We start from the raw sequence: 72,089 nt of genomic DNA on the forward strand, positions 1-72,089 counted from the left end.
CTCCTACCATCACCTACTCCAGTCTGGTCACTAACATCACCTATCCCATCAAACGCAGGGCTACTTATGAAACCAGTCATGTGATTTACAAACTAGGCTGCAACCACTGTGCTGCATTCTATGTAGGCATGACAACCAACAAGCTGGCTGTCCGCATGAACAGCCACCGACAAACTATAGCCAAAAAACAAGTGGACCACCCTGTTGCTGAACATGCTGCCAAACATTATATCCCTCATCTGAATGACTGCTTCACAGCCTGTGCCATATGGATCCTTCCCACCAACACCAGCTTTTCTGAATTGCACAGGTGGGAACATTCCCTGCAATACATCCCATAACCTTCCTGGCCTCAACCTTCGTTAGTCACTGTCCTCACCCATCCAGCCCCCCCCCCCCTTCCCATTCCAGCACTACACAGCTGTCATTTCACCACTATGCCCAGTCTTAATTCCTTTTTATTTCTCTCCTTTCCCCTACTTACCCCCTCCCCCCTCCGCACCTTCTCTCCTGCCCTCCATCTAAACTGCAACACTTCACTGTCAGCCACTCCCACCATACCATCCCTCACCCTCCCCATCCCAGCCTCCTTACCCCCACCCAGTTGCCACTCCCATCACATGCACATGTGTGTGTGCGTGCCTTTCATGACTCAGCATCTCCGTTGTATGGTGAGTAGCAACTTTCCTTCTCTGGTAATGTCACTGAAAAACAAATGTTTAAAATAAAAATTTAAGAATAAAACAAAAGGCAACTGGTTGCAGTAATTCCACGAAACATTTATTTTTCACCATCACAGTGTTCCACACCCATAATGGATAGAAGTATTAAATGTTGTGTTTGAATGAAATTAAATTTTAACCCAAACACTGTTTGCACGGAAAATGTGGACAATTAACGAATTCTAGTACCTCACCTACCTTATTCTTTTAATGTTCTAAATGTTGCAAGGGTCTGCAGTGGTTACAGAAAAGCAATTTCACAAAGTATGTTGCAGAATATATCTGCTGCACTGCAGAGTCAAATTGAATCTTGTTTCAAGTTATCACTATTTTTTTACCCTATTAATCTATTTGCCATAGCATTAAATAATATGAATTAACTATACTTACCCCTTACAAACTTGCACTGAATGTACATTTAAAGATCAAGACGTCAGCAACTGTACTTATTTAACACTGAATGTTTTCTCTTGTGCCTTGTAAACTGGAGCATGGCAGAGAAAGGTGTGAATAGCTAATTAGTCCAGGTTTGCCTAAAATTAGCAAACCTCTGCTCTAGTACTTAACGTAATTCGCATGCCTGTTTTATTATGCATGTTCTCTTCAGTCAGAAGACTGGTTTGACGCAACTCTCCACTATAGTCAATCTTCTGCAGGCCTTGTTACCCCTGCATAACCACATCCATTTGAACCTGCTTACTCACTCCAACCTTGTCTCCTTTACAATTTTAACCTCCAAAACACCCCCCACTTCAATACCAACTATTGTTGCCTCAGAATGCACTTCATCAACCAGTTTCTTCATGTAGTCAAGTTGCACATTAAATTTATTTCTTTCCCAGTTTTATTCAGTACCTTTTCATTAGTTACCTGTGCTACCATCTTACTCTCAGCATTCTCATGTAAAACCACATTCCACGAGCTTCTGTTAACTTCTTGCACAAAATATTTCTTATCCACATTTCATAGAAGTATGAGCACAGAAAAATACCTCTGAAATAAGGAACTCTAGCTATATCAGTAAAACTGCCTTGAAAATAATGCATAAAGAAAGTGGGAAACAGAATTCCTATGAACAAACCAACATAACATTAAAAGAAAATGGTGAAGAAATAAATGACACAAAAGAAGTGTGTGATAAATTTATACAAAAGTTCAGTACAGTTGGTACAAATGAAGTTCATGTCAAGACACAAAATTTTAGTCTTGGAAAATCTAGCCAGTCCTTTTATATTCACAGCATTACTGAGAGGGACATCATATCAGCAGCACTTTGACCAAAAATGTCTTGTGGCTGGGATGACATTTCATCTAAACTGCTAAAGGAACGCAGGAATGAATTAGTGAAACCCCTTACTCACTTGATAAATACCTCCCTCAGAAATTCAGTATTCCCTGATCTTTTGAAAATCACTGAAATCATACCAGTGCATAAAAAGGGATTAAAAACCGACACTAAAAACTACAGGCCAATATCATTAACTAGGCAAATTGTTAGAGTAATACCAAATCAAGTTTAATCATATTTCACCAAACACAATCTGTTAAACAACCTACAACATGGATTTAGAAAAGGGAGATCTACTACAACAGCAGTAGCATCTTTTACACATGAAATATTAAATAAGCTGGACAAAAGTGACAAGGTGTTAGGCACTTTCCTAGACATGAGTAAAGCCTTTGATACTGTGAATCATACCATTCTTCTGTGTAAGTTAGAAGAGTACGGTGAGAGGACTAGCCTTGAAACTGCTTACCTCCTATTTCAAGGACAGGAAACAGTTTGTAAAGCTAACTTATCAAAATAATGAGCAGCTCCTAACAACCAAATCAAACTTCAGGACTCTTCAATGTGGTGTGCCTCAAGGAAGCATACTAGAGCCTTTTCTGTTCCTTGTATATGTAAATAACTGATTTGAACCCCAAAATTGCACGGTCGTTAAGCTATGCCGATGACATATCATTCATCAGCTGTGGCAGTGATATGCAGTCTGCAGCTAACAGTACCGAGATCAGTTTCAATACTGTGTCCGCATACCTTACAGCAAACTAGCTTCTTGTAAATAAAGACAAAACGGTAATAATGAAGTTCATCCACAGTTATAATGCTGTCACAACTGATACTGTATTTACATCCCCATTGGACATCATCGTTGATAAACACTTATGGAAAGAACATGTAGATAATATTTGCAAGAAAGTCAGTAGAAATTTGCATCTACTGAAACAGGTCTCAGCCTTCTTGGACCAAGATACTTTAAGGCAAATATATTTTGGGTTAATTCATCTGCACCTTCTACATCTACATCTAAATCCATACTCCGCAAGCCACCTGACTGTGTGTGGCGGAGGGTACCTTGAGTACCTCTATCGGTTCTCCCTTCTATTCCAGTCTCTTATTGTTCGTGGAAAGAAGGATTGTCGGTATGCTTCTGTGTGGGCTCTAATCTCTCTGATTTTATCCTCATGGTCTCTTCGCAAGATATACGTATGATACTGAGATATGGGGTGGGGCATCAGCAGTTCATATAGATAGACTTTTTAGATTACAAAAAAAAAAGGCAGTAAGAATAGTAGCCAAGGTAAAAAAGAGAGGCTTGAAGAGACATCTTTAGAAAATACAAAATTCTTGCGGTGTACTCCACGTATATACTGCAGACAGTCATGTTTGTGAAACAAATTCCTGAATTTAATATGAGAAACAGTAATGTACATAACTATGATACACGGGGAAGGGAAAATTTTCATAGAATTGTGACCAATAAAAAGGCAACTAGATTCAGAAGGATGTAGGTTGCAGGAAGTACTGGGAGATGATGAAGCTTGCACAGGATAGAGTAGCATGGAGAGCTGCATCAAACCAGTCTCACGACTGAAGACGACGACGACGACGACAACAACAAATTTTCCTGACAGCGTCCGAAAACTTTGTTATATGGACAGAAAATAAATAAATAAATTACCTTCAGAAGATACATCCTAACATTTTAAGTTAATACACAGCTTTTGACTTTAGCAAAGATCAGTTATTTTGCTGCCCAAGTAACTTCTAAGTTCGTTGTTTCATTTCTTAATGTAATTCCTTGTGGCAGCTCTTTGCCACACGTTTCAACAATTGGGCCCCATTCCACACATATCTAGCTCATTAACAGCTATCTGCGAATGCAGTAACGTAGTTCTTTGTGTGCACCTGTATTTCTGGCCATAGCTCTCACCTCCAATATGCGATCAGACAATTCTGTCACTGGCTAATGGGATCAAGACAATATCCCTGCACCTAACTAGGCTGTAGACTGGCAATGGCAAGGAAAGCATTTCTGAAGAAGAGAAATTTTTTAACATCGAGTATAAATTCAAGTGTCAGGAAGTCATTTCTGAAAGTATTTGTATGGAGTGTAGCCATGCATGGAAGTGAAACATGGACGATAAATAGTTTGGACAAGAGTAGAATACAAGCTTTCGAAATGTGGTGCTACAGAAGAATGCTGAAGATTAGATGGGTAGATCACATAACTAATGAGGAGGTACTGAGTAGAATTGGGGAGAAGAGGAGTTTGTGGCACAACTTGACAAGAAGAAGGGACCGGTTGGTAGGACATATTCTGAGGCATCAAGGGATCACAAATTTAGCATTGGAGGGCAGCGTGGGGGGTAAAAATCGTAGAGGGAGACCAAGAGACGAATACACTAAGCAGATTCAGAAGGATGTAGGTTGCAGTAAGTACTGGGAGATGAAGAGGCTTGCACAGGATAGGGTAGCATGGAGAGCTGCATCAAACCAGTCTCAGGACTGAAGACAACAACAACAACAACAACAACAACAACAACAACGCTTCTGTTGCCCTGACCTCAGTTCTCCGAGGCAACAACACTAGTTCGGTGCGGACACGAACACACACCTTGTTGGTACACTCTTCTTACCTTTAATAGTCTAATATGCAACACAAAGTCCATTGTTAGATACTTCTTGTGAAAGTATTTGTACTCACCTGCACTGTCTACATCTGCAATGCAGCACAGTATGTAAAGCAGTGTACTGCATCGCAAAACATTATCTCCTACAGGTAAATACATGTGCCTCTATGACTAGTAGTCAACATTCAAGCTTCCGCCAGTCACTGTCGGTATGCTTGTGTCACTGTTCATTCTAGTGAATCCTGCCCACACCATTTTGTCAACAATAGACATGTATCAGTTCCACACCTTGTGACTGCAAATTTGTTAGTGATGTCAAAAAAAAAAAAAAAAAAAAAAAGGTTGCTATACATACGTAAGAATGCCCCATGAACCACAGACCTTACTGTTGGTGGGGAGACATGGGGTGCCTCAGCAAGACAGAAAGCCAAACTGTAGGTGCAGCCACAATATAGGGGTATCTGTTTAGAGGCCAAACGTGGGCGCACAGCAGCCTTTTCAGTAGCTGCAGGGGATGACTGACTGAACTGGCCTTGTAACATCAACCAAAATGGCTTTCATTTGCTGGTACTGCGAATGGCAGAAAGCAAGGGGAAACTCCATCCATAATTTTTCCCTAGGGTGCACAGGTCTACTATATGATTAAATGATGGCATCCTCTTGGGTAAAATATTCTGAGGATAAAATAGTCCCCATTCAGATCTATGGGCGGAAACTACTCAGGATGTCGTTATCAGGAGAAACAAAACTGACGTTCTATATATTGGAATGTGGAATGTCAGGTCCCTTAATTGGGTAAGTAGGTTAGAAAATTTAAAAATGGAAATGGATAGGTTGAAGTTTTATATAATGAGAATTAGTGAAGTTCAGTGGCAGGAGGATCATGCCTTCTGATCAGGTGAATAGTGTTATAAATGATACATCAAATCAGGGTAATGCAGGAATAGGTTTAATAATGAATAAGAAAATATGAATGTGGGTAAGCTACTGTGAACAGCATAGTAAACACAATGTAGCCAAGGGCACAAAGCCCACATTCACCATAGTAGTACAAGTTTGTATGCAAACTACTCCGCAGATGAAGAGATTGAAGAAATGTATGTCGAGATAAAAGAAAAAACAGATAGTTAAGGAAGACAAAAATTTAGTAGTCATGAGGGTCTGGAATTCGATAGAAGGAAAAAAAGAAGGGAAAATATTGATTGAAAATGGACTTGGGTAAAGGAATGACAGATGAAGCTGCCTATTAGAATTTTGCAGAGAGCATAACCTAATCACAGCTTAACAAATGGTTTAAGAATTATAAAAGAAGTTTGTATACGTGAAAGAGACCTGGAGACACCGGAAGGTTCCAGATCGATTATATAATTGTTAGAGACTTAGGAAACAGATTTTAAATTGTAAAATGTTACCAGGGGCAGATGTGGACTCTGACCACAATGCATTGGTTATGAACAGTAGATTAAAACTGGAGAAACTGCAAAAAGGTAGGAATTTAAGGAGATGGGAGCTGGATAAACTGAAAGAACCACAGGTTGCAGAGAGTTTCAGAAGGAATATTAGGGACCAATTAACAAGAACTGGGGAAAGGGATACAGCAGAAGAATAGTTAGCTTTGACAGATGAAATAGTGAAGGCAGCAGAGGATCAAGTAGGTAAAAACACAAGAGCTAGTAGAAATCCTGGATAACATAAGGGATATTTAATTTAATTGATGAAAGGAGGGAATAGAAAAATGCAGTAAACTAAGCAGATGAAAGGGAATACAAAACTCTACAAAATGAGTGACAAAGTACAAATTGGCTAAGCATGAATGGCTAGAGGCCAAATTTAAGGATTCAGAAGCATGTATCACTTGGGAAATGATAGATGCTGCCTACACAAAAATTAAACAGACCTTCGGAGAAAAGAAAACCTCCTGTATGAATATCAAGAGCTCAGATGGAAAACTAGTCTTAAGCAAAGAAGGGAAATCTTAAAGGTGAAAGCACTATATAGTTGATCTATACAAGGGAGATGTACTTGAGGGCAATATTATAGAAATGGAAGGGAACATAGATGAAGATAAGATGTGATGAGAGATATGGTACTGCGAGAAGAATCTGATAGAGCCCTGAAAGACCTAAGTTGAAACAAGGTCCCAGGAATTGATAACATTCCATTATAACTACTGATAGCCTTGGGAGAGCCAGCCATGACAAAACCACCTTGTGAGCAGGATGTACAAGACAGGCAAAATACCCTCAAGACTCCAAGAAGAATATAATAATTCCAATTCCAAAGAAATCAGGTGCTGACAGTTGTAGAAACTACCAAACTATCAGTTTAGTAAGTCACTGTCGCAAAATACTGACTAATTCTACACAGAAAAAGAATGAAAAAACTGGTAGAAGCCCATCTTGGGGAAGATCAATTCTGATTCTGTAGAAATGTATGAACACTCGAGGCAATACTGACCCTACAACTTCTATGAGAAGACAGATTAAGGAAAAGTAAACCTATGTTTATAACATTTGCAGGCTTAGAGAAAGCTTTTGGCGTGAGTGGAATACTCTTTGAAATCCTGAGAGTGGCACAGGTAAAATACAAGGAGCAAAAGGCTATTTACAACTCTTACAGAAACCAGATGGCAGTTGTAAGAGTCAAGGGGCATGAAAGGGAAGCACTGGTTGATAAGGGAGTAAGACAGGGTTGTAGCCTATCCCCAATGTTATTCAATCTGTATATTCAGCAAGCAGTAAAGGAATCAAAAGAAAAATTTGGAGTAGGAATTAAAACCCATAGAGAAGAAATAAAAACTGAGGTTTGTCGATGACATTGTAATTATATCAGAGACCGCACAGGACTTTGAAGAGCAGTTAAATGAAACAGTGTCCTGAAAGGAGGCTGTAAGATGAACATAAATGAAAGCAAAACAAGAATAATGCCTTCTACGCTGAATGTTTCTTCATCGTAACTGGACAAGCTTGTGCAATTATTGGCTAATCTGTGCAGTACGTAAAAATTGCTGGACCAGAATCTAGTGTCAGTAACAAGGCTCAGCAAGGTTAAAAATAGGATCTGGGGTGGGTGGAGGTTTATGTGAACCTACCTATGAACTTTTCATCTTAAATGATCATCATTTGTGGATCCAGCCTAAAATTATGACAAAGATAGAGACTAGTGTTGCTAAATGATTATGCATGGGAACACACAGCAGCACTGGACACTGTACACAGTGTGTGTTTCCTCTGTTTGGCTTGCATCTTTGTCCTTTCCAAAGATATCATAGCATCTGCCTTTAGTAATCTGGTGAAATCCAAAATGCTGAGATGTGGATCTGAAGTTCTGTACTCTCAAATACAAGTTTGTTGCCTTTAAGCACTGTACCCCCTCTGTTACATTTACAGTATATTTTATAAGTAAACCAACAAGAACATAATGTATATCACATAATATGAATTTACAAAACAAGTCACATATCCTGCTTCACAGCCTCTCATTTTTGGGTCATAGCTAAGTGCTAGGGCTTGCTCTATCTCTGTCACAGGTTGGCCCAGCATTGCATTTTAATTCAGGCAGTTAGTGTAAACCAGACAAGATTTTTCCAAGAGCTGCTATGTAACCAAATGATCCCCACTAGTGGTAATTCAATTTCTAACTCCACATGAAGAATGAATCAATACCACACAATCTGTACATTAAGCTGATTGAGTTATACATAGAAATGCATTGAATTTGTGAACTTATGCCATTTAAAATAACTGTTTCTACGGAATGAAGAAAATAATTTTCAGTTTGGTTCCTCAAGTTTCATAAACTATCCTACATAATAGGCACAGTACTTTGTTTCAGCATAGCATTTAAAAATTAAGTCTTATCATATATCCCAGAACATATTCTAATCAATTTATGTACTTTTAAAGTTTACATCGTATTCCTATTACAGCGTACAATAATATAGGTTCAAGGTGTTCATTTGATGAACTCCTTGCTTATCCACAATAATTGATTCTGTATTACTATACATTTATTACTTCACCGTTTACTGTGTCCACCGGATTCTTTTTTTCCCTGTCCATAAAAAAATTTGAAAAAATGAATAGGAAAATAGGAATGCGGGTAGACTACTACAAACAGCGTAGCGAACGAATTATTGTGGCCAAGATAGATACGAAGCCCACGCCTACCACAGTAGTACAAGTTTATATGCCAACTAGCTCTGCAGATGACTAAGAAATTGAAGAAATGTATGACGAGATAAAAGAAATTATTCAGATAGTGAAGGGAGACGAAAACTTAATAGTCATGGGTGACGAACTTGCCAGTAGGAAAAGGAAGAGAAGGAAACATAGTATATGAATATGGAATGGGAGTAGGGAATGAAAGAGGAAGCCGCCTGGTAGAATTTGGCACAGAGCATAACTTAATCATAGCTAACACTTTGTTCCAGAATCATGAGAGAAGGTTGTAAACATGGAAGAAGCCTCGATATACTGGGAGGTATCAGATAGATTATATAATGGTAAGACAGTGATTCATGAACCAGGTTTTAAATTGTAAGACATTTCCAGTAGCAGATGTGGACTGACCACAATCTATTGGTTATGAACTGTAGATTAAAACTGAAGAAACTGCAAAAAGGTGGTAAATTGAGGAGATGGGACCTGGATAAACTGAAAGAACCAGAGGTTGTAGAGAGCTTCAGGGAGAGCATTAGGGAACGATTGACAAGAATGAGGGAAAGAAACACAGTAGAGGAAGAATGGGTAGCATTGAGAGACGAAATAGTGAAGCTAGCAGAGGATTAAGTAGGTAAAAAGATGAGGGCTAATAGAAATCATTGAGTAACAGAAGAGATATTGAATTTAATTGATGAAAGGAGAAAATACAAAAATGCAGTAAATAAAGCAGACAAAAAAAAAAAAAATTAAAAAATACAAACGTCTCAAAAATAAGATTGACAGGAAGTGCCAAAATGGTTAAGCAGAGGACAAATTTAAGGATGTAGAGGCGCGTATCACTTGGGGTACGATAGATACTGCCTACAGGAAAAATAAAAAGGGACCTTTGGAGAAAAGAGAACGACTTGCATGAATATCAAGAGCTCAGATTGAAATCCAGTAATAAGCAAAGAAGGGAAAGCAGAAAGGTGGAAGGAGTATATAGAGGGTCTATACAGGGGCGATGTTCTTGAGGACAATATTATGGAAATGGAAGAAGATGTAGATGAATTAGTAGATACAATACTTTGTGAAGAGTTTGACAGAGCACTGAAAGATGTAAGTTGAAACAGGACCCCAGGAGTAGACAACATCCCATTAGAACTAATGACAGCCTCGGGAGAGCCAGGCCTCACAAAACTCTACCATCTTGTGAGGAAGATGTATGAGACAGGCGAAATACCTTCAGAGTTCAAGAAGAATATAATTCCAATCCCAAAGATAGCACATGTTGACAGATGTGAAAATTACCGAACTATCAGTTTAATAAGCCACGGCTGCAAAATACTAACACAAATTCTTTACAGACGAATGGAAAAACTGGTAGAAGCTGACCTCGGGGAAGATCAGTTTGGATTCCGTAGAAATGTTGGAACACATGAGGCAATACTAACCCTGCAACTTATCTTAGAAAATAGATTAAGGAAAGGCAAACCTACATTTCTAGCGTTTGTAGACTTAGAGAAAGCTTTGACAATGTTGACTAGAATACTCTCATTCAAATTCTGAAGGTGGCAGGGGTTACATACAGGGAGCGAAAGGTTATTTACAATTTGTACAGAAACCAGATGGCAGTTATAAAGACTCTTGGGGCATGAAAGGGAAGCAGTGGTTGGGAAGGGAGTGAGACAGGGTTGTTGCCTATCCCCGATGTTATTCAATCTGTATATTGAGCAAGCAGTAAAGGAAACAAAAGAGAAATCCAGAGTAGGTATTAAAACCCATGGAGGAGAAATAAAAACTGAGGTTCACCGATGACATTTTAACTCGGTCAGAAACAGAAAACGACCTGGAAGAGCAGCTGAATGGAATGCACAGTGTCTCTGAAAGGAGGATACAAGAAGAACATCAATAGAAGCAAAATGAGGATAATGGAATGTAGTCTAATTAAATCGGGTGATGCTGCGGGCATTAGATTAGGGAATGGGAGGCTTAAAGTAGTAAATGAGTTTTGCTATTTGGGGAGCAAAATAACTGATGATGGTCGAAGTAGAGAGGATATAAAATGTAGACTGGCAATGGCAAGGAAAGTGTTTCTGAAGAAGAGAAATTTGTTAACATCGAGTATAGATTTAAGTGTCAAGAAGTCGTTTCTGAAAGTATTTGCATGGAGTGTAGCCATGTATGGAAGTGAAACATGGACGATAAATAGTTTGGACAAGAAGAGAATAGAAGCTTTCGAAATGTGGTGCTACAGAAGAATGCTGAAGATTAGATGGGTAGATCACATAACTAATGAGGAGGTATTGAATAGTATTGGAGAGAAGAGAAATTTGTGGCACAACTTGGCTAGAAGAAGGGATCAGTTGGTAGGACATATTCTGAGGCATCAAGGGATCATCAATTTAGTATTGGAGGGCAGCGTGGAGGGTAAAAGTCATAGAGGGAGACCAAGAGATGTATACACTAAACAGATTCAGAAGGATGTAGGTTGCAGTAGGTACTGGGAGATAAAGAACCTTGCAAGGATAGAGTAGCATGGAGAGCTGCAACAAACCAGTCTCAGGACTGAAGACAACAACAGAAAAATTTGTTGTGGACTAAAGTTTGTTACTGAAAGCACTGAATCAACCTTTTACTTCATGGCCTAACTCATCTCATAGCAATCAAAGAGGTAATATTATTCTCAAATTTGTATCAATTAACTACCAGGAACACTGACAATTTAAGGCTGATTTTTCCTGCAGCACTGTAATCCAATGTTACTCACGAAATTTGTATATGTATTAAGAAAATCTATATCTGCACAATAAAATCCATAAACTAATTGGGGTGTGTTTACACCTGACTCAATATTGTTTGTAGAAGTTATAAAATACAACTGTGCATACCCACTTCAATATCATTTTATTGTAACAAACTGACACCATGACAAACTTGGCAAGACAGCTGCATTTCCTTCAGTGTCATTTCCACTCTGGTGCCTATAAATGCATGTTTTAACACATTGCAAAATACTATAAAATGAAAAATAAAAACATCAGAGGAGATATTTTAGATCTTTAACAAGAAGCACATAAATTAGGAAATAAATGGTGTATAAAACTACACAATTTATGAACAATATATTTTAAACTTTTTAGTCTAATCGCACCGATTTTAATACTAGGCAGTTTCTATTCTTTTTTTAGTGTTAACAGTGTAACACTTCTACACCGGCAACATACACAGCCTCACATACATCATTCCACACAGCAGCAACAATATTAGTATCACATCACTTTTACAAATCTACATCATGGTTTGTTCCCAAGGTAGTAATTTACTTCTTGTTTACAAAATCTTCTCCCTTCTGTATGTTCTTCTTTAGTTCTGGTATTGCTGCCTTTAGCAGCTCACTCTCGAAGTCAGACAGCTTCCCAAGACCAAGGTTCTTCTGTATACCACCAGGCTACAAAAATAATTTTTGACTATATAAAAAAAATCAGAATAGGAAACCACAACTGATTTGTTAAATTAGTACCCATTAATTGATGTACCCTGTGTATTCTATTCATTTTGTTATACTGATGGACTTTTACTCACCCCAAGAAGTAAAGGTGTTGCAAAGTATTTTGCCTCTGTAACATTTGATCGGACATAGGCACATTCAACGATATTTTGTTCTCCCTTGAGGGCTCTGATCACTGAAAATGCAAAGCGAGCACCTGCATATGCCATTGAAAGTGTTGCTGAACCAGCACCAGCTTTTGCTTTCACCACTTCTGTGCCAGCCTCCTGAAGGATAATGTAATAATGTTCATGAAAAACACAGGGTGACAATAGTTGGCAGGCCAACACGATTCATGAATGCCCAACAACAAATTGCTTAGATTTGGCAGAGAATTTAAATTTTAATTAATATTAGATAATTCCTTCACAAATTATAATTAATCTCATTTCTCAACTTTTAGTGAAGTTTAGTCATCTCAAGGCATGCTGTTCTGCAATCACTGTATGCTTTTATAATTTCTTTATAGTTTTCTTTAAATTTTTAATGAATTATGAACTAACAATATGTACAATAAAAATTAGCTGTTTTTCTTTATTAAAATGTGTGTCCTTTCACAGCTTCATACTTTAATTACCTGTATTCTTTCAGTAAGAGCTTTGAGTTTATCCTTTGGGAAGTCCACACTGGGAGTTGCCTGAGAGATAAGAGGAATGATAGTGACTCCAGAGTGACCTCCCACCACCGGGATATTCACCTTTGTCGGGTCCAGACCCTGTTGTAAAAGTTTCAGTGTTACACTTTCGAGTCATAGCTTTTCAACAACACTAAACATTTGTCATAACATAAAAATGTTGGTAGGAACGTTTGAGATTCTATGCCTTAAATATATTATCCTGCATTTCTGTTTTTAACATACTATGAATTTGTACAGAACTGGAAAAACATGCTAGCTGTGAATCATATGCTCTATTTACACGAAGACTTAGATGAAAGACTAGAAAAAACTAAAAATCATCAAAATGAAATTAAAATAAAAAAAGAAGGGACTACAGGTGATTACATCTGCATTAACAGCAAACATTAAAAGACTGCTAGCTTCTTCAACACATTGCTTTCTCTATCATAGTAACACAGAGTCTGGAGGAAATATCAAGTACAGTGAAGTAGTCTTTTACTCCAGGAAATGTGCAGTATAATTCCTTTCAATCAACAACTCCTAAATTAAAAATGTTCTTAATTTTTGTATTTGTGTGTGACTGCTGCCATATTATAAACAAAACTAACTAACTTCTTTATTTGACTGCAGTCACAAAAACAATTATATACAAGATTTAACTGTTGCTGCACCTTAGATGCATTAGAAATCAGATTACAATATCAACAGGAAATAAGTTATGATGTACTGTTTTAAATTCTCTTAAGACCCAAAAAGGAACATGCTCTAAAAGAAGTTGATGCCTGAGTCCACAATCACTGTAAATTTCTAAAATGAAGCCATTTTCCTGTTCTTTTATTTTGAAATAAGCATTTCCACTTCATTATTCACCAATTACCTTATTTCAGCACCTTTGGCCTTCTCAAGGTACCATTTATCTGACTAAGACTACCATGAATATCATACCACACCTTTTTTTAACTGGCTTCTTGATAAATTTTTGTTTTTAATATATTCAGACTAAATTAAATTAGATTCTGTCTTACTGATGTTAAGTACTAGGTTAAAAGGGTTAATATTCTACCTATTCTCAAACTTATGGCATTTATTGTTTTATATCTCTGTCTTATCAAAATATAGACAAACAGTAAGAAATGTTCTACATTAATTTCTACCTTCACTTCCTTTTTTGTTTACTATCCAAGACATATCTGTAGTATCACTTTTAATAATAATAAAAATATAAATCTTCATTTGTAAGCATACTCTTTATTGTTGTGTATAACTTATTTACATACTCTTTATTGTTTTTCCTGACATTCCACCCACAGAATTTTAGTTTCTGAGCCATCTTTAACACTGGGCACACAGTACTTTATAAATCATTTCAAAACAGATTCACTTAAAATACTGCCCCAGGCATTAATGATCCACCAGCCCAGCATAGATGCTGAGTGTGTCTGTAACTTCCTCCTCCTTGAATGAAGTGCATAGTCTCCAAGAAGAAACTACTGTAAACCTCTTACAAGTGAACCTTAAAATATCTGTTCACAACAATCATCGCTTGGAAGTTGTGACATCATGCCACCAGGAACTATTATCATGTCTGGGGTATTCTTTCTCATCCGACCCTTAACTTCCTGGATGAGGTACTCCCTGAAAGAATTCAGCACTGTTGTTTGAAGACCCTAGTATTGTGTTCCAAACAACCTTCTGGTGTCAGGTCATTTGACAGCTATCACTTTTTTTAGTATCTTAAGATAAGTACTGCAGATCTTTTTCCTGAGAAGGATAACATACGAAGGGAGGTTTCCATCCATCTGGTAATGCACCCAGTACTAGCATTATTATTGTCTTCTCATTGTCAGAAATTCTTCTCTGAATATTTAATGTCCTTCACATCAATAATAACCCTGGTAGGCCAAAAGAAACAGGTGTGAACGTCATTGCTCATTTTTCGATGTCGTCGTAGTCGTCGTAGTCGCCGAAGTCGGTCCTGAGACTGGTTCGATGCAGTTCTCCGCTACTCTATCCTGTGCAAGCTGCTTCATCTCCCAGCACCTACTGCAACATACATCCTTCTGAATCTGCTTAGTGTACTCTTTGTCTCCCTCTACAATTTTTACCCTCCACACTGCCCTCCAGTACTAAATTGGTGATCCCTTGATGCCTCAGAACATGTCCTGCCAACTGATCCCTTCTTCTAGTCAAGTTGTGCCACAAATTTCTCTTCTCCCCAATTCTACTCAATACCTCCCCAGTTATGTGGTCTAAACTCGTCCATGTTTCACTTCCATACATGGTTACACTCCACACAAATACTTTCAGAAACGACATTCTGACATTTAAATCTACACTCCTGGAAATGGAAAAAAGAACACATTGACACCGGTGTGTCAGACCCACCATACTTGCTCTGGACACTGCGAGAGGGCTGTACAAGCAATGATCACACGCACGGCACAGCGGACACACCAGGAACCGCGGTGTTGGCCGTCTAATGGCGCTAGCTGCGCAGCATTTGTGCACCGCCGCCATCAGTGTCAGCCCGTTTGCCGTGGCATACGGAGCTCCATCGCAGTCTTTAACACTGGTAGCATGCCGCGACAGCGTGGATGTGAACCGTATGTGCAGTTGACGGACTTTGAGCGAGGGTGTATAGTGGGCATGCGGGAGGCCGGGTGGACGTACCGCCGAATTGCTCAACACGTGGGGCGTGAGGTCTCCACAGTACATCGATGTTGTCGCCAGTGGTCGGTGGAAGGTGCACGTGCCCGTCGACCTGGGACCGGACCGCAGCGACGCACAGATGCACGCCAAGACCGTAGGATCCTACGCAGTGCCGTAGGGGACCGCACCGCCACTTCCCAGCAAATTAGGGACACTGTTGCTCCTGGGGTATCGGCGAGGACCATTCGCAACCGTCTCCATGAAGCTGGGCTACGGTCCCGCACACCGTTAGGCCGTCTTCCGCTCACGCCCCAACATCGTGCAGCCCGCCTCCAGTGGTGTCGCGACAGGCATGAATGGAGGGACGAATGGAGACGTGTTGTCTTCAGCGATGAGAGTCGCTTCTGCCTCGGTGCCAATGATGGTCGTATGCGTGTTTGGCGCCGTGCAGGTGAGCGCCACAATCAGGACTGCATACGACCGAGGCACACAGGGCCAACACCCGGCATCATGGTGTGGGGAGCGATCTCCTACACTGGCCGTACACCACTGGTGATCGTCGAGGGGACAGTGAATAGTGCACGGTACATCCAAACCGTCATCGAACCCATCGTTCTACCATTCCTAGACCGGCAAGGGAACTTGCTGTTCCAACAGGACAATGCACGTCCGCATGTATCCCGTGCCACCCAACGTGCTCTAGAAGGTGTAAGTCAACTACCCTGGCCAGCAAGATCTCCGGATCTGTCCCCCATTGAGCATGTTTGGGACTGGATGAAGCGTCGTCTCACGCGGTCTGCACGTCCAGCACGAACGCTGGTCCAACTGAGGCGCCAGGTGGAAATGGCATGGCAAGCCGTTCCACAGGACTACATCCAGCATCTCTACGATCGTCTCCATGGGAGAATAGCAGCCTGCATTGCTGCGAAAGGTGGATATACACTGTACTAGTGCCGACATTGTGCATGCTCTGTTGCCTGTGTCTATGTGCCTGTGGTTCTGTCAGTGTGATCATGTGATGTATCTGACCCCAGGAATGTGTCAATAAAGTTTCCCCTTCTTGGGACAATGAATTCACGGTGTTCTTATTTCAATTTCCAGGAGTGTATATTAGATGTTAACAAATTTTTCTTCTTCAGAAACGCTTTCCTTGCCATTGCCAGTCTACATTTTATATCCTCTCCACTTCGACCATCATCAGTTATTTTGCTCCCCAAATAGCAAAACACATTCACTACTTTAAGTGTCATTTCCTAATCTAATGCCCTCAGCATCACCCAATTTAATTCGACTACATTCCATTATCCTCATTTTGCTTTTGTTGATGTTCATCTTATATCCTCCTTTCAAGTCACTGTCCATTCTGTTCAAATTATCTTCCGGGTCCTTTGCTGTCTGACAGAATTACAATGTCATCGGCAAACCTCATTTTTTATTTCATCTCCATGGATTTTAATTCCTACTCCGAATTTTTCTTTTGTTCTCTTCACTGCTTGCTCAATATACAGACTGAATAACATTGGGAATAGGCTACAACCCTGTCTCACTCCCTTCCCAACCACTCCTTCCCTTTCATGCCCCTCGACTCTCATAAATGCCATCTGGTTTCTGTACAAATTGTAAATAGCCTTTTGCTCCCTGTATTTGACCCCTGCCACCTTCAGAATTTGAAAGAGTATTCCAGCCAACACTGTCAAAAGCTTTCTCTAAGTCTACAAATGCTAGAAACACAGGTTTGCCTTTCCTTAATCTTTCTTCTAAGATAAGTAGTAAAGTCAGTATTGCCTCACGTGTTCCAATATTTCTACGGAATCCAAACTGATCTGCCCCTGCATCTTACCCCTAGTGATATACACCTTTACATTCTTACATTTGTCCTCTAGCCATCCCTGCTTAGCCATTTTGCATTTCCCGTCAATCTCATTTTTGAGACATTTTTATTCCTTTTTGCCTGCTTCATTAACTGCATTTTTATATTTTCTCCTTTATCAATTAAATTCAATATCTTATGTTACCCAAGGATTTCTATTTAATCTCTAAAAGCTACCCATTCTTGTCAATCGTTCCCTAATGCTCTTCCTGAAACTCTGTACAACCTCTGGTTCTTTCAGTTTATCCAGGTCCCATCTCCTTAAATTCCCACCTTTTTGCAGTTCCTTCAGTTTTATCTACAGTTCATGACCAAAAGATTGCGGTCAGAGTCCACATCTGCCCCTGGAAATGTCTTATAAAACCTGATTCCTGAATCTCTGTCTTACCATTATACAGGGCTATTACAAATGATTGAAGCGATTTCATAAATTCACTGTAGCTCCATTCATTGACATATGGTCACGACACACTACAGATATGTAGAAACACAAAGTTTTGTTCGGCTGAAGCCGCACTTCAGGCTTCTGCCGCCAGAGCGCTCGAGAGCGCAGCGAGACAAAATGGCAACAGGAGCCAAGAAAGCGTATGTCGTGCTTGAAATGCACTCACATCAGTCAGTCATAACAGTGCAACGACACTTCAGGACGAAGTTCAACAAAGATCCATCAACTGCTAACTCCATTCGGCGATGGTATGCGCAGTTTAAAGCTTCTGGATGCCTCTGTAAGGGGAAATCAACGGGTCGGCCTGCGTGAGCGAAGAAATGGTTGAACGCGTGCAGGCAAGTTTCACGCGTAGCCCGCGGAAGTCGACGAATAAAGCAAGCAGGGAGCTAAACGTACCACAGCCGACGGTTTGGAAAATCTTATGGAAAAGGCTAAAGCAGAAGCCTTACCGTTTACAATTGCTACAAGCCCTGACACCCAATGACAAAGTCAAACGCTTTGAATTTTCAGCGCGGTTGCAACAGCTCATGGAAGAGGATGCGTTCAGTGCGAAACTTTTTTTCAGTGATGAAGCAACATTTTTTCTTAATGGTGAAGTGGACAGAGACAATGTGCGAATCTGGGCGGTAGAGAATCCTCACACATTCGTGCAGAAAATTCACAATTCACCAAAAGTTAACGTGTTTTGTGCAATCTGACAGTTTAAAGTTTATGGCCCCTTTTTCTTCTGCGAAAAAATGTTACCGGACACGTGTATCTGGACATGCTGGAAAATTGGCTCGTGCCACAACTGGAGACCGACAGCGCCGACTTCATATTTCAACAAGATGGTGCTCCACCGCACTTCCATCATGATGTTCGGCATTTCTTAAACAGGAGATTGGAAAACCAATGGATCGGTCGTGGTGGAGATCATGATCAGCAATTCATGTCATGGCCTCCATGCTCTCCCGACTTAACCCCATGCGATTTCTTTCTGTGGGGTTATGTGAAAGATTCAGTGTTTAAACCTCCTCTACCAAGAAACGTGCCAGAACTGCGAGCTCGCATGAACGATGCTTTCGAACTCATTGATGGGGACATGCTGCGCCAAGTGTGGGAGGAACTTTATTATCGGCTTGATGTCTACCGAATCACTAAAGGGGCACATATCGAACATTTGTGAACGCGTAAAAAACTGAGTTTTTGTATGTGTGTGCAAAGCATTGTGAAAATATCTCAAATAATAAAGTTATTGTAGAGCTGTGAAATCACTTCAATCATTTGTAATAACCCTGTATAATCTATCTGATACCTTCTAGTATCTCCAGGCTTGTTCCATGTATACAAACTTCTTTCATGATTCTTGAACCAAGTGTTAGCTATGATTAAGTTATGCTCTGTGCAAAATTCTACCAGACAGATTCCTCTTTCATTTCTTACCCCCACAATCCATATTCACCTACTAGGTTTCCTTCTCTCCCTTTTCGTACTATCTAATTCCAGTCAGTCATGACTATTAAATTTTCGTCCCCTTCACTATCTCAATAATTTCTTTTATCTCATCATACATTTGATCAATTCTTCGTCATCTGCAGAGCTAGTTGGCATATAAACTTATCCCCTGGAAAATAGTCGTGTCATTTTCTTATATTGTTTATATGACAGCGATAAGCAAGTATATCAATGAAAATAATTTTTGAAAATATAACTGGATGGATGAAGTTAGAGAGCCAGTGGCTTAAGGGCATTGATGAGGTATGAAAGAAAAGGACTGGCAAGGTTTAACAAATGCAGAGTTACAGAAAAAACTGCCAGAACCCCAAGTTAGGGGAGACCTACCAGACAGGTTGAGAAGGACTGACTGACTGTTGGGGACTGTGCCAGCCAAGTTTTGAAGATATGAGAGCTTAAAGGTGGAGGACAGGATAATAAGCAAGACAGATTACTAACAAAACATTGCACATGAGTTAAAGAGTGGAAGCTAAGTGCATTAATAACATGGTACATGTGGGGAGCTGGGGAAAAAATGACAGGTTGAATATAAAAGATATAGAAAACTAAAAGGGTGTGAAAAAATGAACAGTTACTGAGGAATAATATAAAGGCCAACGAAATTTATGTAAATTAAGGCCAGGTGAGTACCAAGAACCCAGAACATCTAATACCAGCTTACCTGCAGAATTTTGAAAAATTTGTTAATGAGGCAAGAATCCAGATGATATGTGGTTAACTAGGCACTGCAGGTCACAACTCATGCTGCAGATCATACTCTGCAACAGGAAGTTGTGTGCTGCCAGATACACCCTCTGTCTGCCCATTCATCGTAACTATTAACCCAGTGGCAATCATACCACTGTAGAAGGCCAAAGAGTGCTTACGCAACACCTGGTACATAACTTGAGATGTTTCACAGAGTGGTACAAAACGTGTTGTTTCACAGGTCGCTCTCTCTTTAACAGTATATGTTTTGCCCGTTACACAGCTGCTATAGGTCATGCTACGAGGGTGTACAGGGCAAGTCTTACAACAGGGACTGTCAAAGGGGTGCTTCACCTAAGCAGTATGATCGCATGCAGGTTTAGGGCTGAAAGTGAGGTCCTTGGATAACACAGATCATTCAGGATGGGTGAGAGTACCTTAGAAGAGAGGTTGAAAATTGTGGCTGATTCTCGTAATGAGTTACTGCTGCTCTGGCAGGCAGTGGTGAAGGCTCGGGGACGTTAAGAAGGTTGGCCAATCCATGGAGAGTTAAAGAGTGGAAAGCTAAGTGAATTAATAACATGGTACATGTGGGGAGCTGGGGAAAAAATGACACGTTGAAAATGCTATGGTTGTTCAGGGAGCTGGCAAGGGACAAGAAGTGAAACAACTGAGGTAGTTTAGGGGGAGGTAGGACAGTTAAATAGTTTTTCATCAAATGCTAAAATGAGCTAGCATTTTGCATCATAACAAGTCCCACACTCTTCTTCATCCCTGCACGCCAGCCAGTACTCACTTTTGATTCTGTAACTCATGCTGTCTTAAAATTTTTCTTTAGCCCCAGCATCTTCATCTTCATTAGGATAATTTCTCGAGTCATCAGGAAGCTTTGACATACTGAGCAACCTGCTGATCCAATAGCTCAGTCCTCCGAAAGTTTGGCATGTAGACAGTTTTCTTTAATTTATTCTTCATCTGACTGGAACTGTGAATTTTACCCCTCTAACACCAAATTTTCTTCTTGTTGCACAGGTGTTTGTGGTCAGTGCTTCATAAATCACCATTAACTTAAAATTAGCATCTTATTGTCTTCATGAACCAACTGTGGATCACTAACTTCTATATCCATGTTTCTCAACAGAGTCACAGCTGTGATTTGCATCCATTATCAATTGCTGCCATTCAGTTCTTACAGTGCTTACAATATAAGCAAACCAAATGACAACAATATGCCGACCTATCACCTCCTAACAGCTGAATTCACAGAACTCTCACCATTTCAGATTAACACTGTAGCCAACCTTGAAATCAACAGTGCTGCAGAACAGTAGCATCTCATTGTGGTGCATTTCAAATGTCCTGTGTGAACATATTTTTGTTAGTATTCATTTGTCTCCTGCACAAATGTATACAACTGTTGAGTATCTGTCCAATTTTAAAGTCAATTCAGTTTTGTCTACAAACTGATTCAGCAAACAGCAGTTTAAATAAGGTAGATGTTCCTAGTCAAAGCACTCTATACACACTCCAATGGCTGGAAGCATAATGGTGACTGGCAACACAATGATATTTGCTACCCACTAACCACTCCTTATCCACATTCGTCCTAGCACTCAGCCAAGATACTGTTACTGGTCTCCCTGTAACCCTTCTGAACTCTTCAAATGAATTCTATGCATGACCTCCATTGTGAAAACTTCATCTGTAAATGAAAGACAGCCTAGCTGATTTCATCTATTACATAAAGTAAAAGCACTGACATCACAAGAAACAGTTGAATCTACAAATTCAAGACAATCATATTTTTTTTCAAATGTTGAATTTAGGAAAAGACCCTGTCTCATAATATGAGCACAAAAATTTACTGTATTGCTCACATGAAAGAACATTCAAAATTCAGAATTGCATAACAGCTTCAACAGCAAATGGTTTGTTCCTGCTGGAATAACCATGAGCTCAAGCCTGAAAGAGAGATCTCCAATTAAATTTGTCAGCAACTTAGTTTCATCATGAAAGAGGACCAGAAGCTCAATTTTGTAATTTCAGATGTGGGCTTACAATGAATCTACAGCAGAGAGGAATTCAGTGGTGTCAAAATGCATGAAGGTTTTAATTGACAGGTATAGTAACAAAACAGATTGTTTCAGAAAACCAGCAATTTGCTCACTAATGTGAGATTTATGTAACAGTGCAGCCTTGGAAAAAAAAAAAAAAAAAAAAAAAAAAAAAAAAAAAAAAAAAAATGTACTCAATGCTTGCACAATTTGAACTTTAACACAATTTTACAAGATGGTTCAACCACACCAATATCAGTACAATTGAAATAATTTTTTAATGCTGAGAAGGTAATTGAAAGTTTTTGTCAAATTCAGTCACACTGATGTATACATTAGTAGTAAATAGTTGAAGTCAAACAATGGAATTTTCAGGTACAAATAATAGAAGTCTGACATGTATGGAAAGTTGTCTTAAGTATAAACACCTGACAAAATTTGATTATGGCACTAATAAAACCCAGATAAAATTATTCAATCTCTCTATAAAAAGTTATGAAACAGATGGAGGAAATTTCATTTCATTTGCAAATGACATTTATGAAAGAGCCAACTTGACGAGTCCTTGTCTACCAATAACAATCACCGATACCATGCACACACAGAAAGCAGCAAAAATAACACACCAGAAGTAATATGGTTTATCAATTGCAGTTTATTGATGAACCATGCAAATCTTTTGGTATCTCTTACACCAGGTTAACCGCAGCTTTAGTTATCCTGCTGTCTCCAAAATTTTGTACAGTTATCAACTACATTAAAGCAGCTTTGAATGCTAAAGTAATAGTAATTCTGTCACATGGGAAACTGTAGTCAGATTGTGCTTCAGTTGCCATTTTCCAAGGCTCAATCCCTGATCTCTGGATTAAACATTTTATTTTTATTTATTGGTTTATTGATAGTGAATGGTATTGTAACTCGGTACAGCAAAACATTAAATATTTCCTTGATTGAGTTTCCAACAAGAATTTAATGTCTGGTAGAAGTCCATGACTATTCAACATCAGTTCTACAGTATCAAACTGTTAGTGTACCGCAGGTGTAAATCTTTATCTACAACGTAAATCAATATCAAACTACTACCTAACCACAACAGTATTGCACTTTGCCTCTGTGGCCATTATTGGGAACACACTATGATGTTACAGGAAACAAAGTGGTGGCCATTGAAAACACATCACACTGCCAATGCTTTCAGGTCAGTTGTGCATATACTGTCAAATGGTTCCACATGTCCTCATGAACTATCAACACCAGTTCAATGTGGTGTCATCCATAATCACAAATAATCACGAGCAACAAACAATACATCCACATTCGGGTGGTAAAGAGCTTATATTCTACATTTTAGAACTTTGCCAGGAAAAAAAATAAACAGCAGGAGAATAGTTTCTTTACATGACTTTGATGAAGTATTTATTCGAAGAAATTGCTTTGAGTCGTATGAGCTAAAGAAGGAAATTCAAACATTGAGACGGTTGCTCATATTTTGAAAAACTGAAATTTTTACGGGAAAAGGAAACATTTCTGAAAGGGACTGAATTTCATTTAAAAATGTAAAAATAAGATAACAATCCTAACAATGTTCCTGTATTGTTACCAAGCATGTGGAATACTTGAGAGCAACCACAAATAATGAAAAGTAGACAAATAGAACAGTACTACTCAGGATGAAACATGGATGTACACACATTATACCATGAAAAAAATGCTAGCAGCATGGAGTTCCCTGTGTGATGACAAACAGCTGTGCAGGCCACAGAACTATTGTCCACAACGGAGAAGCAATGTGTTACACAGCAGGAGTACAGTCTATTTACGATTATAAATCTCAATTCCAAGGTAATCATTATGATACAAATGCAAATTATCACCCCATCTGGTAGTAGTACTATTATTATTTCTTTCTTTTCTCAGACGTTAAGTCTGGTTAAAAATGGAAAGTAATGCGGACCTTGATAAAGCGTCACTTCCTTTTAACTGTACGGTATATGTTATATTGCATTTAGGAACTTTCGGGTGATTGAACAAGTATCAATAATTACGGATTTCTGTAGTTGTATATATAAGTTTGGATGTAGCTGTATTGCATTGATGTACTGGTGGATATTGTGTGGTATGACTCCTGTAGTTGATAGTATAATTAGCATAATGTCAACTTTATCCTGATGCCACATGTCCTTGACTTCCTCAGCCAGTTGGATGTATTTTTCAATTTTTTCTCCTGTTTTCTTTTGTATATTTGTTGTATTGGGTATGGATATTTCGATTAGTTGTGTTAATTTCTTCTTTTTATTGGTGAGTATGATGTCAGGTTTGTTATTTGGTGTTGTTTTATCTGTTATAATGGTTCTGTTCCAGTATAATTTGTATTCATCATTCTCCAGTACATTTTGTGGTGCATACTTGCATGTGGGAACGTGTCGTTTTATAAGTTTATGTTGTAAGGCAAGCTGTTGATGTATTATTTTTGCTACATTGTCATGTCTTCTGGGGTATTCTGTATTTGCTAGTATTGTACATCCGCTTGTGATGTGATCTACTGTTTCTATTTGTTGTTTGCAAAGTCTGCATTTATCTGTTGTGGTATTGGGATCTTTAATAATATGCTTGCTGTAATATCTGGTGTTTATTGTTTGATCCTGTATTGCAATCATGAATCCTTCCGTCTCACTGTATATATTGCCTTTTCTTAGCCATGTGTTGGATGCATCTTGATCGATGTGTGGCTGTGTTAGATGATACGGGTGCTTGCCATGTAGTGTTTTCTTTTTCCAATTTACTTTCTTTGTATCTGTTGATGTTATGTGATCTAAAGGGTTGTAGAAGTGGTTATGAAATTGCAGTGGTGTAGCCGATGTATTTATATGAGTGATTGCTTTGTGTATTTTGTTAGTTTCTGCTCGTTCTAGAAAGAATTTTCTTAAATTATCTACCTGTCCATAATGTAGGTTTTTTATGTCGATAAATCCCCTTCCTCCTTCCTTTCTGCTTAATGTGAATCTTTCTGTTGCTGAATGTATGTGATGTATTCTATATTTGTGGCATTGTGATCGTGTAAGTGTATTGAGTGCTTCTAGGTCTGTGTTACTCCATTTCACTACTCCAAATGAGTAGATCAATATTGGTATAGCGTAAGTACTTATAGCTTTTGTCTTGTTTCTTGCTGTCAATTCTGTTTTCAGTATTTTTGTTAGTCTTTGTCTATATTTTTCTTTTAGTTCTTCTTCAATATTTGTATTATCTATTCCTATTTTTGTCTGTATCCTAGATATTTATAGGCATCTGTTTTTCCATCGCTTCTATGCAGTCACTGTGGTTATCCAATATGTAATCTTCTTGTTTAGTGTGTTTTCCCTTGACTATGCTATTTTTCTTACATTTGTCTGTTCCAAAAGCCATATTTATATCATTGCTGAATACTTCTGTTATCTTTAGTAAAAAACGACAGGTATACGCACGCTCGCTCGCGAGCACACACACACACACACACACACACACACACACACACACACACACACACACACACACACTAGATATATGTTAAATAATTTAGTTAGATGTGAATGTGTTGAGGTGAACTTCTTTAGCCAGAAATTTGCTATTTTATCTTTTCCAGGGGGCTTTCCAATTGTGAGTAGAATTAATTGCTTGGGTGACTTCATGTTGCAAAATTATCACTTCAGGCATCCGCAGTATCATCTTGTATGTGTCTGTTTCTGCTTGTATCCACCGTGCATGCCTGTTATGTTGTACCGGGTTTGACCATATTTTGCTCCAGAAGTGTTCCATGTCTGTTATGCTTGGTGGATTGTCTACTTTAATGTGTGTGTTATCTATTGTCTGGTAAAATTTCTTTTGGTTTGTGTTCAATGTTTGGTTTTGTTTCCTTCTATTTCCACTTTTTTTGTATCTTCTAAGTCATTTGGCCAATGCTTGTAATTTCTGCTTCTTTTCATCTAATTGCTCTATCACTTCTTGTTGTGAGATTTTACCTAACCTTTTTCGTTTTTTTTTCTGACATTTCATTTCTTATAAATTGTGTTAGCTGTCCGTCGTCTTTTCTCAGTTTTTCTATTCTTGTCTGTAGCCTGTGTTGCCATGCTGGTTTTGTGGGTTTCTTCGGTGTGTTGGTTGGTTCTGATCTCTGCCTAGTATGTATATTTAGTGTAGTGAGTGCTCCTATATAAATCAGTAGTTGTAACTCTTCCATAGTTGTGTTTTCATTTATTTTGTTGTGTATGATTGTGTTGACAGTTGTTATTGTTGTTGTTGTTTCAACTTGTGGGTTATTTGGTGGTCTATGCAAGAATGGTCTAATGTCTGTATTTGTGTCTTTGTATTCTATATATGTCAGTTGAAATTTCTCTTCTATAACATGTGTGTCACTTCGTGTTCTATTTGTGCTTGTTCTGGTGGCTGTCTTAAGATGTCGTTTTCCTCTGATTGTTTAATTGATGTGTGTTGGTCTTTGTTTGCTCTGGGATGTTTGAGTCCATTACTGTATTTTCTTCTTCTTCTGATTGCACATTATTTTGTTCTGGTATTTGTTGTACTTGTTGTACTTGTTGTTTGTTGTTTTCTAATTCTGACTGGGGTATCCTGTTATTTTTTATTATTACACGGATCTGATCAGCTAGTCGTTGTTCTGCTAAAAATTTTAATTCTGGGTATCTGGTAATAAATGTTGTGTATACTTGTGATCTGTATCCAGTTGTGTTGGTTCCTAGGTTTGTTGCTTGGTAATAACAGAACATGAGGTGTTGATTAACTTCATCTGACCATCTCATCCTCTGTCTTTGTTTTCCTTCCAGGGTAGTTGCAGGAAGCATATCCTGCAAAACACCTCTATTTGGATTTAAATCCTTTTCCAGTTGGCTAGCAGTGTCGTTACCATTGTGGGCGGGTATAGGGTTCAAGCGTCATCCCCGACCATGACGGCGCTTGTCCGAGGCTTCTTTAGTTCTGTCCTGAACCAAGTAACCACACTAAAAGGGGGGGGGTAGCCCTATTAGTGGTTTGTTCTTTTCGTCACCTTTTACGACTGGCAGAACATACCGGAGGCCTATTCTTTTTTTATTATTATTATTATTCATGATAACATGCTGTATCATACTGGTCAGACAGAGCCCCACTATTGCAACCCTCAGAAAGTAAATGACTGGCTCATTCAGAACAAAATCAGTTTTTAAACAAGTTTAGCGAGAAATCAGCTTACACAAATTGTGTTTTATAGTAAGCTGGAGCCTATTTTTAAAGCAGATGAAGCCTATTTTTAAGGCAAACGCAAACTGCGTAAGGTGGTTTGCTGCTCAGAGGCTCCCATTATACCACTAATCTGAACTGTTTTGAGCTAATCTGGAATACAATGCAACAAAAAAATTCAGACAAACATTTCTTCAAATAATTTAACTACGCTGAAATAACCAAAGTTTTTATCTAAAATTGCTTAACATGATTAGAAGCTTGCATGAATCTTAGCATAGAGAAGGGTTAACAGAACAAGCAACAGAGAATGTAATAATGTTGATCTGTACATTTGAGATTAATATGCAGCACATGACAACAGTTCAAATGGCTCTGAGCACTATGGGACTTAACTGCTGAGGTCGTCAGTCCCCTAAAACTTAGAACTACGTAAGCCTAACTAACCTAAGGACATCACACACATCCATGCCAGAGGCAGGATTCGAAGCTGCAACTGTAGCGGTTCCAGACTGAAGCGCCTAGAACTGCTCGGCCACACTGGCCGGCCCGACAACAATGTTATGGAAACTGACTGAGAATGAAATTTGAATGGGTTCCAATTAAAAACACAGCAAAGAACTTGGCACCTATAGCTTGTATGATGGACCATCCACTTCTTCACTAATAACCAAGGTTAGCGCAGTTGTTAATCACTATAATGTAGTCTTACCATCCTTCTCTCCACAACAGTGATCGCCTGGCAACTCCTGATAAGCTTACCAAAATGTATTCACCCCATGTGAAATAATACTGCAGTCAACTTATTGCACATTCAGAAGTACTTATCTCCTTTTACACAGTACCATAACTTTCAATTACATAACTGCAGTTTAGTTTAGCTCTACTGCAAGTGTAACAAAAATATCCTTTGATTTCTCTATAAGATTCTGGACATAAAAACATTTGTTGTCTACACAACCAGTTATTCCTAGCTACCATGGAATGTTGTACAATAAGAGTATTTTGAATCTTGAATCTGGCAACAAACCTTGGCTTCTGCAATAAAGGTGTTTGCTCGTACAACATCTAAAGTTGAAACTCCAAACACCCTGTTGGGATCGTAGACTCCCGCTTTTTGTAGAACTTCTGAAGCAATAGGTACAGTGCTGTTTACCTGCAATAGGAAAGTAATTTTAATATGTAAAAAAAAAAAACATGCTTTGTGATAATGTGTTTGGCCATTAAACATGCAGACACAATAGATGGGAAGTGTATTATGATTATCCTTCATGAAACTTGCCACTGTCAAAGAAAACCAACAATTAAACATGTTTTGTGTTAAAACAAGCTTGATTTTTTCTTTGTTTAGATTTGTGCTTCATGTTTGCAATTGCTACTAAAAAGGAACAGCTTCTAGACAACAAATTTTATACAAATATGAAGATAATAAAAATGTACCTGTTCAATAATCAATAATCTGATGCGTCAATCAAGGAAACAGAAAATTTTCAACTTCTTTGAGTCTAAAACTGAAATTTTAACAGTGCTTTCCTGTAATTCATGGATACACATTACATGTATGTATCTCTAACATAGATACTGAAATAATTCCTAACAATGGGTTTCAAAGCAACCTAAAATTCATTTTACACTCTCTTGCCTCTCACCTTTGGCCACATTTTTTTCAGTATAACCTAACAACTTTACAATTCTGTAAGTTGTTGTTGTTGTTGTTGTTGTTTCTGGACCTACGCAAGAAATCTTTTCACAAATGACCTCTATGCAGGAAGTAAGTTCACCTCTTGATCGACAGCCACAACAAAACTGCTGCTCTTGTGATATCAGTGAGAAGATTAACAACTCACATTTTAGTGTATTTTTAAACACTATTTAATCCTAAATTGTACAAGAGCAGAATGAATAAAATATGGAGTTACTAAAGACAGTCTGACCAATGGTCTCAGCTTATTAAACAATTATTATGGCCTTAAATGGTGTTACTTACAGATAGTCTGATTCCATGATTGCCGAGATAGCAACAAGAAACAGAAGCTGATATTTAAGGCACAAGTTTGGATTATTTTATGAATAGCAGAAGAGTCAAAAGAGCAGCAGCTATCCAAACACACTGTTTTAATTCCATTAACACTGAACTCCAATTACCACAAGGTCAAGTTATGTTTTGCTTTTAGAGCTGCAGAATCACAAGAACTTTAACAACATGTGTGGAAAAAACCACTGTATTACCTTCTAAACCTCCAAGTGTCCAGATGTAATAGGCAAGAGAGAATTCTAGAATATTGTGTCCATGTGTGTTGAAGAGACAGCTACATGTTGGGCACAAATTTATTCACAGGGAAGCAATTTAAAATTGGATAAACATTAACAGGCTTTTACTCTTTTGTAAAATTGGACCTGTCAGTTACTTTCACTCAATACTACAGATTATTATGAATGACCAAAGTGGTTTTGTTGTGTTTGGCCCAATACTGCAAAATTTTTGCCTCATCAAAAAAAATTAAGTTTTGTTTCATTTACAAGTTTTTGCTCCCTTCCACTACAGTATAGCAGCAGTAGTTTACACAGACAGTGATAAGAAATATTAAAACTGTGCACCACACTGGGACTCCAATCCAGAATCTTGCACTCTATAGTCAGTGCTCTCACCAATACCTATCCAAGCACAACACTTGGCCTTTTAGCCTTAGTTCTGTTAACATTTCTTCTTCTTCTTCTTCTTCTTCTTCTTCTTCTTCTGCACAGATACTTCTCCACAATCTGCAGGAGTTGCACTTGGAAGAGAGGATATCAGAAGGAAATGGCACCAGTGGGCAACACTTTAAACTGCCTGACCGATTAAAAGTGTGCTGACCAAGTCCAGCTATAGTGAGATACCAATTCCAGCAACAGCCCTCACAATGTGGCAAAGTCCATCCTTTCTCACAGAGAAGTCCATCCTTTCTCACAGAAGTGCTAGTCCAGCACACAAGGCAGCTTCTGTGAAGTTTGAAATGTAGGAGACTGCTTCTGATAGAATTGATGCTATGAGCAGAGATCATGAGTCATGGATGGTCAGAAGGTAAGAACACAGTCATTCAAATGCAAGGTCCAAAATGGACAAGGCACTGTTTTATTGTACCTTGCAGTTTCAAAAAAGCAAGAACTTCTCTGCAGATTAAAAGATGAAAAAAATTTACATCATGTTTGGACAACATGAATCAGTTATAACAAGACATCACTTGAGAAACTCTCTTTCATGAACATCCATTGAGAGCTAACTTTATATGTCAAGAGTACATACACATTACAGCCATAGATACATCTCAGCGTAAGCATTTAATTCGCACAGCACACAGAAGTCGCGAAACAGAGCTAACTGCAAATTGAATACTGAACAACATTTAATTTGAATCTAAGAAATAACTTCTGGAGAAGCAACATTTCAGAAACAAATACAGTGATCAAACAAAGCAAATACCTGTGACAAAAAATCCTGGCATTATAATGCAGCAAACATGGAACTCACCAAAAGTTGAAATGTCCTGGTAATCTCACCATTTACAACTTATGCCCTCTCCTCTACATGGAACAGACTGTGTAAGCAAACAAAAATTAATCCAGCAGCCACAGACTGGTAAAACTGACATCAATCAAAAGTACAGTTTGTCAACAACCTATTTCCATCCCTATGTTCATGAATCCGTAACTGGGAAGCCAATGAAACAGTTATAGTGGGAACAATGATCTGAAATTAATTTCAAAGCAGCTGGAATACTGATTAACCCTCGAATTTTTCTGTGCAGTATGTGAAAGTGTTTTGTACCGAAGCTTGGAGAGCATTCAGACTGAAGGTCAAAGGCAAAAAATTAGATGCTTAGAAAGATTGTTGGGCATTTCTCTAGCTGACAGAAAAGTTCCACAATATTAATGTCTAAAATACTGTTATGGGACATATGTGAAAATGACTTAACCATGGTACCACTCTGTACCTCTGCAACTGAAGGCGAGATCAGTATCATAATATAATGAAAATACAAGGGTAATCCCAAAAGTAAGGTCTCCTATTTTTTTTTTAATAAGTACATAGACCTGTTTATTTCTACAATCTACATCAGTTTACAGCTTGAGCATTTAGCTATTTTTCGACAATCACCATTTCTGTCCGTGCATTTTTGTAGACACTGTGGCAGGTTTTGTATACCCATGTCATACCAGCTCGCTGCCATACTGTTCAGAAGTTATGAACCTCTTCTTTCACCTTGTCGTTGGAGCTGAATTGCTTTCTGGCCAAATGTTCTTTTAACCTAGGGAACAGGTGATAGTCACTGGGCACAAAGTCAGGACTGTAGGGTGGGTGGCTGATTATGTTCCACTGAAACTGTTGCAGCAGAGCAATGGTTTGCCGAGTGATGTGGCGGCGAGCATTGTCATGGAGAATGTGTACACCCTTACTCAACATTCCTCTTTTCCGGTTCTGAATTGCCCGCTTGAGTTTTTTCAGAGTCTCACAGTACCTGTCAGCGTTAATTGTGGTCCCAGCAATTCAGCTCCGATGACGAGGTGAAAGAAGAGGTTCATAACTTTCTGAACAGCATGGTGGCGAGCTTGTATGACATGAGCATACATAAACTACCACAGCAGCTACAAAAATGCATCGACAGAAATGGTGAGTATGCCGAAAAATAGCTAAACGTTCAAGCTGTAAACTGATGCGAGTCATTGTAGAAATAAACATTTCTATGTACTTATAAAAAAATAGGAGACCTTACTTTTGAGATAACCCTCGCATATTATTGACAACTCAATTCTATGATTCACACTTCAATCTCATTACTTAGTTGCAATAGATACCAAAGTAGTGTGTTTTGTGTTACCTCTAATGCAACCTAAATCTGAACTGGAGGCATATTTCTTGTCAGATTATGCTAATAAGATCATGTCTGCAGAGAACTTATGGTGGCTTCTTGTTGTGGTCTCCTGTCCAAAGACCCATTTGATACAGCTCTTCATCCTACTGTATCTTGTGCAAGTCTCTTTCTTAGAAACTACTGCAACCTACAACCTCCTGAATCTATTTACTGAGTAATCTCTTGGTCTCCCTCTGCTATTTTTACCTCCCCCCCCCCCCCCCACACACACACTTCTGTACAATACTAAATTGGTGATCCCTGATGTCCAAATCATGTATTACCAACCAATGCCCTCTAATCAGGTTGCACAACAAATTTCTTTTCTCTCCAATTCCATTCAGCATCTCCTCACAAATTATATAACCTACCCATCTAATCTTCAGCAATCTTCTGTAGCACCACATTTTAAAAGCCTCCATTCTCATCTCATCTTAACTGTTTATCAGTCATGCTTCACTTCTATACATGGCTACACACTACATACATATGTCTAAAAATACTTCCTAACACTTAAATCTGTATTCGACAATACACAGAAATGCTGTTCTTGCCATTGACAGCATGTTTTATACTAACTCTACATTGGCCATAATCAGTTATTTTGCTGATCAAATAACAAAACCCATCTACTTCTTTAAGCGTCTCGTTTCCTAATCTAACTCCCTCAACATCACCTGATTTAATTCAATAACATTCTATTATCCTTGTTTTGCTTTTGTTGATGTTCATCCTATATCTTCCTTTCAACACTATCCATTCCAACTGCTCTTCCAAGTTCTTTGTTGTCTGATACAATTACAATGTCACTGGCAAACCCCCAAGATTTTTATATCTTCTAACTAAACTGTAATACCTACTCCAAAGTTTTCTTTGGATTCCTTTACGGCTTGCTCAATGTACAGACCGAACAACATTATGGATAGGCTGCAACTGTCTCACTCCCTTTTCAACCACAGCTTCCCTTTCGTGCTCCCTTACAATCAAGATATTTGAATGAATAAAAGTAATTTTACATTTTCATGATCTTGACAAAAACTAAATGAATCACAGTGAAATCAGATACTCACTATAGGACTCTATACGACAAGGCTAATAAGTAATACACCTCTCAGTAAAATCATTGGTCCTTTTGACATGGTCTTTATTAAACAAATTTACCACAAATTATGTTCCTCTTCCTGTTTAACTTTGATGTTTCTGTAATGCTTTATATACATGTGTTATACCTGTTAATATCTAAATTACCGAGAGAGATGGCACAGTAAAGGCACCGCTTTCTCATTTGGGACAACAGAATCTCACATCCTAATCCGGCTAACCAGTTCTACGTTTTCCGCAATTTCCCTGAAATAACTTGAGGAGAATGGTGAGGTTCCATAGTGCATCGACTATTTCTTTGCCCATCCTTCCCCCTAGCCAAGCTTGTGCTCCATTTCCAATGACCTCGTCAGCAATAGGGCATTAAATTCTAGTCTTCTTCCCTTCCAAGTATATAATTCCATGAAATATAAAGGTACTACGAGAATGAAATGGGTTGTGAGTGTTGCATGAGTTCAGTTTAAATCATAGTCTGGGACACAATTTTAGTGCATATGACAATTTACTATAATTTTAGTTTTTGCTTGAACTACAAATAGTTACGGATTAGTATAAATATCTCGTTTAACTTCCGATAAATATCTGATTAACATTTTCATTCCACACCTTGATAAGACTTAAGAAAAATAAGGAGGCAATACTTTGTAATAAAAGCAGTATGAGCCACGGCACCAATTAATGTAGTGGATTCACATTGCATTTTTCACAGTAATAATACTCACAACATGTTCATGATCCAATATTTGTTTTCTGAATTCATCGTTTAGTTTTTGCGATGAAAACTGCATTAAATATGGTAGAAAGTTGAAAATTATGTTGCTACACTACAGTTGAATCTGTTGCTAGTACCTTCCTCTAGCATTCACAGTTGTTTAAGCACAGAATTAGGTACAGAAGAGGAGACCACAAAGGCAATGTATCTTCAGCAAAGAAACAAATCATTTGATATTTTAATCATTTATCAGCTTGTTAATTGTCTCGCTATTCTCCCCATAGAAAGGAATTTATTTACAAATCAATGGAGATGATGATTTTGTGTGTGCGTGGTGCACATATTTGTCACACTGATCTACTGGGAAGGAGAAAAAAAATACAAGCGATTTTCAAATTGCAACCAGTAGCTCATATTTATACTATATTTTGCAAGGACAGTGAACTTGGCAGTGATTAACAGCACAGCTTCAAGGAAGTTAGTGAAGTCAATTAATTTGATGTCATGAGAAGCTTGGCTACATTCACCAAACAGTTCAAATAGTTACTCAGGACGACACAGAGATCAGATTACTGACATCTCAAGATTCACATTTTAAGTTTGGCCTGATATGTCCAAGAGAATTGTTTCTTGTTATGTCATATAACTTATAAACTTTTCAGATAACTAAGAATACTTTATCAATATTTGAACTAGATCCATACATTAATTCAGTTTGGTCACATGATCATGAAGTAAAGCAGTAAATCTTTTCACCTAAAAGGCACACCATAAAAGACAGAAGGCAAGACCTTCCAGAAACTAAATCAACTCAATTTTGGGAAAATGCTACTTACATGATGTCAGTTACTTCTACTTACATGATGTCAGTTACTTCTACTTACATGATGTCAGTTACTTCTACTTACATGATGTCAGTTACTTCTACTTACATGATGTCAGTTACTTCTACTTACATGATGTCAGTTACTTCTACTTACATGATGTCAGTTACTTCTACTTACATGATGTCAGTTACTTCTACTTACATGATGTCAGTTACTTCTACTTACATGATGTCAGTTACTTCTACTTACATGATGTCAGTTACTTCTACTTACATGATGTCAGTTACTTCTACTTACATGATGTCAGTTACTTCTACTTACATGATGTCAGTTACTTCTACTTACATGATGTCAGTTACTTCTACTTACATGATGTCAGTTACTTCTACTTACATGATGTCAGTTACTTCTACTTACATGATGTCAGTTACTTCTACTTACATGATGTCAGTTACTTCTACTTACATGATGTCAGTTACTTCTACTTACATGATGTCAGTTACTTCTACTTACATGATGTCAGTTACTTCTACTTACATGATGTCAGTTACTTACAGGGTTTGAAATGATGCCAATAATAGCTTTTGGACACACTTCAGCACATGCCTGGGCAAGGTCTCTCACAATTGATGCATTTGTGTTGAAGAGGTCATCTCTTGTCATTCCGGGTTTCCTTGGTACACCAGCTGGGATGATCACCACCTCACAACCTTTCAGAGCATCCTGAAAACATACTGCTATCAGCAGGCATCTAAAGCAATTTCAACAGTACTGTTAAGAACACTGATCAGTTTAAATTTATATACCATCAATCACGTTGTTATTGCCTGGGTCCTATCTTACTGTTTAAATTCTTTGTAGAACAAATTCTGGACAGACACCTCTGAGCCTACACACAGTGTGCTGACCTCTTCATGCAACAGTTTTGTGCACTTGATAGTGACTGCACTGTCAACCACATACTGTGAGGGCCATTCTGAATTTGGACGAAGTGGGATATTATGAAGTCCTGAATTGTAGAGTTCGTATATTACTTTAAAAATCTCATTTGAGGAATTTAATTCCGGTATTGAACAATATATATTACGGTGTTCAGACAGAGATAACAACATCCAACTTCGGCAAATACTCTTTTCCATTGTTAAATGCGTTGCTGTGACGATTCAACTATACAGAAATTAACGACACGTATAACATCTGTTTGTATTTCCTAAATGGTTAAATTGCCAGATGGCAAATAAGAGTTTTCAAAGCGCTGCACACAAGCATTACCTTCAGCTGATTGGAACCATCATAGCCCTTTACTTTAGCTGGCGTTTCAATGTGACTTAGGTCGGCTGCAACTCCTGGAGTGTTTACAATATCGTAGAGAGATAATTCTGATACGAGAGGAGACTGTTTCATTAATAATGACAGAGGCTGGCCAATTCCTCCACTTGCTCCTAGGACAGCCACTTTAGTATGTCTCTGAAAAGAAAGAAAATGTTAATTTGCTTTTTTAACATATTCCAGAATTAAATTTTTACACAAGTCATATTCTTAACCGGTAGGAACGACCCACACGTCGTAGAAATACACCATTTAGAAACTATGCATTCATTTCTCACCTGCGACGATGTGGATATACTTCTAACACCATTTTGCAAAACTGACACGGTCTGGGGTCTCACTACGCGAGAAAACATTCTCTTTCTTACTTCTACGTAATTCTACACTCGCCCAACTAGTACAGCCGACGACCTTGCAAGGAGAAGGGAGTGAAGCCTACACGCAAGCGTCGATCAGAATATCGTTCGACATTCGATTGTTGTCGACAACGAAGTAGACAATATAGGAAATAGCGATGGGCGAACTCAGCTTACCGAGTTGAACGTTTGCATAAACCGAGTTCTAACCGAGTTGGTACGAAAAAACTGAGATGACTTTCAACGTCGTTCATTCTTTCGCGTCTGTGCAGATTACGAGTCAGTTCCGTTAACCAGCCTGCGCTCTGGAGTTTCCCAAGCAGTGGTTATATATACAGGGTGGTCCATTGATCGTGACCAGGCCGAATATCTCACGAAATAAGCGTAAACGAAAAAAACTACAAAGAACGAAACTTCTCTAGCTTGAAGGGGGAAACCAGATGGCGCTATGGCTGGCCCGCTAGATAGCGCTGCCATAGGTGAAACATATCAACTGCGTTTTTTTTAAAATAGGAACCCCCATTTTTATTACATATTCGTGTAGTAGGTAAGGAAATATGAATGTTTTAGTTGGACCACTCTTTTCGCTTTGTGATAGATGGCGCTGTAATAGTCACAAACATATTGCTCACAATTATAGACTGAGGTAGAAGTTCGGGTTGGTTACACCAAACAACACCATTTTAACAGTAGTTCATTTATTCACCTCTTTACACAAGCAAGGCTTATAAAGAACTGACATGGCGGAACTGCACTATTAGCTTAGTTGATGATACTCAGATCGATGCTGATGTCCACCTCATCGGCGCCACATAGCCCCCCCTCCCACAGTCCGGAGTACTCTTGAGAGGCCCAGGGGGGGGGGGTGACAATGGCGTCGGCAGGGGTCGTCTGCGGGGGAGCCGGACCACAGTCAGCTCGACAGTGTCGTTGGGGAGCTTTGTGGGTAGGTGTCGTGAAGGAAGGTTCGGCCACCGGACCTGGAAGTCGTTGAAGCGAGCCGGGCGTCGTACTGGGCGTGCCGGTCGTGCGGCGACTGGTAGGCCGGCGGTTTGCGGGTGGAACGGAGCGACGACGACGATGTCTCCGGTGGGCGTGGCAAACACACGAAGCATGTCCAGGTCGACGTCGGGCGAGAGGGGAACACATTTCACCAGGTGGCAAGGAATGGCGGAGGTTGTGTCATGAGCACTGGATGAAAGGAAACACACGACGAACAGTGTTTCATCGCGTAGTATTATTGAGATGTCGTGGACTATGTCCGGGGGGGGGGGGGGGACAGGCACAAACACCTCGAGCGAGGGCACGTTCAAGATGGGGGGGCGTGAGAAACCTCGACAGAGCGAGGCAGGCGATGGTGGAAAGGTCGAAGGGACGGGCGTCCGTTGTGCATTGGTGAGCTTGCGTGAGAAGAACTGCAGAGGCGAAGTCTGGCCGTCGATTGTCCGGCTCAGGACAGCGCCGATGGCAGTATCGCTCGCGTCTGTGGTGATGAAAAGCTGCACATTGGGATGAGGATGTGCGATGGTGCGGGCCTCGGCAAGAAGATTTTTGAGGGCAGTAAAAGTCAGTCATAGCAGGGGTCCATGGAACGGGCCGAGATCCAGAAGTGTTGGTGTCTGCCAAGGCATCCGTCAGTTGAGACTGAATCTACGCAGCCTGAGGTAGACGTCTTACGAAAAACTGAAAACTAGCAGTACAGGTGATTGAAGGATGGAAGACACCAAGAGGGTGCACTTGCCTCCCCCCTGGAGTACAGCGTTTTTATTCATTGCAGAATTCTCACACACTTGTAGAAGTAATTTCCGTAATTCTGCAGAACCTCTCGTTTAGCCAACTGTAGCGTTGTGTGGCTGATCGCAGGGAAATAATATAGGGTGGCGCATGGAAAACCGGCCCCGAGTACAGACTGCTCGCCAATTACGCACGATTTGTTACCGGTTACGAGCAGATACAACAAACAGGTAAACATGTAATAAATAGGCAGTGAAGAAATAACAAATAAGCTAATGCAAGCAACAACTGCGAAACAATAGACGACAATTGCGGGGGGACAATGGGCAGTCCAGTACTCGGGGCCAATTTTTCGCGTGCCAGCCTGTACCACTGAAATAATATTGTAAAAGTTATCATATTCTCTTTACAAAATATGACAGCAGACATTCGATTATGGAGCTCAGGCTTCATTCGGTTGTAAGTCGGTCTGCCTTCCACAGCAATGAACATTTCGTTTTATCTTGGATCAAATAAGGACGGAAAATAGCCGCTCGTCTGTGCCGTACTGACTTCCTTCACTGCCTTCTTCGAAATATTGTTGTGGAGTTGCTAATGAGGCATTTCACTGCTGTCGTGGAACCGAATTCCCCGTCACAGTTTTCTTACTGTAATCAGCAATAGCTAAAGGTAGCGCTTCCTAGAGCAATGTTTTGTTTAAGAGGATACCATGTGCATTGCGCTATGCCTTACATTTTTTCTGCTTTATCACTTTCGAGAAAGATTAGCCAAAGGTTCTTTATGGCTGGTTCATTTTTGTTTATAACCAATAGTATTCTCATTTCTGATCGTTTCATACTTCAGATTTTTCTTTTTCAATGTCAGTTTGACGTTACTAGTACTTGATAAAAGATGTTTCCTAAATATTTTACTGTTTTATTTCCTAAGTTAATGGTCATTTTCTTGAATACATGTTAAATGCTATCGTAAAATGATATAATGTTAGATCGTCAACTTGAGAAATGCGTCATTTCCAGAATCATATTAATAACACAGAAAGGTTTACTTTGAAGAAGATAATCGTGAATCATGTCTGTCTTATAAGTATCAAAGTAGTCTACCCATAATAAATACGAATATTGAGTCGATATCCATCATTTTGCAGAGAGTTCTGGTGGCATGACACATCTCAAAAGTGATCAATTAATTTATATCAAAAATGGCTATTTTAGAGCCTTGCCCCCTCCTGGGAAAAATTTCTGCGGACACTCATGACTAGTAGTATTGTACCCTACAAACACTACGTTTTACAGTGTTGGATAAAAACTGTAGAAACAGTTTCTTAAAATTACAATTCATAAATCTTTCTTTCATGACACAGACTCATTTCCAACAAAAAAGTATTACAGGTAATACAAAAATTGTAGTATTTGAATAAATAATACACATTTTATAAACTCAAGTGGGATCAGACATTTTCGAAACACATGCTATAAAAAAAATTGGTGACTTGAGCGAATATAAAGGAGATTAAAATGAACTTAAAGCAGTCAGACAGCCCTGTAATTCCTCCAAAGGGTTACCAACCGAACTTAAAATGTGAAAATGGTACAAGTAACGTCGCTTGGCCAACAACATACGACGTATCAACAAGCCACTCTTTGGCAGCCTTTATCATCGTCTCAGACATTGCAACTATTACGGGGGGCAACCCTTCCTGGTTTTTAAACGTAGACATGAAGTTTAAAAGCGTCCAGGTTAAAACCTCCGTTTTGGGCAACGACACACTTTGCTCAACGCTCACCTCTTTAGTTACTTCATAAAAGATTTGAAGTAACGTAATTGAATGTTCTATGATATCCCACACCTCTGACGTCAGTTTATGCTCATCGTTTCCGAGAACAGCTAAAGTGGAAATTATGGGCAATCTGTTTCCAAAAACACGTACTAGCATGTCGAAAAGAGAGTTCCATCGCGTGGGGACTTCTTGTTTTTTAGTTTTAGTATCGGCAGATTCATTTGCATTTGCGCTTCCTTTAGTTTATTCATTGCAAGTTAACTTTTTTTTTGAAAAATTGAACGAGACATTTAATTTTTTCGACCACACTCTCAATTGGGTTTATACCCGATTTGACAATTAAATTTATTATATGGGCGTAACAGGGGATGTGAGCCCATTTACCAATTTTGACTGCAGCAACCATGTTAGCTGCATTGTCAGTTACAACTGTCACTGTTTTGTTGCTTATTCCCCAGCTGGTCACTTCTCCTTGTAGAAAATTACCTATGTTTTCTGCGGTGTGTTGAGGCGAAAATTCCAGGCAACCCAATACATTCGAATGAAGACTCGTTTCATGACCCTTTGATTGTTCGAGGATGTCGAGGCGTCAGTTGTCAGAGCGACTGCTGTCGTCGATTTCAGTTTTCCTCGTAAATTATCGCGCAGTTGACTGAATAGCTGTGGCAACAAGCTGGTCTAAAGGGTCAGAGCAGGAAAACAAACTTCCTAAATTCTTTGTCTTCCACAATGCTGAACGGATGGTATTCCTTACAAATAATTTTAAGCAACTGTAAGTCGATTTCTTTGCTTTTATAAATTGGGAGAGGCTTAATAATACTGACAAAATTTGTCAAAGATGACTGTCCTCCTCCTATTGAACCAGGTTCAAAGGTGGCAAATGCAGGCATCCTGGTGACCAGATTGTTCAACGATAGCGAATCAACATCGCTGACAGATTCGCTCACAGAGGCTGAGGAGGTAGAGGCTGGGGTGATTTGCTGGCAAGGACAGTTGACGTCGCAGCACTTGTTTCTGTAGATGTTGACGATGGAGACCTAGATCGAAAATCCGTTCTCTCCAGTGGCACTGTGGGGTGTTTCTTTATAAGATGCCATTTTAAATTAGCCATGGAGCGTCCAGCAATACTGATGATGGCTTTGCAATATTTGCATTCTCCTCTATCCACCTCTATTTTCTTGTAGTGATACCACAATACAGATGTTGAAAATCTCGGCTTCTGTAATATTATTGCCACGTGGGATTAGCCGAGCGGTCTAGGGCGCTGCAGTCATAGACTGTGCGGCTGGTCCCGGTGGAGGTTCGAGTCCTCCCTCGGGCATGGGTGTGTGTGTTTATCCTTAGGATACTTTAGGTTAAATAGTGTGTAAGCTTAGCGACTGGTGACCTTAGCAGTTAAGTACCATAAGATTTCACACACATTTGAACATTTTTGTAATATTATTATAATTTCATTACTAAATCGCCTTAAAAAGTCACCTTGAAAAGTTTTAAGAGAATCTCTGTATGCATTGTGCAAACCATTACAAATAAATATTAATACATAAAATTACACATGATTAAAACAGTTGGAAACCTAATAACAGGGAATGGTGCTGATAAAGTCAATGATAAAAGATTCGAAGTAGATTTATGGTTGCTCTTATGACAATTTTAATAGTTATGTTTTCTTTTCTTGGGCTACAACCCCTCCCTCTCCTCAATGAGGTAAGGCCCCTTGACCATAAAAATCTGAAAACCTTTAAAACATATCAATTCCGCCCAAGTATTACTTCTGCACGACTGCATGATAAATTCATTAATTGTCTAATGTAGACAGCTTGTTTACTTAGACTTTCTTAGCTGAATGCGTTTCTCGAATCGCAATATTCATGTGACGGGCCAGTGACTACAAGCAGACAAAGATGTTACTCGGTGGCCACATGGTCAGGTAAAGACTAACAGATAGGCCGGCAGGCTCAGCGCGAACAGAAGTACGGATTTACGGAACTAAAAACTGGTTATGACCCAGCACGGCCACCCGAGAACGCAGTCGCCTTTCCTTTTCGAGGGGAGATCTAGCAAGTGCAACGTCTTGGTTTTCTGTTCGTTTAAGTAAAATAACTCACATTCGCAAGGGAATTACTCGTATTAAATAACTGGCCAGTAATGAGCCGCCTATCAAACTTACATTAATATTTTTCTTTTGCAATCTGCTGGTGTCTACATCACATTGTCTGCACATCAAACTGCCATACTAACTGTGCGGGAACTGAATATTTATTTATATAAATCGTAACTTCCGACACAGGAGCTGAGAAACGACATACTAAAATCAGAAGCTTTGTATCAGCAACAGCGGTAACTACATAAGGGTGCCAGAATATCGTCTTAACTTTATAAGTGAAAAGAAAGAAGATGGGGGGAAGGGTTCATGAATGGAATGAGCCATCAGTTATTTGAGAAAGAACTTCTGAGCGAGCAAGAACAGTCAGGAAGCCATTAACAGACGAGACTGAAACGAATATGAAATTTTACATTTACGTTTTACTATACTTAATATAAACTTTACACAAATGTATATGAAAATAAAATAAAAGCGAAATCTATTATTAGTTCAATGCTGATAGTTGGGTTTAACGTAATATGGAAAACGTTTCAAAGTCACTTCTCTATGTTTTTCTTTAATAAGTGGAAAATCATAGCCTCTGGCGAAAACGTATCCCGATATAATATGTAACTACATTAAATTTCCTACAAAAAAAGGCCCTCTTCATTTTTTCTAGCATTAATAGTTTGTGTGTAGAGAGCTGGAGAAGAGAACATGAAAATCTCACGCGACGCGCATGGGCTATAGTTCATGTAGTTTCCCAAGTTAATAGACCACAAGTGTCTCATATAAAATTCTTCGTCTCGACGTCCTCTACACAGCTATGCTGCGTTGTAAACAATAATCATTTACACCCTATATATACTTCACGTTGTTTCTGAGTTCCTAGGCGAAGTAGAGACTTTATGGAAGAATAGATAGTTTTAAAATAAAACGTGGTTTTCTGATCATACTTGCCTCGCATGGTTAGTAAAAATTAGGTTTTTTATGTTGCATTATTAAAGTTAATCCAGCAATAATAATAATTGAGTTCGCAGTAATAAAGTTTGTGGTTTGAAAGCTCCTTCTGAACAAATGTTCTTGAGATAATAAGTAAATACGATTTCATGGCAATCTATGTCTTTTCAAATGGAGAGGCACCCCTTTTCCTACTGAGACAAAATGACCCACAACCCACTTTTCTTTTCTTTTCTTTCTTTTCTTTTTTTTTAAAGAAACCAAACTAGTAGGTGATGCAAATTGGAAACAACCAAACTTAAAAAATAGTTAGAGCCTTCCTAAATGTAATATTATGTATATGAAAGATACACGAAAATCGTTCATTTAAATTTTCTTACACTACAAATTAAGCAAATTATTTAAAGTAAGTTGCTAAATCAAGTCGATGAAACCAAAAAATATATGAATAACAAAACAACTTGCCCTGCTATAAGTATGTCTTCTGCTGTTCATCGATATAATGAAGTCAGCTAATATGCCCTTTTGTCACCTGAAAAGACGTACTTATTACATACAACGTAATTTTTATGTAATTTACGTAACTATAAAATACTTTTTAATTACCAGTCATGGATGCTGAATAGCCAGACCCAAGTGGAAGAAGAGCTTGTAACACATGTAAAATGGGCGAGCGCAGTGAACGAAACGAACAACTGGATACTGAACTAACTAGGAGCAGTCGGCAGTGGAACTGCGACCAGTGGTCATGCGAAGAACAACGAGTGCGGCCGAGGGAGACCGAGACTGAGACGAGCGCGGGACCGAGGCAGGAACGAGAACTGCCGAAGTGACCGCCGCGACCGAAATGAACTAGTGAACTATGAATCAATCGTTCCTCATTACCGGGAACTATAAGTAGACTGCCGCGACCTAAGTGAACTATGAACTGATCGTTCCTCGTTCCCGGGAACCATAAGTAGACTGCCGCAACCGAAATGAACTATGAAAGACCGTTCCTTGGAATTCGTTCCTCGGTCCTTTTGTTCGTCTTGGTGAACCGTTCCTTAGGACACGTTCGTTTGCGAACTACCCATTTCTAGTGAAAGGCCATCGGCAGAGACCCGAAAAACAGGAAGGTTTCGTGTTCAGATCACGTTGGGGTCACCAGTGATGTGGAAGTTCGGGTTGGTTACACCAAATAACACGATTTTAACAGTAGCTCATTTATTCACCTCTTTACACAAGCAAGGCTTACAAAGAACTGACATGGCGGAACTGCACAAAGATAATCTTAGCTTAGTTCAAAGACGATACTCAGATCGATGCTGTTGTCGACCTCAACGGCGCCACAAGACGAACAGTTGGTAACAGGTAGGTCTTTTGAATTAAAATACAGAACGTAGGTACGTCTGAACATTTTATTTCGGTTGTTCCAATGTGATACATGTACCTTTGTGAACTTATCATTTCTGAGAACGCATGCTGTTACAGCGTGATTACCCGTAAATACCACATTAATGCAATAAATTCTCAAAATGATGTCTGTCAACCTCAATGCATTTGGCAATACGGGTAACGACATTCCTCTCAACAACGAGTAGTTCGCCTTCGGTAATGTTCCCACATGCATTGACAATGTGCTGACGCATGTTGCCAGGCGTTGTCGGTGGATCACAATAGCAAATATCCTTCAACTTTCCCCACAGAAAGAAATATGGGGACGTCAGATCCAGTGAATGTGCAGACCATGGTATGGTGCTTCGACGACCAATCCACCTGTCATGAAATATGCTATTCAATACCGCTTCAACCACACATGATCTATGTGCCGGACATCCATCATGTTGGAAGTACATCACCATTCTGTCATGCAGTGAAACATCTTGTAGTAATATCGGTAGAACATTACGTAGGAAGTCAGCATACATTGCGCCATTTAGATTGCCATCGATAAAATTGGAGCCAATTATCCTTCCTCCCACAATGCCGCACCATACATGAACCCGCCAAGGTCGCTGATGCTCCACTTGTCGCAGCCATCGTGGATTTTCTGTTGCCCAATAGTGCATATTATGCCGGTTTACGTTACCGCTGTTGGTGAAAAACGGTTCGTCGCTAAATAGAACGCGTGCAAAAAATCTGTCATCGTTCTGTAATTTCTCTTGTACCCAGTGGCAGAACTGTACTCGACGTTCAAAGTCGTCGCCATGCAATTCCTGGTGCATAGAAATATGGCACGAGTGCAATCGATGTTGATGTAGCACTCTCAACAACGACGTCTTTGAGATTCTCGATTCTCGCGCAATTTGTCTGCTACTGATATGTGGATTAGTCGCGACAGCAGCTAAAACACCTACTTGGGCATCATCATTTGTTGCAGGTTGTGGGTGACGTTTCATATGTGGCTGAACACTTCCTGTTTCATTATATAACGTAAATATCCGGCGAACGGTTCGAAGACTTGGATGATGTCGTCCAGGATACCGAGCAGCATACATAGCCATACATCAACACGATATCGACCTTTTCTGCAATTGGTAAACGGTCCATTTTAACACGGGTAATATATCACGAAGCAAATACCGTCGGCACTGGCGGAATGTTACGTTATACTACGTACTTATACGTTTGTGACTATTACAGTGCCATCTATCACAAAGGGAAAAATTGGTTCAACTAAAACATTCATATTTCTTTACGTACTACACGAATATGTAATTAAAAATGTGGGTCCCTATTTTAAAAAACGCAGTTGATATCCGTTTGACCTATGGCAGCGCCATCTAGCAAGCCAACAATAGCGCCATCTGGTATCCCCCTTCAAGCTAGACGAGTTTCGTTGTTTGTAGTTTTTTCGTTTGATGCTTATTTCGAGAGATATTTGGCCCAGTCACTATCAATGGAACACCCTGTATAGCCACGATCGTGATGGAACTACTAAGGGCGCCATTTTTTAGGCTTATAATTTTGATGACAGACTTGCGAAAAAACTGAAACATGGTGTATAGATTTTGACGGCTATTGGGCGATCGTAAGGCAGCCAAACGGCTGTTCACGATTCTGACTGAATACTGCACAACAAACAGCGATATTGGACGGGTCTTTCAGTTTGAAATCTTGAAAATACACTTGTGAAACATCCGAAATTCGCAATTGCACAGTCATAAGGTAGCCAAAATCTTCTTCACGATCTTTATTTGATACCTGTTAAGAGGCTGCAATTTTTAGTCTTCCAGATTGAAATTTTGATGGTAAACTTGTGAAAAACTTGTAATATGGTGTATACATTTTGACGGCTGTCAGGCGATAGTAAGGTTGCCAAATGGCTGTTCACGAATACTGCTCTACAATATTTGATCTTTTCGTTTAAAACTCTGAAGATACACTTATGAAACATCCGAAATTCGCAGTATGGAAGTTGCGGAGATCATGATACACACAGAATGTACTGTATGTAATGCTTTGTTGGCGGCCTGACGATCTTAAAGCAGCCAAACGCATCGTCACGAGCATTAATGGATGCTAATCTGCAGGCTGTTTTTGAAAATTCACTCATGAGGCACTTCGAATTTGCTGTAAGATTTGGACAGTGTTCGAACGATTTTAAGGCAGCCGAATGCGTCGTCATGTTCATGAATGGTTGTTGTGCTGCAGGCCGCAATTCGAACACTCATAATACACACAGAATTTGCCATAAGGATTTTGATGACGATCGGATTATGTTAAGGTAGCTTCGCCACAGAGTCGATCATTGTATCACTCAGTCACTTTTCACTCAAAAGTTTAATATAGATTTATATTTGCGAGCTGTCATGACGCCAATGTTCTATATACACTCCTGGAAATGGAAAAAAGAACACATTGACACCGGTGTGTCAGACCCACCATACTTGCTCCGGACACTGCGAGAGGGCTGTACAAGCAATGATCACACACACGGCACAGCGGACACACCAGGAACCGCGGTTGGCCGTCGAATGGCGCTAGCTGCGCAGCTTTTGTGCACCGCCGCCGTCAGTGTCAGCCAGTTTGCCGTGGCATACGGAGCTCCATCGCAGTCTTTAACACTGGTAGCATGCCGCGACAGCGTGGACGTGAACCGTATGTGCAGTTGACGGACTTTGAGCGAGGGCGTATAGTGGGCATGCGGGAGCCCGGGTGGACGTACCGCCGAATTGCTCAACACGTGGGGCGTGAGGTCTCCACAGTATATCGATGTTGTCGCCAGTGGTCGGCGGAAGGTGCACGTGCCCGTCGACCTGGGACCGGACCGCAGCGACGCACGGATGCACGCCAAGACCGTAGGATCCTACGCAGTGCCGTAGGGGACCGCATCGCCACTTCCCAGCAAATTAGGGACACTGTTGCTCCTGGGGCATCGGCGAGGACCATTCGCAACCGTCTCCTTGAAGCTGGGCTACGGTCCCGCACACCGTTAGGCCGTCTTCCGCTCACGCCCCAACATCGTGCAGCCCGCCTCCAGTGGTGTCGCGACAGGCGTGAATGGAGGGACGAATGGAGACGTGTCGTCTTCAGCGATGAGAGTCGCTTCTGCCTTGGTGCCAATGATGGTCGTATGCGTGTTTGGCGCCGTGCAGGTGAGCGCCACAATCAGGACTGCATACGACCGAGGCACACAGGGCCAACACCCGGCATCATGGTGTGGGGAGCGATCTCCTACACTGGCCGTACACCACTGGTGATCGTCGAGGGGACACTGAATAGTGCACGGTACATCCAAACCGTCATCGAACCCATCATTCTACCATTCCTAGACCGGCAAGGGAACTTGCTGTTGCAACAGGACAATGCACGTCCGCATGTACCCCTTCCACCCAACGTGCTCTAGAAGGTGTAAGTCAACTACCCTGACCAGCAAGATCTCCGGATCTGTCCCCCATTGAGCATGTTTGGGACTGGATGAAGCGTCGTCTCATGCGGTCTGCACGTCCAGCACGAACGCTGGTCCAACTGAGGCGCCAGGTGGAAATGGCATGGCAAGCCGTTCCACAGGACTACATCCAGCATCTCTACGATCGTCTCCATGGGAGAATAGCAGCCTGCATTGCTGCGAAAGGTGGATATACACTGTACTAGTGCTGACATTGTGCATGCTCTGTTGCCTGTGTCTATGTGCCTGTGGTTCTGTCAGTGTGATCATGTGATGTATCTGACCCCAGGAATGTGTCAATAAAGTTTCCCCTTCCTGGGACAATGAATTCACGGTGTTCTTATTTCAATTTCCAGGAGTGTAGATCCACATCTAAACAACACATATCAAACGCTTCACGAACTTCAATCAAATGAAATAAATCATAATAAGCTACTCCAATTTTGTAGATCACACTGAGTGATGTCCCATTCTGTAGGTGTAGACTCAACTCGGTTCAACACGTGCTCGCTCGGCACGATGGTGGTAAATTACAATCTCGCCCGTACCGTCATCGCTAGGCGACCGCCATGTACCGTGTGAACACAACTTGAGTTAGTGACAGTCTAACTCGGGTTGACTCGAATCCCCTCAACCCGAGTTAATCCGGTTTGGTAACTCGAGTTAATCCATCTCTAACAGGAATTACTGAGAAGTTAGGTCACACTCTTTCACATATGCCACATTTATCCATATCTGTACTCTGAAAACCACAGTGAAGTTCATGGCAGAAGGCACTTCCCATTGTACCAATCATTATGGTTTCTACTCGTTCCATTCACTGCTGCGCCTCTGGAAGAATGATTGTTTAAAGGCCTCTGTGTGGTACATTGAAGCATGTATCTGTAGAGTCATCACTTAAAGTTGTTTCTTGAAACTTTGTCCCTAGGCTTTCTCAAGGTAGTTCACATCTATCTTCAAGCGTCTGCCAGTTCAGTTTTTTCTCATTTCCGTGACGCCCTCCCATGTATCGCACAAACCCATGAGCATTCATGCTGCTATTCCTTGTATACTGATATGTTTATTATCCCCTGTTAGCCTTATTTGGTATGAGTCCCACGGCGTTGATCAACATTCTAGGATTGATCATATTAGTGTTTTGTGGACTGGTTGTATTTCCCTAGGATTGTACCAGTGAACCACTTGCTTTACCGACAGGTGAGCCTATGTCATTGTTCTATTTCATAACTCAATAAATTGTTAAACCAGGTATTTGTATCAGCTGACTGATTCCAAATGTGTTTTATTGACATTGTAGTCCTGTAGTAGTACCATAGCCTATTCTACACATATACTATTCTACACACATTGACAAAATGTTTATCGACAGTAGAGTCTATACCAGACACTTTTAACAATCAGTTAATAAATGTAGCAGTAAATATAGGATTAAATGGTTCACATGAAGAAGCAGAAGAATATATTAAAATGTCATTCCACAAAACTTTAGGCAACTAGAAGTAGCACCAATATCCTTCACTGAAATTAATACAGTTATAAAAATTCCTAAAAAAACAGAAGTTCCTGTGGTGTTAATTTTTTCAACTTGATTTATTAATTTTTTCAACTTCCTAAGTAATGTCCTTAGTAATATATATGCTATCCATCACTGTGACAGGAAATTGTTCCAGACAGGTTATTATTTTCTTGATCTACACAGTTTAATCTATGTTGTGTGTGAATTTTTATTGTGATAGCAGCTTTACAAAAGCCTTTAAATTGTTAAACTGATTAACTCTGCATTGGCGGAATTTTTGTCAGTTTGAAGGCTATTTTCTTTCAATATCTTTGGCTGACTTTTATATCTGTGGCTGACATCTGTATCTTTGCCTGAAAACTTTCTTGCATGTAGTTTATTTACATTTTGACAATATTAACACATATTAGCAGGTGGAAGGTTGAATTAGCAAACCTTTACGTGGAAGTCAAGATTTATGCATAATGGGTGGTCGAAAAGCTGTGTTTAGGAAACACAAGTTTCATGGAAATCGGTGTACTAATAAAAAGGAGGAAACAGCTCAAAATGAAGAACATAAGCTATCAGCTTCAGCATCGAAACTTGGGACAGGAGAATTGTACAGGTGCGTGAATGATGTTGATATGCATTTTATTTGATTCAGACTTATTGATTTAGAGCTTTTCTGCCAGGCTATTAAGTTTTCATGTTCATCAGTTAGCTGTAAAAATACGGAATGCATGATTGTTGCTGAAGAAAGAAGAGTGGGAATAGCTTGTGATTTTAAATTAATTTGTAATTCGTGAGACTATGAATATGAATTTTCCTCCTCCAAAAAACCTGACAGTGGCACCTATGAAAGCAATCTTAGGATAGCATGTGATCTTAGATGCCTTTGACAGGGCAGGGAAAGGGGTAATGTATTGTGTGGTTTTCTGGATAGTCAGGACAGTGAATCTGCTACAAATGTTACTGACCTGTGTGTGTCTGTAGATGGGACCTGGATAAAAAGGGGTCACACATTTCTGTATGGACTTGCATCTGTTATTGGTATTGACTCAGGTAAAGTTTTAAATGTAGAAATAATGTCTAAATACTGCCACCAGTGTGCAACAAGGAAAATGTCCAACAATGAAGATAGTGAGAAACTGTGGCAAGAAAAGCATGCAGTAGCATGCTGTAAAAGCTATAGTGGCTGAAGCCGGGGCACGGAGGCTGCTGCAGTTGTGAGGATGTTCTCCAGATCTGAGGACCAGTATGGTATTAGTTATACTAAATACATTGGTTATGGGGACTCCTCTTCTTTCAAAGCTGTAACAAATAAAAATCTGAACAATACAACAATAGAAAAGTTGAAATGTGTTGGCCACATCCAAAAGAGGCTAGGTGATAGGCTTCATCATTTGCTGAAAGAGAAGAAAGGTAAAGTACTTGATGACGGGAAACCACTAGGAGGAAAAGGCAGGCTTACCCTGAAAGAAATTGATTCTCTTCAGTGATTTTATGGGAGTGTTATCAGGAAAAACACACATAATTTAGAGGCAATGAGGCGTGCTGTGTGGGCAATTTTTTCCCACAGACTGTCCACTGACCAAACACCAATGCATAATCAGTGTCCGAAAAACGATTTGTTGTAAGTTCAACAACAGAAATGAGATGTATTCATATAAACACTAATTACCAGAATCTGTTATGAATACAATTAACCCCACTTTCAGATTTCTTGCAAACCCTGTTTTATTGAGCAAGTGTCCTTATGGAAAGACACAATGAAAGCCGCAATAATTTAATTTGGATTAGATGCTCAAAAAGGACATTCTGTGGACTTGAAGTACTCAAAATAAGTGTCTATAGTGCAGTTATCTATATATATATATATATAAAAGAAAGTCGTGTTAGTACACTTTTTATAACTCAAGAACGGCTGTACCGATTTGGCTGAAAATTGGTGGCGAGGTAACTTAGAACCAGGATACTTTTTATCCCATTCGACCACTATAAAACGTGGTATAACAAAAACGCATCTGGCATGGAATAACAAAACGCAAATATCAACTAAACGTCACTATAAAACGTGGTATAAGAAAAACGCATCTGACATGGAATAACAAACCGCAAATGACAGCTAAACTTCTGTGGTTAAGTATCAGTATACATCATTAATTAAAAATTTAAAGAAATAATTTGTATTTTCTTTGAGTCATCATTAACAAGCCGCGACCAAGACGATAGAATATTTCTCGACAAAGCCGTAATGCAAGAAGGATACAAAACATTTCAAATGAAAGGAGAACAACAAATTGCCCTTGAAGAGCGCCGCGTTAGTATGGCTCGACTTCATGCTTCTCAATCACAAGAGCAAAGTGAGGCAGCCCTTGAAACGGCTCGGTTGGCAATGCGAAATCGTCGAGCGAACAACAGAGATCAACATGTAGATAATTTTTGACACCCAAGAAGAGATTTATCACATGACGATTTGAATCGAGCAGCGTTTAGATACGATTGCAGCACTGATTACTGCTTGCATCCTTGCGTCTGCATTGGGCCGATAGACGTTGTTTGCGAGTATTGTGGCACATTGAAGTTTTCTGGAGAAAACACCCAAAAATACAATAGTTGTTTCCAAATGACCTCATTTGGGGCAGACAGCATTGAAGATATGCTGTTTGAGTTTAAAAGACTTCAATTTCTGATCCGTCTTGCATTTGCCATGACCATGAATAAATCACAAGTCCAATCCTTGAAAGTTTGTGGTTTAAATCCTGAATATTCATGTTTTTCACATGGTCAATTATATGTGGCATATTCATGGGTCAGAAGACCATCTGCATTGTGTGTTCTTGTGCCTGATAATAAAACAAAAAATGTCGTGTATCACAAGGTTCAAAATGGTTCAAATGGCTCTGAGCACTATGGGACTTAACTTCTGAGGTAATCAGTCCTCTAGAACTTAGAACTACTTAAACCTAACTAACCTAACGACATCACACACATCCATGCCCGAGGCAGGATTCGAACCTACGACCATAGCGGTCGTGCGGCTTCAGACTGTAGCGCCTAGAACCGCACGGCCACTCTGGCCAGCGTATCACGAGGTACTTAATTGAAGAGTGGAAGCTATGCACCAAAAAACATACAGAATAAAGAATCATTAAAATACTTTATATTTTTGTATTTCCTAATAAAAAGTTGAACTTAACATCCAAAAACTGATTATTTATTGGCTTTAAGGCGGAACAGAGTTCACCAGATCTGCTAGTATGTTAAAATAACGGAAATAATGGAAGAATTGAAGTGCTGAAGAGAGTTGGTATAGATCCTAGTGTGTTTACAACAAAAGCATTTTACACCAACAACAAGAGCAGGGTCAAGAAAGCTAACAGATCAATGTCTTTCCTGCAAATACAGTCCAGGCAGATTTGAAGAGGAGAGAAGAGAAACCTGGAGGATGGGAAGTATGGAGGATTTTAAAATTGAGGTAAGCTTATTACATGTAGAAGAATAAGAAGAAAATCTTTGAAACTCATTTTCCCTATTTTACATTTTTTACCTTAATAGAAGCCTTTTCTCAAAAAGTATATGCGCTAATGCAATGAAGTTTTCAGGAACTGTTTGCAGTGTGTCACTGTCTCCCTGGAACTAAAAAATACGAAATCCTGCAAGAATATTCTGATTTTTAGATGATTGTATGTAGAAAAAAGTTAATTTTGGATGTGCAAAATTAAAAACTCTGTTAATGATACAGTTTGAACAGTTATTAATTTAACTGTAGTTCAGTGGTCTTATAAGCTTCTCGAGACACTACAATAAAATATTCGGATTAATTGCATGATTAGAATTTGAGTTATGGCTTTTTATACAAAAGTGAATAGAAAAATTAAAATCCTGCATATTTTATTACATTTTTCCGTTAAAACACATCTCTTTTTCGCTATACAGTTACAAAATTTTAGATTTGTACATTAATAAATATGGCTGTAATGATTTTTTAAATAAATGTTTACATTTTCTGTTACATTTCCCCTCATAATATGCAATTATTAAACACATCATAAGAAAGGTGAGAAGACAAAATACAACAATTATCGTCCGATTTGCATAATTACATATGTTTTCAAAATAATTGAAAAAGTTATGTACTCAAGAGAAGTCATACACTTAAATGGAATCAATTTAGATGGCATATCACAGTGCAGATTCCAAAAAGGCTGCTCGACTGAGAATGCTACTTACACATTCACTCATCTATAAGTACAAGCCTTAAATAGCAATATATCACGAGTTTTATTTTTTGTGAGCTCTCCAAGGCCTTTGACTGTATATATCATGATACTCTATTAGAAAAACTCAAACAAAATTGGTACTTTTTGCATGCGATACAAGTTTTATAATAAATCCCAATAGAGAGAAAGTTACAGAAGAGTTATAAAACTAGATTTTCGAAAGAATTATTAAGTGGTTCTCTGAAAATGGACTCTCCCTTAAGTTTAGAAAAAAACACACATCATTCAATTCTGTACAACAAATAGAATCATACCAGCATCTGATATAACACATGAACAGAAGGCAGTAAGTAGGGTAAAATGCTCCAAATTTATAGGTGTATGTGCAGAGTAAAACTTGAACTGGAAGAAGGATATTACTGAGCTTCTCAAAAATTATATTCAACTGCTTTTGCTCGTCATATAATTGCTAATGGTGGAAACAATGTATCAGCCTCCTTACATATTTTGATATTTCTACTTAATAATGTCATATGAAATAATTTTCTGTGGTAACTAATCACTTGGAAATAAAGTACTGATTGCACAAAAGCGTGCAGTGTTCACCCACAGACATCTTGTAGGTAAGTCTTCAAGGAGATAGGTATGTTAGCTGCACATTTACAGTACATATTTTCGCTAATGAAATTCGTCATAAATAATCCACCACAATTTGAGAATAGTCACGTATTTTTACACCAATACGAGTATAAAAGTAGAGGAAAAACTATCTTTATTATCAGCAGTTAAAGCTATCAGTGGCTCAGAGGGAAGTTTAATATGTAAGCAATAAAAATTTTTGATCATTTGCCCAATAATGTAAAATGTCTAACAGGTAGCAAAGCAAGTTTCAAATATAATTTAAAATCATATCTCCTGAACAACTCCTTCTATTCCAGTGACGAATTTCTATTTAAAAACAAGTAGCCAGTAGTTTTTAAATATAGTTGCATGAGTAGGAATAAAATTATAATGTGTTAATTCATGTTAACACTAATCATGCACACATATCCTGTAAACTGACTATTTCCCCATTTTTTGATAAAACAATATTCAAATCATCTGTGGATTATTTAATTAGGTAACTAACTAACAAGGCAATTTCATGAAAATAAATTTAAAATCGAGGTAAAGACAAAATTGAAAGATAAATCAACCTTGATATTGTAAAAGAATTTACATATAATGAAAAAATATGATCTTTTACTATAAATGTGCTTGTGAAGAAACAGAATTATAACTTCCAGTGTACAACCTAATTTGTGGTCTATGTAATCTGTGTAACAAAACTAATTACTGGAATGTGATGAGGACAAGATACAGCAATATGTATGTAATAATATCCATAAATGTCAATTATTTGGATAATTATTTGTATAACCATATGTAAGGTCATGTATTTACTTATAGTGTCTTACACAACACAAAAGTTCCTTACAGGCGAATAAATCAATTCAATTCAGCTCAGTCCAGTAATGTTCAGTAAGACAATATGCTGCAGCTCTCTTTGCATATTAGAAGCGAAGCTGTTATGCTATCTAATATAAGCAATTGCATGTGTAGAAAATGTTTAAAAAACGAATCACTGATATTTTACAATTTTAACAGTCACAAACAGAACTTTGATAAGTATGGAAAATTATGAAACGCGATAATAGAAGATGGTGTATGAGTCAATTATATGGCAGTATGGCAGGAGGTGCCCCCCCATATATATATATATATATATATATATATATATATATATATATATAAACAAATTTAGAAAATTGTGATACCTGAAACAAACATTGTGCAGTTGTCAGTTACAGAATAGCCCAGGGGTTCCCAAACTTTTTCCATTGCGCCCCCCTTTCTGAAACATAAATTATTTTTTCACACCCCTTATTTTTTCCTTCCTCAACATTTCTCATAACTGACACAAAAATCGTCCACAAGATCTATTCCAATCTGTCTAATTACTGGAACTATCAATTAAAATAACAATAATAATAATAATAGTTAGAGATCAACCTTCTAGCATATGAGAATTAAACATATTTTAATGTTATTATACATTTGTATTATTCAAAGGCAGCAAAAGTTAGCAATTACAATTAGTTTACAAACAACCATCACTGCATGTGAAGTTTTTAGAACTGAGCAAATATATGTATTTCACTGTAAATTTTTTTACAAATTAGTTCTTGAATTAGTTAGTTATTTAAAGTTTAACTCTTTCCATCTATTCTACTGATGTTTTAATATTCAAAAGGTTAAGATGTACAAATGGTGATAGAATTATAGTCAACATTTAAATGCCCATTTAGATACTGTTACACTCAAACTGATCATCCAAAAAATAAATAAATAAATAAGAATAAAAATGCAAATGGTTGGAAATCCGAAAATTTTCTGAGATTTGCTTATTTATTGTGATGTGTTTGCTTGAATTTGTGAAGAAAGCAGATACAACCTCAGTCGGATTCTTGCAAGAGCAACTTGCAAATCCCCTTCCAGTTGCAGTTGAGACTGATTTGTCATCTTGATTTGTGCCACTGCAGAAAATGTTGACTCACACAAGTTAAGTTGATGTAAAGGATAATAGCATGTCTCTTTCCCTTCTACATAAACTGCGATATTCATTCCGAGTCTGAAACAAAAATTTTCGAGAGACTTCGATTTAAATTCATTTCAAAGTGGTCTATCACGTGAGAGTTCTAATAACTCCTCCTCTTTTAGTGTTCACAAGTGGTTTGTTATGACTGTATCACAGTATTGTGGATCCAGTGATACTGAGATGAAGGTGATGGAAATGTATCCTTGAACTACTGACTAAGGGCTTCCAGCCATTCTAAATCAATCCTGACAATTTTACCTACGTCCAACTCCTTTCCATCCACGAAATAATTGAGACACGAAAATATTTTGCAGTTTCCTTCTCCATCTAGATACTCCAAAGTCCCAGCTCCCTCTTAAACACAAGTATTTTCTCATTCATAAAGACAATATTACTCTTTTTTTCACATTGGAGTGATACATTAAGATCATTCACTTTCTGGAAAACGTCAGCTAACTATCACATTATCAGAATCTAGAAAACAGACGTGAGTGTAGGACTGCTGTTCAGCAAAAAAAGACGAAGTTCATCCTTTAGCTGTACAGATACCATTGGTGATATTTCAGCTCTCGAAGAATAGAATTAGAATGAAATCCAGACCTTTAGCTGCTTACAGGCGTTGATAAATATTAATGTGAACAGTTGAAAATGTGCACCCCAATCAGGACTCGAACCCGGAATCTCCTGCTCACATAGCAGACGCTCTATCGGACTGAACCACCAAAGACACAGAGGATAGTGCGACTGCAGGAACTTATTTCTGGCATGCTCCCCGTGAGACCCACACTTCCAACTTGCTGTCCACACACTACATTTGTAGCACCCCTGCCCACTATATTCATTACTTGCAGCAGTCAAGTTACCTTTATGAAGATGGTACCTGTTCTTCTGGACATGCACTCATGCACTCACCTTGCCCAAACTCTTATGGGAATCGGTAGATTGACTGCCGCAAGTAATGGGTATAGTGGGCAGGGACACTACAAATGTAGTGTGTGGACAGTAAGTTGGAAGCGTGGCTCTCACTGGGAGTGTGCCAGAGATAAGTCCCTGCCGTCACACTATCGTCTCTGTCTTCGGTGGCTCAGTCGGTTAGAGTGTCTGCCATGTAAGCAGGAGGTCCTGGATTCGAGTCCCAGTTGGAGCACAAATTTTTAAACTGTCCCTTGTAAGTAGCTAATGGTCTGGATTTCATTACAATTTTAACAATGTGGGATGAGTGGGTGCATTCTCTTGTTTTGCTGATTTGAGCTTTTTTCACTCTCAGTGAAGTTGGACCCTTTGAATGCATGGATTGGGGCAAAGTTTCTGGATCATAAGTCAAAAAACAAAATTTGTCACATATTGTCACTCTTTCCAAGAAATTAGTATAATTTTTGGTGATATTCAAAGATCAATTCAAACATTTTGTCGAGCTTCTATTTTTCAACACACACTTTTCTCGTGTTAAATTAATTATGTAAAATTTGCCTTAAGCTTTCTTTGCCAATCCTTACAGTTGCAGCAATCGTGGCCGATATTTTCATCCATTTTTGATGTTGAAGGTTGTACGCGGCATGAGCCACCTTCAACGTCTTCTTTGCAGTCTTGGAAATGTTTTAACCTCTCAAAAACTCAAGCCCATAATAAACACTTCGTTTAGTAAGAGATAGGTTTTAGTAGCAATTTTCCAGGTTTCATGTGAAACTTCACAACCATTTGTTGCTCTCTTATTACGCTTTTTTCTGGAAGAATTTACAGCTTTTACTCAAACGAAGGCCATAGCCATACTGCTTTACCTATAGACACAAATTATGCTGCATTCGACTGAGAATATTTCACCCTTCACAGCTATGGGTCATTCATCTTTGGTACATGCATACTAACTCTGTGATATCAGTCCAGTTATTTTATAGCCACAGCTCTTATATAAACACAATTTGTCCATGACAGATTGTTGTCAACAAAAAAGGAATTCACTAGAAAGACATTATTTTCGACAGTAGTCCTCTCTTCCAGAACTTTACAAAATAGAAAGTCCTTGGGAATTTCATTTTCTTAACAGCAGCATACAAAAACATGAACCTGGGAAAGATTCCCGATATCAGTACTTTCATCAAGCTGCAGGGTGAATTTTGAGCTATCATGAAGATGTGGCAGTTATTGAGTTTTCATGTCAGTGGATATTGCGTTAATACGACGAGCCATAATACCTTCTGGGAGACTCTCGCCAGACTTTTGTCCTTGTTTGATTTTGCACACTTTGACCACTGACAGAAGATGTAATTTATAGCCGATAATTTGTGATGATTTGGATTTTGCAGTGAAGTAGGACAGCTCTAGGAGTGCTCTTAGGTTTTTCTTAGGAACTGATATCTGTTTTTTGAGGAATCTGACATTTCCATTAAGTTGTGATACTTAAAAAATTTGATGAGTTTACTTTCATGGTCTAGATGTTTTGTTTGCAGGTGTCTCTTTAATTTTACAGGCTTCAAGCTATTGTTGACTAAAACAAAGAACCCATTGTGGTGATATCTCATTGTTCAAAAGAATGCTGGTTAAGTCTAATATCAGCTAATCAACTCAATATATATGCACTTCAGTTTTGTGTTTAGAACTATTGATACTGATAGGTACAGAGGAATATGTGAAGAAATACTGCACTTTGATTAAATTCGAATTTTTCCCCAATTAGAAGTGCATACTTTCGGAAGAGAAGAGACACACGTTGAATCACATTCACAGGATCTCATGTTACCACTGCAAAGCAACCACTTATCAATGGGAATGGTGGAACCTGTATCAATATATTTGAAATCCGGTTAACTACATAGGTTAACTACTTCCATTGGATATACACTAGAATTCAGCTTCTATCTTTGAACTGACTCTGGAAGCGTAGGTGAAATCGAGTGGACAGTAACAATAGCTGTGATTAACAATTTATTCTTGTAGTCAGTGTTTCAAGGAAGTGATGATCACATTGTCAACGGGCTTGTTGTTATCAGCGATTTTTAAAAGTTTGGTAAGCAGCTAATCATGGGGTGATCAGAGTGAGGGGCTGTGTGATGACGTACACTCTACATCAGCATCTACATCTACGTGATTACCCTGCTATTCACAATAAAATGCCTAGCAGAGGGTTCAATGAACCACCTTCATGCTGTCTCTCTACCGTTCCACTCTCGAACGGCACACGGGAAAAACGAGCACTTAAATTTTTCTGTGCGAGCCCTGATTTCTCTTATTTTATTGTGATCATCATTTCTCCCTATGTAGGTGGGTGCCAACAGAATGTTTTCGCAATCAGAGGAGAAAACTGGTGATTCAAATTTCGTGAGAAGATCCCATCGCAACAAAAACGCCTTTGTTTTAATGATTGCCAGTCCAATTCATGTATCACGTCTGTGACACTATCTCTCCTATATCATGATAATACAAAATGAGTAGGCCCTCTTTGTACTTTTTCGATGTCATCCATCAGTCCCACCTGATACGGATCCCACACCGCACAGCAATAATCCAGAATAGTGCGAACAAATGTAATGTAAGCAGTCTCTTTGGTAGACCTGTTGCACTTTCTAAGTGTTCTGCCAATGATCGCAGTCTTTGGTTTGCTCTACCCACAATATTATCTATGTCATCGTTCCAATTTAGGTTATGTGTAATTGTAACCCCTAAGTATTTAGTTGAATTTACAGCCTGCAGATTTGTGTGACTTATCGCGTAATCGATATTTAGCTGATTTCTTTTAGTACTCATGTGAATAACTTCATACTTTTCTTTATTCAGGGTCCATTGCCACTTTTCGCACCATACAGATATCTTATCTAAATCATTTTGCAAGTCTGTTTGATCATCTGATGACTTTGCAAGATGGTAAATGACAGCATCATCTGCAAGCAATCTAGGACAGCAACTCAGATTGTCTCCTTTGTCGTTAATAACTCTAAGAAAAAAAAGACACGCCATCACTGTGAAGGTAATATCCGAATGGAACAGAAATCGGTAGATGCGATGTACATGAAACAAATGATTACAATTCAGAAAAATTGGATGCTTTCTTCAAGAGAAAGAGGATCACACACTGAGCAAGTCAACAATGCGTTGGTCCAACTCTAGTCCTTGTGCAAGCAGTTATTTGGCTTAGGATTGATTGTCAGATTTGTTGGCTGTTGTCCTCCTCAGGGATACCGTGCCAAATTCTTTCCAGTTGGTAGGTTAGACTGTCAAAACCCTCAGATGGTAGGATGGTCTTGCCCAAAATGATCCACATGTTTTCAATGAGGGAGAGATCTGGGAAACTTCCTGGCAAAGGTAGGGTTTGGCAAGCACTCTGGCTGTGTGCATGTGGGCATGATTTTGCTGAAATATAAGCCCAGGATGGCTTGCATCAAGGGCAACAAAAAGGGCATAGAATATCATCGACATACCACTGTGCAGTAACGGTGCGCAAATGACAGCCGAAGGGGTCCTGCTATGAGCACCAGACATCACTGCCGGTTGTCGAGCCATATGACAGGTGACAGTCAGGTTGGTATCCCACAGCTGTCCAGGACCTATCCAGACACATCTTCAGCCTGGAATCTGATTCACTATAGTGGAATTGTCTTCAGTGATGAGTCTCACTTCTAATTGAGGTGATGATCAGTAAAGAAGCTGCTAGACATTATCCAGACAGTGGTGAGATGCCAACCTGTCACCCACCACACAGCCCAGCAACCAGGTGTGATTTCTTTTCATAGCAGAACCCCTTTGGTTGTCATCCATGGCACCCTTACAACACAGCAGTCGTAGACAATACTGTACACCCTGTTTTGTTACCCATTGAAAGCCATCCTGGGCATACATTTCAGGAAGATAATGCCCACCTGCACATAGCGTGAGTCTCTACTGCTTGTCTTTGCGCTTGTCAAACCTAACCCCAGGCAGCAAGGTTGCCAGATCTCTCCCCAATTGAGAAAGCTTCGAGCGTTATGGGTAGTGCCCTCTAACCGTCTAAGGTTTTTACGATCTAATGCGCCAGCTGAGCAGAATGTGGGATGAAATTCCTCAAGAGAATATCCAACAACGCCATCAATCAGTGTCAAGCGGAATAACTGCTTGCATAGGGGCCAGAGGTGGACAAACTTGTTATTGAGTAGCTCAGTTTGTGAAGCTCTTACCCTTGAATAAATCATCAGTTTCTTCTGAAACTGAATGATTTGTTTTATGCACTGTACATCACATATCCCGGTTTCCTTTCCAGTCAAATAATTAATTTGTGGAACATCTTTTTTTCTCTTAGGATGTTTTAATCGTGACTTTGCTGAGAATTTCTGCTGATAGGATACATTGTTCAGTTCTTGTGCAATAAGACAACAAATTAGCGGTGGGGGAACTTCCTAACTTGGTTGGTGGAAATGATAATCTGGTGCTAGCAATATTTGTTAACTAAATATAAATATATCAATGAATTCCAGCTCTCCCTTTATTACTCTCTATGCCCCCCCCCCCCTTCCCACAGGAGAGCACGCCGTTACTCTGGGGATGTCTGAGATGCATACACAGTATGTTAGAAACCAATTTTTCTACTTCAAAAGATGTAAAAGAAAAGGCAAGCTAATATCATGTATTAAATGTTGCATGCACAAAGCCGTTTGCAATGTTATTTCACAGTCACTTAATTCAAAAGAATTTCATAATACATTTGTACAACTACATGTGCGCCTATACTATGCGAACCACTGTGAAGTGTGTGACAGAGGGCATGTCCCATTGTACCACTCATGTAAGAATTGTAGGGAAAAGTATAATTTAAATGCCTCTATGCATACTGTAATTAATCTTTCCTTTGTGACCCCTATGGCAGTGACGTGAAGGCAGGTGTAACATATTCCTAGATTAACCACTTACAGTTGGTTATAGAGACTTTCTAAGTAGGTTTTCAAGGAATATCTTGTGTCGATCTTCAAGAGGCTGGCAGTTCTATTCTTTCATCATCTTCATGACACTCTCCCATGGGTCGAAGAAACTTGTGACCATTTTTGCTAGCCTTCTATATTCTAGAATTGGTCACTTGAGTGTTCTGTTTGCAGTCTACTTTGTTGACTGATGGCATTTTCCTAGTATTCTATCGATGAACAGTCGTATGCCACCTGCTTTACCTATGACTTAGACTATATGATAGTTGTAACTAACATCTCAACAAATCGTTTCATCCAGGTATTTGTATCAGTTGACTGATTCCAGTTGTGACTCATTGATATTATAGTCATATGATTCTATGATTTTTTTTCGTTTTGTGGAGTTTTACGTTTCTGAGTATTCAAAGCAAGTTGCCAATACTTGCATTATTTTGAAATTTTATCAAGATGTGACTGAACATCTGCACTGCTTCTGTAAGACATTATTTCAGTACAGATAAGTGCATCATCTGCAAAAATTCTTAGGTTACTATTAATATGGTCTGCAAGGTCACTGACATACAATGTTTCTCCATTGAACATGCATTGCTGCATCCATCCTAATAAAAAAATTCTCAGTCCAGCCACAAATTTCGCTTGATACCCAAATGAACACATTCTGGATAATAAGTGTGACTATGGTACTGAATCAAACGTCTCTTGGATATCGAGCAATATTGCACCTACCTGACTGTCTTGATCCATGGCCTTGAGTATGTAAGGTGAGAAAATTGTGAGCTAGGTTTTAGGCATCCGTGTTGGCTTGCACAGAGATCACTTGGTTCAATGTACCTCACTAGGTTTGAATTCGGAATATCTTTTAATATTGCACAGTAAATGGGTGTCAAGGCTATTGGCATGAAAGTCATTCTGTTCAACATATCTCACCATGATAGAATTCATAATATCTTTTAAGATTGTACAATAAATGGATGTCAAGGCTATTGCATGGTAGTTTGGTGGATAACTTCTGCTACCCTTTTTTATAGGTGGATGTGATGTGTTGTTTTTTCAATTCCTGGGAACAGTTTTTTGTTTGAAGGGCTCATAGTAGATTATTATTAAAAACTGTTCAAATGTGTGTGAAATCTTATGGGACTTGAATGCTAAGGTCATCAGTCCCTAAGCTTACACACTACTCAACCCAAATTATCCTAAGGACAAACCCACACACCCATGCCTGAGGGAGGACTCAAACCTCCGCCGGGACGAGCCACACAGTCCATGACTGTAGCGCCTTAGACCGCTTGGCTAATCCCAGGTGATTCTTTTTAAAAGAGGAACTAACACAGCTACGAATTCTGTATCAAATCTATAGTGACACTATCAAGCACTGGAGATTTGTTCAATTTTAAAGATTTCAGTTATTACTAACGTCACTCACACTAGCAATTATTTCGCTCATCTATTCAGAGGTACCAGAATTAAACTGGGGCAATACTTCTAGGTTTTTCTTTGAAACAAAACATTTGAAAACAGAATTAAGCATTTCCGCTTTTGCTTTATTACCCTCAATTTCAGTTTCTTTCTAGTGGTTCTATACCATGGTGGGTCTCTCCCATTTTGAAGTGTTCTACGGGGTACATATCTGTCCAGTTCTTTTAAACTTGAGCCATAATTCCTCTCCATGCTCCTGTTCTGAGCGAAAAGTTTCTAGCTCCTCACTGGGATATGGCACTACTGCTTCTTTATCTAGTTTACTGAACACACATATCTTCCTATTTGTTTCAGTTGCTACTTGCACTTTGGTAATCATTGTTGCTACAACTGCCTTGTGGACACAGATACTAGTTTCGACGTGGACATCATCAGAGAAGTTGGGTTTATTTGTTCCAATTAGATCTAATGAATTTCTAATATTAGAGGGGCTCCAAACGATTTGTTCTAGGTAGTTTGCAGAGAAGAATTTAATAATGTTTTACATGAGATCTTGGTATGCCCACTTCTAACAAAATTGTAATTTTCCCAGTTGGTTGCTGGATGATTAAAGTCTCCCCTGATGATTGGGAAACTTGTGTACTATTGAACTGAGACTTTCTCTGAATTTTTTTTGTTTTTGCATTTGATGAGCCTGGTGGTTCCAAGTATAATTTTATGTCCACCCCTGATACTGAGTTTTGCCCTAATAATTTCGAATATAGCTTCAATTTCTGTCTTGGTAGTTTTGGGCTTCTTGTCTACTGTGACAAATACGCCACCTCAATTTCTCATTATCCTATCCATTCTACATGCACTTAAATTTTCCCTGAAAATCCCAATGCTGTCAACTTTTCTCACTGTAAACACTATGGTGTAGTGAAATGTATTATTTGACAAACAACACACTTCTGGTGAGCTATTTTGATAGATTCATTCCTGCTGGCTATATGTCCAGAAGTAAATTCTTAAAGGGAAAATTCAAAAAATAAGGAGTGCAGGAAAAAATTCACAATGTGAACACAACTTTTCTTGAAATAACTACTTTAAAAATTTTATTGTAGAATAAGGTTTGCATGGTGTTGTTTCAAATTGGTACATGTTTTACATAATTGTTTTATGATCACAGTTTCTGAATCAGAAAAGTCAATAGGTAGAACTTGAATCTCATATATGAGAACACATTATGAGATTCATTGAATGTAGATTTATGTGACTGATTTTCTCCTGAAATATGTAAAACAGCAATAAGCTTGTAACGGTCAGTCTTTGCAACAGTTTGAACTTTCGGAATTCTTTCTACTGATAACCTGCAGAAACAATATGAACTTTTTTTACCACATGGTATCACTTGTAATTTCCTACAATCCTACATACATTTTCTCATGTGTCTCTAAAACTTGTAATCACATTTTAAGCAACCTGCTATTCATTTCTCGTATAAAGATTTTCTTCACACTTAATTTACCTTTCATTTGCGTCTTCTCCAGATTCAGTCAGTTTACTAAAATAATGTGGCACATTGGAGAAAATTCTAGTACTCCTTACAGAGGAGTACTACTGTCGTTGCTGTTATGGAGTAATAAATCATTATCCTTACAAATTGCTGATTTCTGGAACTTCTGAAGCCGAGCACATCTCTTTTTTCTGCCTAGGGATTTGTTTTGCTATTTAATGTCCATAATGGCCATGCACTACTGGTCACACACATGTGACCAGCAGAGAGGCATTGGCCGATTTCTGCAAGAAGAGCCCATGTGCTGTTGCATAATGCCTACACTGGATGAAAGGTTACTAAGTGATTATTGTAAGACTGAATATGTGATTCAGTTAATTCACGTGAACATGCCCAGGATTTTTTTGTAGTTAGTGGATGATACAGCATCATAGCTGTTGGTCGTAGCTTATGTTGGCAGACCATACTGCTATTTGAAAATAAAATAAAAAGGCTTCTGTGAACAGTGATAACATAAAAAAATTGATGTGGAAATGCAGGCAGCAGTGGCTACTTAAGTACGAAAGTCGAATAAACTTGTAAGAAGAGAGCACCTCAGTACAGCAGGAACTCCCTCCAATCATAGATGATGTGGTTAAGGTAATAAATACTTTATTCACCAGAACCACTTTACATACATCTGTACTGAACAATAACTCAGAATGCACTGCCTCTCCTTTCTAACAGTTCAAAGACTATTCACTCCATATGTACCAGAAATTTTTGAGTGCCACCTAGAGATCAATATCACCACAGAGCCCCGCCAGCGGGAGTACAGACTACAGCGGGCAGTGTGGGTTGGTGGACTTTGATGTGCACAGATGCACAGCATGACTGATCATGCTGTGGCAGGTGTGTGAGCAGGACACGACCAAACTGTTTCTTGTAGAGGGGTGGCACAGTTATGCACGGCTTATCGTGCCACGGCAAGTGTGAGGCACGGTCGGACAATTCCTCATGGTGATGCTGCACAAGTGGTATGGCGCCAGATGTTGCAGGAGTGTCTAACATGGCTGTATCGTGACACATATGGTGCAGTGGAGGGGTTGGGGTGGCAGTGGAAGCTTGTCCAAGTCCTGTCTATCTCTGGCCGAATCCGAGGGTGGAGGAGAGGGGGGCGATGAGTACTGATTGTCGTTATCGTTGACTAACGTATCGACGTCCATTTGCGTTGAGTCCGTGTTGTCCTGGAGGATCCTGGTGGGCTTAGGTCGTGGGAGTGAGACAGTCGCAGGTATGCTGTGCACTAGGATGTCGAATGTTTGTGGAGTGTGTTTGAGCATACTGTACACGCCTAAATAAGCTGGCTGCAGAGCTGCCAGTACGGAATCATCCTGCCAGCATCACAAAGTTGCAGGATGCAAGGTCCTTGCACATAGACACTTTTGGTTTCTGATGAGGCGAAGAAGGCAGATCATGCACATTCTTGATAAGATGCTGAGCATGACGCACTAGATTGTGTAAGTGCATGTGATCTGTGTCATCCATAGGCTGTGCAAAATCAGCAAGCAGGATCGATGGTTGTCTGTAGGCCACCTTTGTCAGTGACAGTTTAAATTGTCCTTGTAGGCAGAACGAATGCTGAGTAGGATTCATGGGAACACCTTTGTCCAAGAGCCATCGTGGCACTTCAAGGTCACCTTCATGATTCTGTGCCACATCTTGATGAAGCCATCACTTTGTGGGCGGTATCCGGTAGTCCACGTGTGAATGATCCAGCAGAGGCAACACAGGGCCCTGAAGAGAGCTGACTCAAATTGACGGCCCTGCTCAGTAGTAACAACTTCGGGTGTGCTGAAGTAGGTGATCACATCTCGACGAATGGACATACAGTTGTCTTGGCTGTGATCTCATGAATAGGTATAACTTATACCCATCACGATGCCCTGTCAGTTACCTATAGCAGGTAACAAAATCGTTCTAACTCCAGCAAAGGTACGACGATGTCAAGGTGGACATGCCAGAACTGAGTCTTCAGGATGGGGAAGCATCTGAGGTGAAGTTGTGCGTAGTGGCCTGTCTTGCTATGCTGACACACAAGACTGCTTTGTGCCCAGTGACGACACTCTCGCTTGAGGCTGGCTCATATAAATCTATCACCAAGCAAACCATTATCTTGACGCTGGGGAAGCTCAAGTTATGTAACCACACAAAATTTCGCAGTGCGTTGTAAGAGGCACTAGTGGTCGTGGAAAGAGTTCAATATTTGATGTGGATGATTGTTTCGCTGTTGTTAACAAGATCTGAAATGCCTGGATCGTTTGTTTCCTTGCTTGTCATGTGCTCGTAGTTGCACTGAAGAGATATTGCGTTGATTCTTGAAAGGTAGTCTGCAATGATATTATCTACGCTGTAGATGTGACATATGTCGTTAGTGTACTGCACAACAAGCTCTATATCTCTGAATCAGTGCGAACTTGAGATGGATTTTTGATGGCATCCACCAGAGGTTTTTTATCTGTTTACCTTGTCACCTGATGGCCTTCAACATTCTCGCAGAAGTGTTCAACTGTCACATACACTCCTGGAAATTGAAATAAGAACACCGTGAATTCATTGTCCCAGGAAGGGGAAACTTTATTGACACATTCCTGGGGTCAGATACATCACATGATCACACTGACAGAACCACAGGCACATAGACACAGGCAACAGAGAATGCACAATGTCGGCGCTAGTACAGTGTATATCCACCTTTCGCAGCAATGCAGGCTGCTATTCTCCCATGGAGACGGTCGTAGTGATGCTGGATGTAGTCCTGTGGAACGGCTTGCCATGCCATTTCCACCTGGCGCCTCAGTTGGACCAGCGTTCGTGCTGGACGTGCAGACCGCGTGAGACGACGCTTCATCCGGTCCCAAACATGCTCAATGGGGGACAGATCCGGAGATCTTGCTGGCCAGGGTAGTTGACTTACACCTTCTAGAGCACGTTGAGTGGCACGGGATACATGCGGACGTGCATTGTCCTGTTGGAACAGCAAGTTCCCTTGCTGGTCTAGGAATGGTAGAACGATGGGTTCGATGACGGTTTGGATGTACCGTGCACTATTCAGTGTCCCCTCGACGATCACCAGTGGTGTACGGCCAGTGTAGGAGATCGCTCCCCACACCATGATGCCGGGTGTTGGCCCTGTGTGCCTCGGTCGTATGCAGTCCTGATTGTGGCGCTCACCTGCACGGCGCCAAACACGCATACGACCATCATTGGCACCAAGGCAGAAGCGACTCTCATCGCTGAAGACGACACGTCTCCATTCGTCCCTCCATTCACGCCTGTCGCGACACCACTGGAGGCGGGCTGCACGATGTTGGGGCGTGAGCGGAAGACGGCCTAACGGTGTGCGGGACCGTAGCCCAGCCTCATGGAGACGGTTGCGAATGGTCCTCGCCGATACCCCAGGAGCAACAGTGTCCCTAATTTGCTGGGAAGTGGCGGTGCGGTCCCCTACGGCACTGCGTAGGATCCTACGGTCTTGGCGTGCATCCGTGCGTCGCTGCGGTCCGGTCCCAGGTCGACGGGCACGTGCACCTTCCGCCGACCACTGGCGACAACATCGATGTACTGTGGAGACCTCACGCCCTACGTGTTGAGCAATTCGGCGGTACGTCCACCCGGCCTCCCGCATGCCCACTATACGCCCTCGCTCAAAGTCCGCCAACTGCACATACGGTTCACGTCCACGCTGTTGCGGCATGCTACCAGTGTTAAAGACTGCGATGGAGCTCCGTATGCCACGGCAAACTGGCTGACACTGACGGCGGCGGTGCACAAATGCTGCGCAGCTAGCGCCATTCGACGGCCAACACCGCGGTACCTGGTGTGTCCGCTGTGCCGTGTGTGTGATCATTGCTTGTACAGCCCTCTCGCAGTGTCCGGAGCAAGTATGGTGGGTCTGACACACCGGTGTCAATGTGTTCTTTTTTCCATTTCCAGGAGTGTATATTGTGAGAAGCTCTCGATCAAAAGCTAAGCACTTAGATTGTGAAGAAGGTAGTTTCTTCAAGAAGAATGGATGCAGTTGGGGCATCCCATTTACCACCTGCTGAAATACTGTCTCTACTACAGTGTGGCACAGTTCAGTCACGAGAATGAGTTGTGGTTCAGGATGAGCGTGCTTCAGAGTAGCGGCCTGTGCTGAACACTTTTCCGCCCGATGGAATTCTTTTGTCATATCCACAGTCCAGTATACTTTTTCCTGCATTTACCTTTGCCAGCCGAGGGGTCTGTGAGAGGAGACTGCAGTTTGGCTGCAGGGGGAAGTGTCGCCAATAGAAGCTAAGTATTCCAAGGAATCGACGAAAGTAGTGAAAAATTCCTGGAAGTGGAAGGCTTTTTACCATGTCCATACATTCCACGGTTGGTTTGATACTGGACAAGTTCAGTGTATGGCCTGACACCGTCACCTTCATTTGTTGGGTTTATTACCTTGTTTTGATAATGACAACACCACGTTGCCGCAGCACAGCTAGAACTTGTTATAGATGATGCGAATGTTCCTCATTGGTGCTGCACAAGACGAGTATGTCATTGTGATAGGTGCATCAGTACTGAAATCGACGAAGTAGGCCGTCAGTAACACGTTGCCCATTCGCGTGACGTTCTTAAGGCCACATGGCATGAAGAGCTACTCGTTCATCCCAAAAGAGGTAGTGATCGTCGTTTTCGGGATTTCATCAAGTGTATTTGTAAATACACTTGCTTACACTCAATAACACTGAATATTATTGTTCCAGCGACCGCGTACGTGAAGTCCTAGATGTTAGGTGTAAGGTAGCTGCCATGTACAGTTCTGCAGTTCAATACTCTATAGTCTCCACAAAGTCTGATTGACCCCTCTTTCTTAGGGACAAGGTTGATGCTGTCTGAGAGTTGAGTAATTGTCACCTGTAAAACTTTCTGCACCACATTATTAGCGTCTGTAGGAAACAACCGCTGGGGTGTGTGGCAAACAGGAGACCTGTCAGTGGTCACAGTTCTGTGAAAAGCTCCATTTCGCATTGTACAACTGTGGGCTTAGGTGCGGGTCTGTTTCACTGTTGAAAAACACTGCGCTACAATGTGTACTGATTTTGTAGTTGTTGTTGTTGTTGGCTGCTATTGGTATGCATATCATCCAGTTGACTGCTGCGTGCTAAATGTGGCTGGGTAGGAGAAGTTGGTTGTAGGTGGTGCCTGTGAGCTTGTTGGGATCATAGGGCACTCAAGTGTTCATCTGCTGATGTGAGTGCTCTCACAGTCTCATTGATGCGACACTAAAGGTCTGTGTTCTCGATTAGTAGCACCTGTGCATATGTTTTGCAGCTAACTTGTTGCTTATGCGTAGCAAGAATATCATCTAACAAGTGGGCATGCTTGCGGAGTGCATGGGAAAAGGAGTCGTTAGTGGGAAGGCGTTCAGGGGAAAAGGTTTAGTAGGCATGGTCGAAGCGAACGGCCCATCGATGTGATTCTCTGTAGTATAGTGGATCAGTTACTACATCAGGAAAGAGATGGAAGAACTGTAGAAAGACCATGTCGATGATCAGTTCACTGATGTCTGTTATATAGAAAGACCAGGTGCACTGCAGGTTCGTTGAACATTGAACAGTGCACATAGCAGTGTCACTGGCTGACATCTGTGAGTTGTTTGCTGAGTGAAGAAAGTTAATGTGCTGCTGTGTCGTAAGGTGCGGATGTCAGAGCCCACATCAATTAAAAATTAGTGTGTACTCGATTTTCACAGTCATATTTGCACAATAATGGCAATACATATTATGCAATGCTGTTAGCTCTGTAATCCAGATGTAGTGTGATGGGTAATATATTATGTAACGGCCACATTGCCATGACTTAATAAACTGGATTTATCGAGTATTTCACAACGACACAGTGTCACCAGTGTAAGAAGAGAGGACCTCAGTAGGGTAGAAACAAAGGCTGTTGATAAAATATCGACATATCTATACTTTAAAAAAGTATCGATTCATGTGGCTGATGTTCCTTTCCCCAATATATCGATAATTCGATCCAAAATAGCAATATCAAGTACCGATATTTTTCTATATCATATTTTCTTCGCAGTTTTGGGTTAATATTTGAATCTGTTCTTTTGAAATTGTAGTATAACGTAATTTTAGCCTCACTGTGCGAAGGAGTCTTACTTCCTTTTGAGCTTTCATCATTTTCAGTCTTTCTCTTTGACTGTGTGAAACAAGTACAGGTGGCACAAAGAAGATGTCCGACGTCCCTGGGTGGGGAGGGGGGGGGGACGAGAGTAGGGTGGTGGGGTGAATGGAACAACAAGATTTCCAATGTGAAGATATAACACACTTGTTGCGTTAAAAAACAATTTTCTAGTGTGCAATTTCTTCCCATCGGCATTCTTCAAAAACAGTTGCTGAAAATGATGAACGAAAATCTACATGACATGATTGGTCTTTGCGGTGGGTGGAGATGTGTGAAGGGAAATACTGATGTACACAGCACTTGGCACTACAAACAGAAACTGATATGTTGAACTTCACTACGCAATTTTCACACTACAACTACTAGGACGTTGGCATTTGGAGAGATGAAAAAACAATGAAGTCGACATGAATTGTTCCAGACAAATTCGATATGTGACGAAAGCGAACGATGGACCATCAGAAAACTTTCATTGTGCCACTTACATGCAGTAACCATTATTAGCTACTGGTTACCGCCAAGTGTGAACGTGTATCGTTTTATTTTCAGTTCTTATTCTAAGGAGGATAGACAACCTGCTACCTTGTTTGTGTACAGAATATCTAATAATAAATCAATTCTTAAATACACAGGTCTAAAACCGGCAGCATGTTTACAAGGTGCAGCCGATATCATCTATCTTCAGTGCATTTACATTTTTTCGTCAGTATGTCGATTCTTTTTCGATAGAT

At 39.7% G+C, this 72,089-nt stretch overlaps 1 protein-coding gene and 1 non-coding gene across 2 annotated transcripts; one reads left to right on the forward strand and one right to left on the reverse strand.

The window, feature by feature from the left end:
- Nucleotides 1-11,669: 11,669 nt before the first annotated feature.
- LOC126100289 (malate dehydrogenase, mitochondrial) lies at nucleotides 11,670-36,651 on the reverse strand. The gene is made up of 7 exons (XM_049910896.1): nucleotides 36,492-36,651; nucleotides 36,157-36,351; nucleotides 35,440-35,607; nucleotides 28,386-28,511; nucleotides 12,907-13,044; nucleotides 12,365-12,556; nucleotides 11,670-12,230 (listed from the first exon to the last, which is right to left on the reverse strand). The coding sequence occupies exons 1-7, from the start codon at nucleotides 36,567-36,569 to the stop codon at nucleotides 12,102-12,104; spliced, it is 1,026 nt and encodes a 341-aa protein (XP_049766853.1). The 5' UTR covers nucleotides 36,570-36,651; the 3' UTR covers nucleotides 11,670-12,101.
- A 20,777-nt stretch (nucleotides 36,652-57,428) lies between these two features.
- On the forward strand, nucleotides 57,429-57,502 carry Trnat-ugu (transfer RNA threonine (anticodon UGU)). The gene has a single exon. It is a non-coding gene; the product is annotated as a tRNA-Thr (tRNA).
- The last annotated feature ends 14,587 nt before the right edge of the window (nucleotides 57,503-72,089 follow it).

Source organism: Schistocerca cancellata, chromosome 9 (genome assembly GCF_023864275.1).
Source record: "Schistocerca cancellata isolate TAMUIC-IGC-003103 chromosome 9, iqSchCanc2.1, whole genome shotgun sequence".
NCBI lineage: Eukaryota > Metazoa > Arthropoda > Insecta > Orthoptera > Acrididae > Schistocerca > Schistocerca cancellata.

Bases quoted from the DNA above. Each gene is read 5' to 3' on its own strand.
- LOC126100289 (XM_049910896.1), bottom strand. From the start codon at position 36,569: ATGTTTTCTCGCGTAGTGAGACCCCAGACCGTGTCAGTTTTGCAAAAT. The intron at 36,352-36,491 runs GTGAGAAATGAA...CTTTCTTTTCAG, and splicing joins GTATATCCACATCGTCGCAG to AGACATACTAAAGTGGCTGT. The intron at 28,512-35,439 runs GTAAGTAACTGA...TTCCTATTGCAG, and splicing joins TTGGCATCATTTCAAACCCT to GTAAACAGCACTGTACCTAT.